At 37.2% G+C, this 60,948-nt stretch overlaps 2 protein-coding genes across 5 annotated transcripts; one reads left to right on the forward strand and one right to left on the reverse strand.

Annotated features, from left to right (window-relative positions):
- Positions 1–5,354: 5,354 nt before the first annotated feature.
- LOC109147434 (3-oxoacyl-[acyl-carrier-protein] reductase 4-like) lies at positions 5,355–10,436 on the forward strand. Its single transcript, XM_019295090.1, has 11 exons — positions 5,355–5,752; positions 5,859–6,001; positions 7,557–7,610; positions 8,374–8,454; positions 8,544–8,589; positions 8,714–8,808; positions 8,936–8,968; positions 9,178–9,312; positions 9,479–9,572; positions 9,943–10,025; positions 10,147–10,436. Exons 1-11 carry the CDS (start codon positions 5,575–5,577, stop codon positions 10,177–10,179), a joined length of 975 nt encoding a protein of 324 aa, XP_019150635.1. The 5' UTR covers positions 5,355–5,574; the 3' UTR covers positions 10,180–10,436.
- Positions 10,437–28,669: 18,233 nt separating this feature from the next.
- Positions 28,670–37,720, reverse strand: LOC109147427 (protein SUPPRESSOR OF FRI 4). Of its 4 annotated transcripts, none has more exons than XR_002048655.1 (8): positions 37,277–37,720; positions 36,593–36,693; positions 34,815–34,941; positions 32,702–33,114; positions 32,034–32,188; positions 31,899–31,952; positions 29,200–29,600; positions 28,670–29,081 (listed from the first exon to the last, which is right to left on the reverse strand). XR_002048655.1 is itself a non-coding variant. In XM_019295078.1 (8 exons), exons 1-7 carry the CDS (start codon positions 37,468–37,470, stop codon positions 29,478–29,480), a joined length of 1,167 nt encoding a protein of 388 aa, XP_019150623.1. In that variant the 5' UTR covers positions 37,471–37,720; the 3' UTR covers positions 28,670–29,081; positions 29,444–29,477. The 4 variants fall into 4 exon arrangements, 3 of the variants coding, with proteins under 3 accessions (XP_019150623.1, XP_019150622.1, XP_019150624.1); XM_019295078.1 differs by having other exon boundaries at positions 29,444–29,600; XM_019295077.1 differs by having other exon boundaries at positions 28,686–29,600.
- Between the last annotated feature and the right edge of the window lie 23,228 nt (positions 37,721–60,948).

A 60,948-nucleotide genomic window follows, 5' to 3' on the forward strand; every position in this document is an offset into this window, starting at 1 on the left:
GATATGTTTGGTTTCCTTATGAACTTCCAATTCAGTTAATTGGTACGTGCATTTAATTATTGAAGATCATTTCATTCTATGAAATTTCTCGAGATTTCCATGAAATTTGATCATATCTCCCCCTAATGCCGTGAACTGATCTTTATGCAGTCAGCGTATGCATTGAGTCCCTTTCCGGGGCTCTAAAAATTGAGATAATAGATGGATGTTTAGAGATACACTATGGTGGTGATACAGTAGAATGAACTGCATACGTAAGAATAGAAACGCAGATTAGGAAATGTTTAATTTGAAAACCACGTATTTAGTGTATGGGGGAATAATATATGCAGTGGGTCGGAGTCAAAGTATATCAGGAGCATGCAATATTGCATTTCCCTATTAAGGGACCGACAAACTAGGGGATAATCGAGAAATTGGGCATTATCCAGTATTATTCATCCATTCGCACATTAAACATACGACTCATATTCGACTCTGTAATTCGTGAAAGACGAATAACACATGTATACATATTAGGTGAAAAACATGTGATCGAAGTAGGTTATAACTAGTTGAGCTCCTTGTTTTCTACCACTTAACAATTTGAGTTATGATAAGGTATTTCAAGTTATGAATATTTCTGGTTTTGTCATTAAAACCAATTCACTTAATGTTTTTAAATTGATGGAGTAAAAGTGAAGCTCTACTGGAGCCCACAAAGGAAACCTTATCAATAAAGGCAGGAAGAAGTTAGAGGTTTGTATGTATATAACATTCATCCAAAAAGGAACATAAGAAAAAGGAGGTCATCAATATGGCCAACAAGAGCGGTTGCTTCAAGCAAGGCAACTTGGTCGGATTCAACATTGTGATGTTTATTCAAGTTTCAACAAAATGCTTCGAGGTGTGGCACACACGTGATCAGTGCCTATTACACTCACACTTGAAGCATACTTGTTGTTGGGCCAGAGTTATGATTTTATGAATGTGGTTGATGAGATAGATCATTTTGTTGTTTATTCTAGTTTCGAGAGTTATTGTTGCCACCTTGGCCTTGATCCCTATCGCGACATCTTCCTTAGCCCCTCTTGGTGTTGCACGATTGGGAAATATTGTGTGCTTCGGGCACTGGTGTAGATTCAACTGGGCATGCATTATTATTTTACATCAACAGTTGGTTGTGCTTTACAGCTAGCATGGGGGAGGGGGGCCTCAAGATGTACACAATGTAAAACCAAATTATAATCAGTCATGACTTTAAAATCTTGAAATCTCAAGTTAAGTCAGTAAAATTGTGTCTGAGGAAGGGTCAACGATACTTGCTAGTCAAAACTATCCTTCAGGAATTTTTATAATGCATATGGGTCCTTTTTAGGAAGGTATTCATTTTTCAGGTCATGATTCAGAAGTTGGCGAGAAAAAAGGGATAAAAAAAATAAGGCTTTTAGCTTTCCAGGTTGCACTGCTTGTAGATTTCTTAACGATCGTGTCTTCAAGTTGCGTAGATATGAGATAAATCTCAACATCAATAGCCCATGTTAAATAATTGCCATCGTCTACGATAAGTTTGGTAAATTCATATTTGGTGATAGTAGCCAAGATCTAAAATTTTCAAAAAAAATCTATATATAGTTATATACTAAGTTTGGCTAAAAATCGAGGGTCCACTTGTAAAGAATAATTTATAATTCACATAATCGAAACTATTTTGTTATGCTAATAAAATAGAATATGCATAGGAACTCATAAAATCATATGACCCAAATAAATTGCACAAAATAGCAAGTAATTTTTTTGAATGCTACTGACTTTATTACATTGTATTATCTGTTTAAACATACTTTCTCAACCTAATGAAGCATAAAAGATTTCTGACATCCCACATGGGAGAGGTCACTACATGTCATCTGAGCACAAGGTGACATATTCAATAATGGCCCGTTTGGTTCACGGAATAGGCCCGGAATGGCATAACATTCCCAGGCCTATTCTTTTGTTTGGTAACCATTTCTATTACCAGGAATAATATTCCTGGTAATAGCCTATTAACTCAAATAAGGTAATAGCTATTACTAGGGCCCCCCCTGGTATTAACCTATTACTGAACGCTCAGGAATAGATTTTAGAATCTATTTTCTTTTTTTACCCATTTATTTAACCTAATTTTTTTATCCTATATATAAATTTATCCTATTTCACCACCGTCGTCGCCGCCACCACCATCACCGCCGCCGCCGCCACCACCACCACCACCATCGCCGCCCCCACCACTGCCACCGCCACCACTACCACCGCCACCACTACCATCACCACCACTGCCACCACCATCGCCACCGCCACCACCACCACCAGAACCACCACCCAGCAGCACCACCGCCACCACCACCACCACCGCCACAACCGTCGCCGCCCCCACCACCACTGCCACAACCGTCACTGTCGCCCCCACCACTGCCACCGCCACCACCACCACTACCACTACCACCCCAGCACCACCACTGCCACCACCACCATCACCACCACCACCACCACCATCGCCGCCACCACCACCACCGCCACCACCACCATCACCATCGCCTTTTTATAAGGGTATTTATGTCTTTTAAAACATATTTCATTTCTATTCCTTAAGTCAACCAAACACTGTAATATAATTCCTAAAGTCTATTCCTTTCGCGAACCAAACAATAGAATACAATTCCTATTCTATTCCTTGCCTATTCCATTCCTTATGAAATAGCATTCCTATTACCTCAAAATTCATTCCGTGAACCAAACGTCCTGTAATAGAATTCAAATAATAATTGAATAAGAATATAATCTGAGTTAATACCCAAAATCGTCCTCGACTATAGTGGTTTTTCTCAATTTCGTCCTAAACGACTTTGGTGACCTAATATCGTCCCAGACTTTTGTGTTTCGCTCAATTTAGTCCCAGACTTTTGTGTTTTTGCTCAATTTAGTCCCTCATTTGTTATTCTGTCTATTTGGTGTTAAATAAATAGACAATTCCGTAATTTTAATATTGACATCTCTTTACTCATAGACATGTGAACTGTGAAATCTTTTTTTTTTTTTACGAATAACTCCCAGAATTACTCCTAAAACTGCGGATATAAAATTTGATTTGCAGGTCCGGGAGTAATTCTGGGTGTAATTCGTACCAGAAAGAAGAATTTCACACTTCACAAGTTGAAAGTAAAGAGAGATCAATATTGACATTATTGAATTGTCCCTTTATTTAACACCAATTTGACGGAATAACAAATGGAGGACTAAATTGAGCGAAACACAAAAGTCTGGGACGATATTAGGTCACCAAAGTCGTTTAGGACGAAATTGAGAAAAATCACTATAGTCGAGGACGATTTTAGGTATTAACTCAATATAATCTCAACATACCCAAAAGCAAATAAAAGGCCCAAAAACACACATTTTGATTTTTAAACCAGACTGGGCCAACAGGCCCAAAAACATTAAAAGCCCCCTTTTTTGTTTTTAATTTGATCAGGGCCAAATAGACCAAAACCCAGGCCCAAACAATGAAATAGAGTAAAACCCGAACATTGTCTCTTCAATCGTTATGCAATGGAACTGTCTTCACCATCCATGGTGAACACGATCCCAAACGGTAACGGTGTCTGTGGCACTGTTATCTTTCACCAATTTTTTATTTTTAAATTAACAGTGCGACTTTTCTTCTTCATTTTCACATTTCGTGGTTTCACTTCTTCTTCGCGCAAGCTTCTTCAACAATTATAAATTATGAATGTGCAGGCATGGATTTATGAATGTGCAGTTATGAAATTATAAATTTTTTTTATGAGATTATGAATTTTCTGTTATGAGATTATGAATTTACAGAAAATTCATAATTACATAACTGTAAATTCATAATCTCATAGCAGAAAATTCATAATTTAATAAATATTTTTTTTTATGAGATTATGAATTTTTTGTTATGAGATTTTGAATTTACAGAAAATTCATAATTACATAACTGTAAATTCATAATCTCATAACAGAAAATTCATAATTTAATAAATGTAAATTCATAATCTGAACATAGAATGCCAAACGCCGTTAACAACACATTAACTAATTTTTATTTTTATTTTTCCGTAAAAACAACGCCGTTTGGGACTGTGTTCACCATGGATGGTGAACACGTTTTCACGACATAATTTGCGTTGTCTCTTAAAGTATCCCAAAAAGGAAAATTTTAGACCAGATTTTAAGAAATTAGGATGAAATGGAGGATAGAGAGGGGAAAGAAAGAAATGGTGAGTTGGTCCTGCAAAAATGGAGATTTTGCAGAAGTAGTGGGTTCCACTATGCGAGAGAAAGATGCGCCTCACATGCGTGAGGCGTAATTCTCGCGTCCAAGCGTGCATGCGCCTCACGTGCGGGAGGCGTAATTCTCGCTTCCAAGAGTGCATGCGCCTCACGTGCGTGAGGCGTAATCTCGCTTCCAAGTGTGCAGTGTGTAATATAAATAAAATGGTGCTTCTTGCAAAAATGAGATTTTTCTTTTTTTCAAATTCTAATCTTTTTTTTTTTTCTCTTCTCATTTTCTCTTTCTTAATCACACTTATAAAATTTACTCAAAATTTTCACACTGTTGAGGATGCCCTTACGTATTTCTGCAAAAAAAGAAGACCAGAAGCGCTAGGCAAAGAAGATTGAGATCAAAACGCAGCGTCAATCGACGACTACTGCCGCCGCCACGCCTGCCTTCTTCCGCCGCCGACAATCAGCGCGACTACTGCCGCCGCCGTGCCTGCCGTCCTCCGCCGACGACAACTAGCGCGACTACTGCCACTGCCTCCAACAGCCCAAGCGCAGGCGACTACCACCTCCGCCAGAGATACGACTAACCCGGGGCGTAGATCGAAGGCGGATATCGGCCAAAAACAGGTTTCCTTTCTTTTTTCGAAAAAATATTTGTGTTTGCCAAAAAATATATATATGTTTCTTTTAAATTTCGAAAAATATGAATTTATTCATATTACAGAATGTGTGTTATGTGTAAACAAATTTTTTTTTTTTTCCAGAAATCATGTATATACATTGGAAAAAAAAAATTCCGAATACGAGTGTATGTATACATCCGAAATTAGAAAACAATTGTGTTTGTGTATGGCGATTCTTTCATCCTTTTGAGAAATATATCTATGTATGCATACTGAACAGGAAGAAAGAACATAGTTACGAGAGAAAATGAACATGATCAGAACTAAAAGTACAGAATACATGTTACAATATATATAATTACAATTACAAATCGTGACAGAAAACATAAATGGATACATAAATATTGCCATACATAATAATGTCTACATAATTCAAATATTTATAACAAAAAGTAATATATTATCATTGGCATTATTTTGGTAAAGTCTTCCACTAAAATTCAACCCGGGCTGCTAGGTGTTCTTCTCCATTTCTTCTCTCTCCGCTTCTCCCCAACCGGCGAGCTTTGGCCGGAAACTACAACCATCCATCGGAGAACAATTGACACTGAGTTGCGCTCCTTACGCTTATCCCTCAATTGCTTCTTCAGTTATATAGCTGGCGACTCTACCCCGATTTATGGCTTCAATCGCCGTCAACTCCGTCACTGCCCGCGGCATCACCAAAATCTCCGCCTCTGCCCGCCATCAACTTTCCCTTCTACGCCTCTCTTACGCCCCCTTCCAATCACCTCCTCTTTCGTTGCAATGCCGCTGGTCCTCTTCCTCTTCCTCTTCCTCTTCTCCTCCCATCTCAGGTATTATTACAACGATTATTAGTCATATATCTCATTGCTCGACGTATGTGCTCAACATTCATATGCACATGTATACTTATGTGTGCAACAATGCATATTGAATTAGGTGTGAGAGCTCAGGTGGCGGCTACAGAGCAAGCAGGGACCAATGCTACCGCGAAAGTTGAAACTCCAGTCGTCATTGTGACCGGTGCTTCTCGTGGAATTGGGAAGGCAATTGCTTTGGCTTTGGGAAAGGCTGGTTGCAAGGTCAGATTCTATAGTTGTACTACTGTTTTATTTATTTATTTATTTGTTTGCTTGGATATACTCATATAGTTAGAATTTAATTCATAAAAAAAGGTAGAATTACTATTGGATATGGGAGCTTCTGTTTCCCCCCCAAATAATACATCAATAATTTAGCTTGGAAGTACTTGGTAAAGTGTATGAACCAATTGCACACTGTTGCTGTTTATTTTCTTCAGTTCTTGGAGTGTTGTTATGGTGTAATTTGTTGTTTAAATGATTAAATATGCCCTGAACAATGAGATGTTAAATTATGCTATTATATTAGAATAGGAGATACAATTTTTATGTTTTCAGTTTCAAAGCTTCAATCCACAAAAGTTTTATTTCCAAGGCCTTTTAGTAGGTAGTTGTTTTGTCCGTTTGGTGATGAATAGTAATATATATGGAAGCCGTGAAAGAATAAAGAGGTTTATTATATTCATATGTAGAACTGTACAGACATCCTATATTTATACAGGTATTGAGCTAATCCTATCCCTACTAAGAATAGGTCTAGGGTTTCGACACTCCCCCATGTTGGAGAGTATAGATCATATGCTCCAAACTTGGTACAAATATACCCAACTCTAGGAGCACTAAGAGACTCAATCAAGATATTGCTGCTTGATCTGCAGAATTAACAAAATGGGTTGTAATACACCCTGACACAATCTTCTCAATGATGAAGTAGCAATTAACCTCTATGTGTTTGGTCCTCACATGATAAATTGGATTTGAGGCGATGTGTCGTGCTGCCTGTTTGTCTCATATTAATGTCATTTGATCACCACTGTAACTCTTGGAGTAGGTGCTTCATCCACATAAGTTAACATGTAGCAAGGGCCATAGCACAATACTCGGCTTCATCACTAGACCTGGCAACATCATCTTGCTTCTTACTCTTCCAAGATACAAGGTTATCACCAATAAGCACACAATAACCTGAAGGTATAGCATCTGTCAAATGGACAGCCTATCCAATCTGCATCAAAATACCCAACAATCTGAGTGTGTCCTCTTATCTTTGTATAGTAACCTTGCCTTGGTGCCTTTTTGATATACCTTAGAACTCGAACAGCAGCATCCCAATCAGTATCACATGGGTTCTCAAGAAACTGACTTAATACACTGACTGCAAAGGAGATATTTGGTCATGTGATTGTGAGGTAGTTCATCTTCCCAATTAGTCTCTTGTATCGCTCACAGTCAAACAAGGCCTTTTAGTAGTTGCTTTGTCCATTTAGTGATCCATAATAATATATATGGAAGTTGTGAAGGAATATAGAGGTGTATTGTATTCATATGAAAAACTGTACAGATGCTTATATTTATACAAGTATTGAGCCATTCCTACTAAGAATAGGTCTAGGGTTTCCAACAGAAGCCATGAACTTTTCAATAACATCCTGAAAGTTGTTAATGCCCTCTTATATCTTTGCTTTCAAACTGATCAGTTTTTAACTAATGATTATGCTGTTTGACATTCTTTCCTATTTGAAATGTGTTGTAATATGTAACCTTGCCTTTCTTTCAGGTCTTGGTGAACTATGCTAGATCTTCCAAGGAGGCAGAAGATGTTTCCAAAGAGGTGAGGATTAAATTTTCATGATATAATGTAATGGTATTCTATTAGATTACCTTGTTGAGAATTGAGAGAAAGAAACCCTATCAACGCTTCCCTGAATAATATTATTACCTGATCTAAAATACAACTTAATGTTTTTGAATACTTGGGTACTTCAGCTTTCAATCCTTGAATTATTTAGTGAAGTTTAAGATATGGCAACCTGTTTTTATTTTTACTTAATTGATTATTTGTTTTTGATAATCATGCTTCTAAAACACCCAAAACTTAAAAGCTATCTAATTGGGTCTTGAGGTCAAATATTTGCTATAATCATATTAACTATACTGTTTCTTGTCATGCTTCTGTAAATACTGAAGAATTGCATATTTGTGACCTCCTAACTTTATAGTTTTCCTTCAGTTGAAAGTTAGGATGATCTCAAGTCTTGAGGTTGAGCTGTGTATGAATACTATTGCTCTTGTATATGAATTATTATTCAATTGCCATGCTGTTGATTTACTTATCAGTTAGCACACATTTTATTTTATTTTTTCTATACATGAAGCTTCATGTAGCGAAAGGAAGAAAATAGACTGCTTTCGATGATGCTATCTTAATTAATGAAAGAACTACAAAGTATCTTATAGAAAAGTTTCTATCCAATTCCTGTTTGGTTCTAGACTGTGTGACACTTTAATCCTCATGGATTAAGGTTGTTTATTATCTTTACCCAAAGCACAAACTTATACTCTTCAGTTTGACTTTACAAAATTTCATTTTGTAGATTGAAGCAAGTGGCGGCCAAGCTTTTGCTTTTGGGTGTGATGTTTCAAAAGAAGATGATGTAGAGTCAATGATTAAGAGTGTAAGACACTAATGTCTTTGTGACATTAATTTGGATCTTATTATAGTTATGGCCTGACCTGTTGCATTTTCTGTCTGTTATATTTGCAGGTAATTGATCGATGGGGAACAGTTGATATATTGATAAATAATGCTGGTTAGAATAGTTGCTCTATATTTCTCTTTCCTTGATACACGAGTGGGGATTCGAGCATTTGAGTTCCATGACCTTTAAGTCTACTCGGGCACACCTTATTATGAGTTGTCTTTTGGAATTGCAGGAATCACCCGTGATGGTTTGTTGATGAGAATGAAGAAGTCCCAATGGCAGGAGGTTATTGATTTGAACCTGACTGGGGTTTTTCTCTGTACACAGGTCTCAGTAGTTAGCCTAGGAAATTCTTTTCTACAATTCCTTGTTTTTCCGTTGTCGTACTCTGAACCTGCTTTTTTTGGGATTAAATTCTTGACTTACCATGTTAAATTTCTTATTCTTGACACAGGCGGCAGCTAAAATTATGATTAAGAAGAAAAAGGTAACCTTTTTGGACATTTTTAAAGAAGTGATGATTGATGTAAAGGTGTTATTTGTGTGATCTACTGCACACTTGTTAACCAGATTTACTGGTAACAGTATGGGTTAATGAGATTAGTTAATGGCGGAGAATTTTATATGTAAAGCATTATTTTACTAAAATCCGGCAAATTTGATGTGTCTACTTAGAATGCTACTTGGATGTTGTAGGGAAGAATCATTAACATAGCTTCTGTTGTTGGCTTGGTTGGGAATTCTGGCCAAGCCAATTACAGTGCTGCAAAAGCAGGAGTCATTGGCTTAACCAAGAGTGTAGCAAAAGAATATGCCAGCAGGAATATAACTGTAAGAATCATTTATTTGCTCTGTTCTGTTCCATGACTTATCTTTGGACCTTTTATTAACAAATAGGCACAAAGATGGTGCAAGCACTCAGCAACATCTTATGATTGACTGTAACTTATTCCCTGGTTAGTGTTAAACTTAATCTGAAAGATTTTGGTTTTAACAGGTTAATGCTGTGGCTCCTGGATTTATTGCATCTGATATGACAGCCATGCTTGGTGAAGACATTGAAAAGAAAATTCTTGGCACTATTCCCTTAGGTCAGAATGGATACTCTAGACTTTTCATACTTATCAAAAGAAGAGAGAGAGAGAGAGAGAAGATACCATAGATTATTATTGGACTTGACATGGCAGCATGTTCCTGAGTTCTTGCTTCCTAAAATAAAAGTTTGCTTTCTTTGACAGTGAGGTGCAGACATGAGAATAAGTTATGTAAACAGAGTTTTTATGAATCAATATGTCCAAAAAAAAAAAAATGTTTGAGGAAGGTTACTAGTAGATAAAGCTACTTTTTATAGTCAGACTTCTTTATATAAGAAGTTTAAAGGAATTTAAAAGATACTGGTCCTCAAAGAATTGAATATTGAGTTAATCTTGCCAGACTCACTTATTTTGGCTGTAATTGTAGGACGATATGGTCAACCGGAAGAAGTGGCTGGGCTAGTGGAATTTCTGGCAGTCAATCCAGCTGCCAGTTATATTACTGGTCAGGTACTGAGTTTTATTTACTTTTTACTCTTTAGTCTGTTTACTCTAAATTTCCCTTTTTACTTATTATCTGTTTACTCTTTCTGGTTAAAATCATTTATTGATGACTACCCTCCCATTACAGGTGTTCACTATTGATGGTGGGATGGTAATGTGAATGTATGCAGCAAGCATTTTTCTGCATTGAGCTTTAAAGTAGGAGAGAGTTTGGTACTTGTAATATAGATAGAGATAACCTCGGAAGAAAGGGAAATCGGTTTAATGAGTCAAGTTGATGTCGAAATCTTCCCTTAGTTTTCTACCTTAATATTATAGTATCCTTATGCTGGATTCCTTGTGTTCCTTTTTAGTTTAGTTCCCAGGCAAGCACAGCAATAAACTTCTCTTTAAAGGAAATGGAATTTGTTCAAGTCACTGTGGCATTGTACTGAAATTTCTATATATATAGATTTATTTTCAGGTGAGAACATGCAGACTTCCAGGACTATGTGGTCTAATGGTATCCGGGTTGGACTTCCATTTGGAAGGTTGTGAGTTCAAGCCTCAGTGGAGGCGTTATTGGCTCTTTGTGTTTCAGTAGGTTGAGAAAGTATATGAACGGATACTACAATGTAATAGGGCCAGTAGCATTCAAAAAAAAAAAAAGATTTATTTTCAGGTGAGAACACCTCTTAACGTGAGAACATGCAGACTTTTTTGGTAAAGCACAGTAAGTTATATATCAATACACAATATGGCTCCTAGACATGTCTGGAGGGGGTGGGTTTATACCGTGCATTTATGTAGTAATTGACATGCCTGGAGGGTGCGCATGGGGGTTTATACTGTGCATTTGTGTAGTAATTTTTATGTATTATTGAAAAATTATGCATATTCTCACCTGAACGAGACTCTAGGGTGATGTTTCAATGAGAACCCCTCCTCCCATGAGAACCTGCGAACTTGTACATAAATACACACAAGTATCTACATAAATGAACACAATCTCATATTTCAGTGCACAATACACACAATCTACCTCTGCAATAGTTTGTGTGCATTTATGTAGACGCTTGTGAGCATTTATATTGGTTCGCAAGTTCTCAGAGAAGGAGAGATTCTCGTTTGATCATGAATACACACACACCCACACACACACACTAGTATGATACATGTGCAGTGCACGGACTAAAGATTATATGTATTGAAATTAAACAATGTTATCAAAAAGTATTAATCTTATTAAGTTTCACATATAAAAATGAGATATGAGCATTGAAAAAAATTATATGGAGACATAGTATTTATCATTTACTAATTATGTTGATTTTGTTGGAAAAAATAGCTTAAAAATGGCATAAAATAGCTTAAAAACGAGAGCGAAAAGGCTTGATTCAAGTCCGAGCTCGTGTGCGCCGGCACCTGCGGGCGGGCTATGTTATGCCAAGCTTCGGTATCATTTTCCAACATGCCTCGTCAGGTAGTGGCCTGCTGTTATAGTTGTTGGTGTGCCAGCTTTAAAGTGCCCTATTAAAAGCTATTTAATCCTTCAACCCTATATAAGAGAGGGTAGAGACAGCAGATTTTTTAACAACAACAAGAGAACAAACACACTACAAGAAGAAAGTATATTTTCTAGCCTCAAAACTCTCTGCTTCTACTCTTTCTTTGCCTACTGTGTTCATAATCTTGCCTTGTTCGCTGGATTCCTTGTTTGGGTGCTCAAACATTGAATCACAAGCAAGTTTTATCTTGGGAAGCCTAGGCCACGAAGCTCCTAACACTTTTTGGGAGGTGGCAAATAAGGTTTTAAGGAAAGAGTGATCGCTTGACGCTTGCAAAACCCAACACCAAACACTAGTCAAATTCTCCATCTTTCCTTCCATTGTTTTTCCAGAAAATAATAATCTTATTTTAATTTGATTATTATTTGTTTTTCTACCAACGGATCCAACAGTCTTAAAACCTTATTCCTTGTTTTTCCGTTGGTGGTCTTCTCCGAATTTCCTTGAAGAAAATGGAGCATCCCGTACTGCCAATCGATGGGGAGGATAATGTTGTTGCGGACAATAATGGAGGAAACGACAACAATGTTGCTAATTCCCAAGCTACAGCAGTGAACGTTGGTTCACAAGATGGTGGGAGCACTGAGGGAGATATTCCCATGTCTCGGGTACCTTCGGTACCGAGTGGATCGACTGAAAAGCCGGAGAAGTTCACCGGTGTTGGGTCGAACTTCAAGAGGTGGCAACCAAAGATGTTGTTCTACCTAGCAACTCTCGGCTTGGCAAGGTTCTTGTCCGAGAGTGTTCCCGAGTTGAAAGAACAAGATGCACAATCCGTGATGGCGGTTGGCTATTGGAAGGATTCGGACTTCTTTTGCCGAAACTACATCCTGAACGGATTGTGTGACACGCTATATGATGTATATCGAAAGATTAGCACATCAAAAGCGTTGTGGGAAGCTTTGGATCATAAATACCGAAGTGAGGATGCCGCCTCAAAGAAATTTGTGGTTGGCCGATTCCTCGACTTCAAAATGGTTGATTCAAAGACCGTGCTAAGTCAGGTAGAAGATTTGCAATTAATCTTCGACGAGGTCCGTGACGAGGGAATGGTGCTAAGTGAAGCCTTCCAAGTGGGATCTGTGATCCACTTGTTGCCTCCAGGTTGGAAGGACTTCAAGAACTACCTTAAGCATAAGCGAAAGGAAATGAATCTGGAGGACCTGATCCAGCGACTCAGGATTGAGGAAGGGAACAGGACGAATGATAGGAAAGTTCCTATCGTTGTTGGCGCTAAGGCAATGTTGTGGAGCACGGTAAGAGCTCTAAGAGGAACAAGAAGGACAAGCGAAAGCTAGGTCCGAAAGGTGGCATTACCAAGAACAAGTTTTCTGGTGAATGCTACAATTGTGGCAAGCCTGACCACAGAGCGTCTGAATGCAAGGATCCAAGGAAGAAGAACAAGAGTTCTGAAGCCAATGTTGTTGAAGATAGCAGTCAGAAGGAGGTTGAGATTAGCCTTTCGGCTATGGTGACCGAAGTGAACCTCGTGGGCTCAAACCCTCGTGAGTGGTTCATCAATACCGGTGCAACCAGGCACTTGTGTTGCAACCGAGAGATGTTCAACACCTTTGAGACCATTGGGGGTGAAAAGGTGTGGATGGGAAACTCTGCTCAGTCTACTGTGGAAGGCATGGGCAAGGTGGTTCTGAAGATGACTTTCGAGAAGGAACTGACGTTGAACAACGTGCTGTATGTTCCTTAGCTGAGGAAGAATCTTGTGTCTGGCTCTCTGTTGAACAAGCATGGCTTTCGCATGGTGTTCGAGTCAGACAAAGTAGTTTTGTCCAAGTTAGGAATGTTTGTTGGTAAAGGATATGTAACTGATGGGCTCTTTAAGCTCAGTGTAATTCTTGTTATCAATAAAAGCAAAGTTAATTCTGTTTACTTGCTTGAGTCTTCCAATTTGTGGCATGGTAGACTAGGTCATGTTAATTTTAATTCTATGCGTAGATTAATTAGCATGGACCATATTCCTAACTTTCAAATTGACACAAATAACAAGTGTGAAATTTGTGTTGAGCCAAAACTAACGAAAGTACCTTTCAAATCGGTTGAAAGGGAAACTGAACCACTTGAATTAATCCATAGTGATTTTTGCGATTTTAGATCGATACAAACGAGAGGTGGTAATAAGTATTTTATCACATTTATCGACGATAACATACGATACTGCTATGTGTATTTGCTTAAAAAGCAAAGATGAAGCTGTTGATAAATTCATTCTTTATAAGAATGAAGTGGAAAACCAACTTAATCGGAGAATTAAGAAGGTTAGAAGCGATAGAGGTGGTGAGTACGAAGCACCTATTGGTGACTTCTGTGCAAGTGTATGTATAATACACGAGCGTAAGACACCTTACTCACCTCAATCGGACGGTGTTGCCGAACGAAAGAATCGTACATTGAAAGACATGATGAATGCGATGCTTATAAGTTCGGGCCTACCTCAAGATGTGTGGGGTGAGGAGATTTTGACAAGTAATTACCTTTTGAATAAGGTACCCCGCAAGAAGCTCGATAAGACTCCTTATAAGCTGTGGAACGGTAGGAAACCGTCCTACCAGTACCTGAAAGTGTGGGGGTGTCTTGCCAAAGCTTTGGTGCCAACACCTAAGAAAATAAAGATAGGTCCTAAGACGGTGGACTGTATCTTTATTGGCTATGCACATAATAGTAGTGCTTATTGGTTCTTAGTACACGAGTCCCATAATCCGGACGTACACGAGAACACGATAATAGAATCAAGGAATGCATATTTCTTAGAAAATATATTTCCTTGTAGGTCCAACGAGGGACCAAGTACGTCAAAACGAACGTTTGACGAAACTATGGATAATGATAGTGGGGAATCTGAGAAAGAACCCGAGCTCGAGCCGAGACGCAGTAAGCGGGCAAGAGTTGGAAAAACATTCGGTCCTGATTTTCTAACTTACTTGTTAGAGTACGATTCGGGTACTCTAACTTGTTTATTATAAAATGAACCCGGTTTTCTATCTTGTTTGATAGAGAACGAGCCTCAGACGTATATAGAAGCCGTGACTTCTACGGAAGGACCAATGTGGAAAGAGGCTATAAAAAGTGAAGTGGATTCTATCCTACAGAATCACACTTAGGAACTTGTTAATCTTCCTCCGGGTAGTAAACCCTTAGGATCCAAGTGGGTCTTTAAAAGGAAGATGAAACCTGATGGTTCCACCGAGAAGTATAAGGCTAGGCTTGTAATCAAGGATTACAGGCAACGCGAGGGCCTTGATTACTTCGACACGTATTCTCCCGTGACGAGAATAAACTCCATAAGGATGATTCTTGCCATAGCCGCGCTGCGGAACTTGGAAGTTCATCAAATGGACGTTAAAACCGCTTTCCTAAATGATGAATTAGATGAGGAAATCTATATGGAACAACCCGAAGGGTTCGTGGTTCCAGGCCAAGAAAGGAAAGTGTGTAAGTTGGTTAAATCGCTCTATGGTTTGAAACAAGCGCCTAAGCAGTGGCACGAGAAGTTTGACCATGCGATGTTAACTAACGGGTTTAAAATAAACGAAAGTGACAAGTTTGTCTACGTTAAGGAAACGATAGACAGCTACGTCATTCTTTGTTTATATGTCGATGATATTCTCATCGTTGGTAGTAATGATCGGATGATCAAGTCTACCAAAAACATGTTAAATGCGAGATTTGACATGAAAGATATGGGTTTGGCTGATTTAATCCTTGGGATTAGAATCATTAGAAGACCTGATGGTCTCGTGTTGAGTCAATCACATTATATTGACAAAATCCTTGAGAAATTTAACAAGGATGATGGTCAAATGGCTAGAACACTGTTTGATACAAACATTCATCTAACCAAGAACCACGGAGAAGGTATTTCACAAGTGGAATATGCTTGGATTATTGGTAGTTTGATGTATCTTATGAGCTGTACTAGGCTGGATATTGTCTTTGCGGTTAGTAAACTCAGTAGATATACGAGTAACCCCGGTGCTATGCACTGGAAGGCAATAGTAAAGGTTATGAGATACTTGAGGTATACTCGTGATCTTGGACTGCACTACAGGAGATATCCCGCTGTACTTGAAGGGTATAGCGACGCGAACGGGATATCTGATATTAAGGACTCTAAATCCACGAGTGGCTACATGTTTACACTAGCCGGTGCAGCCGTTGCATGGAAATCCTCTAAGCAAACTGTGATAGCTAGATCCACGGTGGAATCTGAGCTGATAGCCTTGGACAAAGGTTGTGAAGAGGCTGAATGGATACGCCATTTTATAGAGGATATTCCTAATTGGGAAAGACCGGTACCTCCAATATGTGTGCATTGCGATAGTCAAGCCACAATTGGGAGAATACAGAGTCATATGTATAATGGTAAGTCTAGACATGTGCGTCGGAGACATAATACCATTAGACAACTGCTCACAACTGGTGTTGTCTTGATTGACTACGTAAAGTCAAAAGACAATATAGCGGATCCGCTGACCAAAGGGTTAGGCAAAGAAGTTGTGGAGAAGTTGACACGAGGAATGGGTCTAATGCCCTTGGACTAAAAAGTACTATAGTGGATACCCAACCTAGTTGGCACCTAGGTTCAATGGGACAACTAAATTATGGAACGGAGCGTGTCATTTTGGGGGTCTCGGACTCCCTACCACTCCTCATTAAAATAGTGACTCCCGCACGAGGCTAGCATGTTGATGCTTTAATGATTCTTTAGTATGTGTGATACTCGAGAAAGAATCACCTATGTTAGAGAGAAGTGAGGGTCGCTTCAAAGGAGAATTGTTGGGCACAATTCTTTAGAAACTCTCGCAGAACCAGGAACGGTGACCCACAACCAAAACGGGCACACTCGTGAGAACAAGAGCATGGTTGGAAGGTTCCTGTGTGAGATATGTCATCGTCTACACAAACGGCAGTCGGTTCAAAGACATCGCATTCTACCGTACAGCAGTAGAGTAAACATGTCTTCACAAAGGAAGGTTCAAAGGGTATAGTGACTCCCTACCTATCCTATGCAGGGATCGACCGTTTGAACACAGTTGTTTCCGATTTTAAAATACCCCGAAAATCAATTTTTCATTCATGCGGGGGATTGTTGGAAAAAATAGCTTAAAATGGCATGTTAAGTGGCTATTTTTGTGGTACAATTATCAGTGGGGTACACTTCCGATTTGGGTCGGGTCAAAGTGGATTCGGATTCTTCATAGTGAGATGAAAAGATTGATATATAGTACGCTCAAAACGGATAATGGGTGAATGAGATTAGGGCTGTTAACAAACCGAACATAAACGAACGGGGGTTGTTCGTGTTCGTTTGTTAAGGAATTTGGAGCGTTCGTGTTCGTTTGTTAAGGTTTTTGAAAATCCTGTTCGTGTTCGTTTGTTAAGCGTTTGTTAGTGTTGTTAACGTTCGCGAACATGTTCACGAACGTGTTTGTTAACGTTAACGAACATGTTCGCAAACGCGTTTGTTAACGTTCGTGAACACGTTCGCAAACGTGTTCGTTAACGTTAACAAACACGTTCACAAACATGTTCATTAACAAGCACGTTCACGAACATATTAATTTACATTCATGAATACTTAATAAACAAACACCTGCACATGTTCATGATCATAATTCGTTCATGAACAATAAATAATATACGTTCACGAACAATAATCAAACAAACAACACAACTACAAAACTAGTATAATATAATATATGCTTGTGAACATGTTCGCGAACATTATTAAACGAACACAAACGAGTTTGTTCACGAACATTATTAAACGAATATAAACGAGCTTGTTCACGAACATTAGTAAACGAACACAAACGAGCTTGTTCACGATCTCTTAGCAAACGAGCTTACAACTGTTCAAGCTCTGTTCGTTTATTAACCGAGCTCTAAATTTTGTTTGTTAATGTTTGTTTACCTTAACAAACGAACATAAACGAACGCTTATCGAACACGAATACGAGTAGTTTGCCGAAAGCTCTGTTAGCTAACACCCCTAAATGAGATATTGATTCTCAAAGTAGACCCATTTGAGTTGGAAAATGAAGGGAAAAAGTGAGCTTTTGTCCCACATTGGTTTGGAAAGAGGATTTGACCCCCATTTTATACAAGAGCTATTTTGGAGCTTGTAGAATTGTATAGCATAGAGGCTCTTTCGCGCGGGGAGGGGGGGGGGGGGTACAAATCAAATTCCAACTAGAAACGAGAGCGAAGCTCGTGTGCGCCTGCACCTGCGGGCACGAATGTCGTTCGGAAATTGGCTGGCCTTGCGGGCTAAGTTATGCCAAACTTCGGTATCATTTTCCAACATGCCACTTGATTCTACTCTTTCTTTGCCTACTGTGTTCATAATCTTGCCTTGTTCGCCGGATTCCTTGTTTGGGTGCCCAAACATTGAATCACAAGCAAGTTTTATCCTGTGAAGCCTTGGCCATGAAGCTCCTAGCACTTTTTGGGAGGTGGCAAATAAGGTTTTAAAGAAAGAGTGATCGCTTGACTCTTGCAAAAACCCAACACCAAACGCTAGTCAAATTCTCCATCTTTCCTTCCCTTGTTTTTTCAGAAAATAATAATCTTATTTTAATTTGATTATTATTTATTTTTCTACCAACGGATCCAACATATTTGATATGAAAAAAATTATATGGAGACATTTGCAATTAAAATAAGAATTGGTAATAATTAGTTAAAATAACAAAATTTTTAAAAAGTTTAATTCAAAATATTTAAAATTACAAATTATTAAAGCATCTTATTAAGCACAAAAAAAAAAAAAAAAATTGCACTTCACTAATGATAGGTGTTATGCATACTAAATAACATATATAATTAGAAAGGTTTTAGTATGTAAAAATAAAAATGTTGCACACACTATTATACCAAAATGCATGATAGTATGCACATAGTGTTGATAGGATCGTATGGCTTCACAGCCTTTGGTCGCATTATTACACACTATTATGGTTTCTATTGCACACACTTATAGATGGATATGCACAATGCTCAATATTATTCTACAACATTAGGGACACTCAGTAAAATGCACACACTAGTTTACGTGTTTGCACACATTTAGGGTAATATGGTTTCTATTGCACACACTCATGGACGGATATGCACAGTGCTCAATATTATTCCACAACATTGGTGACGCTTAGTAAAATGCACAAACCAGATTGCGTGTTTGCACACATTTAGGGTAGATCGTATGCATACTAAAAAAACGTACAACATAATTCCTACGTTTAATTTTTTTAATTTTTTTTAAAATTTTGATTCCTACTATTGATAGATTCCCTCTAAATAAGGATAATATTGTATTTCAATTATATTCCAATTCAAACAACTAAAATCACTATGCCACCCTTATGTATTAAATATATCCTAATATAAATAGATTTTTAAATTCAATATTTCAATCCTTACCATTAATTAAATTTAATTAGATGATTGAGATGGGATCTCATGATCTCATATAAATAGGGTGATCTCATTGGATCCAACCTCTTTATATATAGAGGGGTTCAGGTGGTATGACTGCCTTAGGTGAAAAATGAGGTGAAATCCTAGCTATAGATTAACTCTTCCTTAAAAAAAAAAAAAAATTGCCACATACGCGATCTATAACAATGTGCACTAGAAGGTACAACAATGTGCTCTGGAAGAATGGACAATATACACTGGAAGGCAAAATTATGCACTGTAAGCCACATAAATATGCAACAACTATTGAAAAGATTAAATTTAATACATGATCTTCAATATTGATAGTACTAATTCCCGCGTATGTAGAATGTGTGTATCGTATGTATGAACAATGATGTAAAGTAGACAAGAGATCCCCTTATTCATGTTGTTCTTGTTCTATTTTGTATAGAGAGAAGGGAGAGCATTGTGTATTCTAGAGAGTGTGGAAAGAGGGAAAAATGACCCTTAACTTGAAGGGCTAAAATTCCTTTTATAGGCATAAGGGATGTTGGGTTTGACCCGTCACCTTTGACCTCGACCCGCAGACTAGGACGCGAACTGCTTGACCCCGACTTGACTATAAAACGGGAACATGGACGTATAGGGACTCAGATCCGGGGTATATAACCTATCAAATACAATTTATAAAAGATCACAATATTCAACTAAAAATAGTAATTAGTGATTCATTGAAGATCAAATTCTCTTTATATATTCTCTTTATATATATATATATATATATATATATATATATATATATATATATATATATATATATATATATATATATATATATATATATATATATATATATATATATATATATATATATATATAACACCTACGATCTTAAAGCTTAAAGACAAAACAATGTGGGGTGCACTATACAACACAACAATGTGCTCTGGAAGAAGAGATAATGTGCACTGAAACTCTGGAAAGGCAAAAATATGCATGGTAAGGTAGGAAATATGAAATAATTATTGAAAAGATTAAATTTAATGTATGATCTTCAACACAAATCATAAACGATCACAATATTCAATTACAATTAGTAATTAGTGATTAATTCAAGAACAAATGCTCTTTAAAATTTTATATATATATATATATATATATATATATATATATATATATATATATATATATATATATATATATATATATATATATATATATATATATATATATATATATATATATATATATATAACACTTGCGAACTTAAAGGTTGAAGGCACAACAATGTGCACTGTAAAGCACAATAACATGCTCTGGATGAATGGACAATGTGCACTGGAACTCTGGAGATCTTAAAGGTTGAAGGCACAACAATGTGCACTGTAAGGCACAATAATGTGCTCTGTATGAATGGACAATGTTCACTAGAACTCTGAAAAAAATTAACTAACTTACACAAAATTATTAAAATGCCACTACATTTTTTTTTAAGTTGCTTCATTCTGGACGTTGATATGATATGAATCAATAGCTAAGATTACATCCTATTTCTCACCTAAGGCTTTTATTTCACTTGATCCTTCACACACACACACACACACACACTATAAAACTACTTGTTTTACTCTTCTATGTTCCTATGTACGCTGGAGATCTTAAAGGTTGAAGGCACAACAATATGCACTGTAAGGCACAATAATGTTCTCTGTATGAATGGACAATGTGCACTGGAACTCTGAAAAAAATTAACTAACTTACACAAAATTATTAAAATGCCACTGCGTTTTTTTTTTTTTTTTTTTTTGTTTTAAATTGCTTCATTCTGGACGTTGATCTCATATGAATCAATGACTAAGATTACATCCTATTTCTCACCTAAGGCTTTTGTTTCACTTGATCCTTTATATATATATATATATATATATATATATATATATATATATATATATATATATATATATATATATACACACACACACACACACACACTCACTCTCTCTCTTTCTCTCTCTAGATCTATTTTCTAAATCTATATATACGTACTTGTTTTATGGGGTTGAATGATTTATACTTAGCATTTTTATGCTACGGATTATTTTCTTTGTATTTTAAAAACCATTTTCAGGTTTGAAATGATGTGTACTAAGAGCGCTCATAGAGATGGATTGGTAGTTGTAGTACCTTTTTGTCTTAGTTTGCTAGCTAGATATGATTAGTCCCTTCCCCGTTGCCCTATTTAGTGTTACATGAGATATTGAGACTTATGATATATTGTAGATTTGAATAGATGTGGTTGATGTTAACTTTTAGATTGCTTAGTATTGTAGAATGGTTATGGACTTATTGTAGTAGTTCTTTGTTATATATACTGTGAGTTATTTGATGAGTAGATGTTTAGGCCTATTGAACCCGTATTACTTATTTTGGTGATGTGCTTTTAGTAGTTTAGCCTGACAGTTATTCAAGTGTGGATGGCTGCGACGGTAGCATTTCCCGTGTTATATTTAAGGATTAGTTTTATCTCATTTTAATAGGATCCTTCTTGTTTATTCTGTTGCATAAGCTTGTAACAGGACCACTGCACAAGGTCGCCAATTTTTTGGGGCCTCATAATATATAATTTGTAATCATATCATATTCACATGTGTTTCAGTTTTCAATTTTGTTAGTGGTATTAACTAACATAGTTTCCGATAATTATTCATGTTCGTATTTGATGAACGTTCGTTTATTAAGGTAAACGAACATAAATGAACAAATTTTAGAGTCTGAACATTTGTAGGCTCGTTTGCTAAGAGCTTGTGAACAATCCTGTTAGTATTCGTTTAATAATGTTCATAAGCAAGTTCGTTTAGTGTTCGTTTAATAACGTTTATGAACATGTTTCCTTGGTGTTCGTTTTAAATAGTTCACGAACAAACTCATTTAAATATATTTTATTTTATTTAATTTTAATATACTACTATACTACTTGGTACTTTTGTTTATGAGTTAAACCTATATATTTTAAAATTTTACTTTTATTTTGCCTACCGTCCACTAGAGTAAACGCATTGAGCATATACATTTGATAATTCTACTAAGTACTCCTTTCGGGAGGAGCTACTTGCTCCAGAAGGAGCTTCTTCCGGGAGAAGCTTTGCTAATTAGGACGAAAGGAAAAAAAAATATAAAAAAAAAAATGAACAAATTATGACAATGAACATGTACTTGTGTTCAAACGTTAAAGAACATGTGCGTGAACATGTTCGTTAATCGTAAACGTTAACGAATACTAATGAATGCTTAACAAACGAACATGAACATGATTATCAAAAACCTTAAACACAAACATTCCAAAAATCTTATATTAAATCTAAATATGCTTTACAAATAATGAATCTCATGTAGAAGAAAAATAAACCTTATCACTAGGGCTGTGCAAAACCCGTCCAACCCGAACAACCCGTCCGACCCGCCCCACTGCTTGACTATCAGAGTGGATACCCGTACCCGACTCTCCTTACCCGATCCGCCATTCAATACGGCGTCGGTTTAGAAGGTTCGGATGGGGTGTACAATTTTGCCAACCGACCCGTCCGACCACCCGAACTATACTAGGGTTCCCTAAGGCGTTGTATAATACGGCGTCGTTCCATCAATGTATATATACATGTCTTCCACCACTTGGTCTTCATTTTCTCATCCGCGCAGCTGACCTAGGGTTTGAGATCTGAGATCGCATCTCTCATTCTCTCGACTCTTAACTCTCTGTCTCTCTCACTCTCTCAGTCTCTCACTCTCTCAGAGTCTCAGACTCTCACTCAGTCACTCTCTTAGACTCTCACTCTCTCAGACTCTCAGTCTCTCAGAGTCTCAGTTCTCTCAAGAGTCAAGAACTCAAGACTCATCACGCATCAGTCATCTCTGATTCTGTAAATCTGTAAGGTGAATCTCTAATCTCTTAATCTCTATTTCTCTAAGCTCTAATCTCTTACAGTCTTACTCTGTAATCTGTAATCTCTAAATCTCTAATCTCTATTGTCTAATCTCAGGGTTCTCAGAATCGAAGCGTTGCAATCTCTAATCTCTAATCTCTTACTCTCTGTCTCTGAGAGTCTAAGTGGTGGAAGCCGTGGTGATTACTGGTGAACTGGTGATTAGAAGCCCTTGTTCTCCCGGGATTATTTGGGAGAAATCAAGTAAATCGTAAACCCTAGTTTTATAATTTATATATCTTCATTTACAATGAGTCTGTGATGAATATTTGGTGATATATTCATATATTATGCTATTTGTTGGTGGAAGCCTTTTATTGTTTTACAAACTGATTTCTAAGTGTTGATTTTGTGAAATCTGGATTTTATGCCATGCAAATTTGTAATCTAACAATCCGAGTTAAAGGCTAAAATGTGAAATCTCCAGTGTGGGAATTTCCATTTATTGGTGGAAGCCCTTAACTCAAATCCAGATAATGATGATCTGGACTGAGTTCCTGAATCTGGATTTGTTTGTATAATTGTATATGTTATTATGTCTATCAGTTTATGGATGTATGACCCTTAATTGGTAATTGTTAAATCTGGAAAAATGATGACACAAACTACTATGTCCATGTGTCTGATTCTGGATATCTTTGTATGTTTAATTGTTTATTATGTAATTTATGTGGTCTCAGTTCTCTCAGTTCTCTATGACTATCTGAATATCTGATTTTGTTCAATATGTGGAAGTGTAATATGTAATACTTCTATGTATGATTGTATGGTGGAAGCTTTAATATGATTGTATGATTTGTAATCTCCCTAAAATGTGGATACTGATGCCCATCTTTATAGATGGAAAGCATCAGTGCAACTGGACACCCTCCAACCTCAACTGATGAGGAGCATGGAGTAGAAGCTCAAGGTACTGAGAGAAATCCTCAGACAAATCCTATGCCTTCTCCTCCTGTTGTTCCTACAAAGAAGAGGAAAGAGGTGGAGTCTAGATCTATAGTATGGGATCATTTTGAAAAGATACGTGCTCCACCTACTGAAGGTGAAACTGAGGGACCAGTAGTTGAGGGCAAATGCCTTTATTGTGCCAAAATTTATAAATGTGAAAGTAAAAAAGCATGGCACTTCTTCTTTGAAAAACCATATGAAGGCCTGCCTAAAAAATCCTCATTGTAAGGACACAAGGCAGTCTCTTCTCACCTTTAATGCCTCTGGAACAGAAGCTTCTGAGGGGGTTTTGGGGACTTGGGTTTTCAACCAAGAGGCTATTAGGAGGGCATTGTGTGAGATGATCATTGTTGATGAACTTCCCTTTAGGATTGTTGAGGGAAATGGCTTTAGGAAATTCATTTTAGTTGCTTGTCCTAGGTTTCAAATCCCTTCTAGGTGGACCATTTCTAGAGACATTTATCAAATTTACCTAGATGAGAGAATAACCCTAAAAAAGTTGTTTAAGGTGAGCACCCAAAGGGTCAGCTTGACCACTGATACATGGACCTCTGTCCAAAGGATCAATTACATGTGCATTACTGCACATTTCATTGATGATCATGTGGAAGCTAAACAAAAAGATCATTTCCTTTGTCCCAATTTCTTCTCATAAGGGAGAGTACATAGCCAAAGCCCTTGAGAGTTGTCTTCTTGATTGGGGGATTAAAAATGTCTTCACTGTTACTGTTGATAATGCCTCTTCAAATGACACAGCTTTGGGGTTTTTCAAGAACAAACTTCTGTCTTGGGGTGGGTCTTCTGTTAGGGTTCAATATATGCACATGAGGTGCATAACCCATGTGTTGAACTTAGTGGTCCAGGATGGGTTGAGATATGCAGGTCCTTCTGTTAAGAAAGTTAGAGATGTTGTGAGATGGGTGAGGAGTTCTCCTGCCAGACTTAAGAAGTTTAGAGAGATTACTGTGCTTAATGGGGTGGAAGCCAAATGTGCATTACAACTTGATGTTTCAACAAGATGGAACAGCACATACATGATGCTTAACAGTGCCCTTCAATACCAGAGGGCCTTTGAAGCTTATGAGAATGATGCCTCATTGAATGCTGACTTATCTGATTCTATTCCAAATTTTATGGATTGGCTTTCTGTGCAAAGCTTAGTCCATTTCCTGAAAGGCTTCTATGAGATGACTGTGAGAATATCTGGTTCTCTCTATGTCACTTCAAATACTTTCTTTTCTGAGATTTCTGACTTAGGTTGCATGCTGGATGACATGGTTAACTCTGTTTCAACCTCTGAAAAGGTAAACACTAAACTGTTAACATTTTTCTGAATGTGTTTGTATGCATATGTTAATTTTTTCTGTGTTATGTCTGTTTTATAGGAAATGGGGTCCCATATGAAACAAAAATTTGAAAAATATTGGGGAGATCTTGAAAAAATGAACTTCTTGATATTCTATGCCAATATTTTGGATCCTAGGGATAAGATTGAGTATATGCCTGCCCAATTTGCCCAGTTGTATGGTGATGAAAAAGGAAAATCATGCTTTGAAAAGGTTCAATCTTCTATGGTTCTGCTGTTTAATGATTATACAGCCACCTACCATGTGCAGTCTGCATCCCCTACTGTGCAACCTACCCAATCTGAACCTGTCCATTCTCAAACTTCAGTTGGAAAACCTCAGGCTAGAATGAAAAGCCAGCTTAAAAAACAGAGAATGGAGACTGGTGGAAGCAGTAAAGAAACTGAACTCCAGATTTATCTAAGTGAAAAATTAGTGGAAGATGAAGAAAATGTGGACTTTGATGTCCTAAGATGGTGAAAGGTTAACAGTGATAGATTTCCTATACTCTCTAGAATGGCAAGGGATGTGCTGGCTGTTCCCATTTCAACTGTTGCCTCTGAGAGTGCATTCAGTACTAGTGGTAGGGTATTAGATCCCTTTAGGAGTTCCTTAACTCCTAAAATTGTTGAAGCCCTAGTATGTGCACAAGATTGGTTGAGGGCACCCAATCATCCAATCTCTGTTGAGGAAAACTTGGATGATGTTGAAAGATTAGAGAAGGGTACCTTTTCTAACTTTTTAGGTTTCAACTTTAGAAATTGTTAATTGTTACCTTTATTCTAAACTATTTTTTGTTTATCCTTTTTGTGCAGAATTGTCCACTGGAGCTGTTGGTTCTTTACCAAGTGCTGTTGGAACACTCCCAACAATTGCTGTAATACTTTTATATAACATTGCTTTCTGACTTTCTGTTTAGTTTGATTGATAAATGTGTGGACTCTTTGAGGCAACTCAGGTAAGATTCCAGAACTGCTAATTGCTAAGTGGCTTGGTAACTTTTTTATAAATGTTTCTGCCCTTAGGCCTTAGCCCCTTACTCAATTATATCTCTGGAATTCTGGTATTTCACTTCCCTTCCTCTCATATTCTCCTTTCTGTTTAGTTATTATGGCTATGATGATGCTTCCACCATTTGTCTGAATTAAAAGGACTTTGGGTGTTTGGTATGTTGCTCTGAGACAAAACTCATGAAGCAATTTCCCCCAAACTCTAAAATGATATGAAAAAAAAGCAATCTGAGCCTATCTTATTAATTATTATTAGTTCTCTACTTCTCTTTGTCTTTACTCTTTATTGACTTTAAAGTTTAAATCGTTTAATGGTTTTATAATTGAACAGGAAGATGAGGAATGGATGAATGCTGATTGGTAAAGGCTGATTGGTGAATGCTGAGTACTTTAGTAATTAGTATTTAGTACTTAGTAGTTTAGTGTTGTTGATTTTCTCATTTTGTGAACTTCATTTTTGCTTTTTGAACTGCAATACATAATTATGTAATTATGTATGTAAATGTCTACATAACTTTGGTAATTTAATTTAGGGTTATTACAATATTACTTATTAAGTTTCAACATTTTTAAAGTTTTTTTTTTTTCTATGTTTTATAATCCGACTACAAACCGAAATCCGAACCCCAACCCGACCGTATCCGAACAGGTGAAATCTGAGAGGATTTCCCTCTTAATTCGAACGAATTGGGGTAGTTTTCCCCAATTCAAAATCTGATCGGATGGACGGATTGGCCATCCGATCCGTCCGAATCCGACCGATGCTCAGGCCTACTTATCGCTATGTGAACCAAACAATCCACCTAATAAAGTTTAGGCACAAATACAATAGGATTGCTGATTATTCAACCTCAATCGGTGGGCAAAAATTTTATATGAGATTGCGTAGGGATCGCGTGAACGCAGGTCTCCTCTACCACAAATTATGACGTAGACTCCACCATTACAGTAGACCTTAAATTGATACCCTTCCTAAGTGCAATAGAAGTCATCAATTTAGGCCATAGGCCTTGTTGATCGCCCATTGACCCTGTCCAGGTAAGTATGAAACCAATTATTACTCGGCCCATTTTTATAACCCATTGCTGTGCTCCACCTTTTGTCTTCTGTCGATGTGGGAATCCCTTAAGTATGCAAGTGAACTGTTTCTTCTGCTACTCTTTTCTTATTGATTTGGGTCTAAGTGATGTACCGCATGGCCGGATTTTAGGGCGTGCAAGATGCACAGCACATGACATTAATTTTGAGAGGGCCGAATATTTATTTTTGACCTAGCTACTTAAGAAATTAAAAAAAAAAAATCTACATCTACAATTAATCTTAAAACTCATTAATTTTTTTTCTAAAGCACTTCTCTCTCCTAATAATTAGGACCTAATTAATTGAGCATGGCAAACCATTCTAACTGAAAAGAAGAGTCATATATTTTGCAGTATTGATTTTAAAGATTCTCACTTATACTTTTGGCAAGGCTCTCATTTATTTATAAGAACGGGACCACAAAATACCAAAAATCGGCTCTGACTTGTAACCCATCTAGACTCTAGTGTTAAAAAATAAAGGTGTTACAAATTGGTATCAGAACCCTAGTTATTAGTCTTAAACTCTACGAGCCTGGAAGATTTACCTATAAGATAAGTACTTAAAACTGAGACATTAAGGGGCCATTTACTAACTGAAAATTTCTGAAAATTAAAAAATATAAAATAGAAAACATGTTTACTAGCACAGTTTTCCATTTTGAAAATCAAAAATAATTTTCAATTTTCTAAAAAAACTGGGTTTTCTAATTTCATATATTAAAAAAAAAAAAAAAAAAAAAAAAAATTGGTTAACACACATATACATACATGCTATTATCAAATGTGCTTATAATAGTTTACATATTCATAAACAAACGACCAATGACATTTGATAAGAAGATGCAGTGTTGTAATATATCTTAAATAGGTACAATTACAGTTTTGTCTAAATAATTGAAAACGAAACAAAATTTACCGACTGACATGAGTTATATTGTCATTCATAAGTTGTACATGTTTTATTCCTGTTTTTTAATTCTGCTACATAAACTCCCAAATCATATTACTCCTTAATGTGACAGGCACTGATAGGCTATTTTTTTCATGTGAGCCCCAAATAGACTACTTTTTTCATGTGAATCCCAATAAAGTGTTTACATTACATGTATGGTAGTAAAAATTGATAATAGAAAATAAGAGTACATATAATATTTTCCTTTATTTTATTTTATTTTATTTGTTGACTTCTTCTCGTACTTGAAATTCTTTTACTGCACACAAAAATACACTGAATTTGCTCTATTGAGGGAAGGCGCCTTCCCCTTTTATACATGCATCAGCTCACTCTCTATACACTAAATTCAAAGCAAGAGGCACATCTCATCACAATAATACTTTCTCCAACCAACCAATTATTAGAATTTTGCAGAATTGCAGTAACACAATAATATAATACCCGAATTTTAGTTTCAAAGGAAATAAATAATTGTTAATGCACAGCCTACGCCAATCAAATGTGTAATTTAGTCCCGCAAACGGTCCATCCATGTTTTACCCCCCAAAAAAAATACAACCAGAGTGAGTACATTGCAAGAGGAGACCAAGCAAGCAAGCAAGCAATCTAAGTGAGAGGGCAGTGGATATAGAAAACTAGAACTTGGCATAAGCACCTGGCTCCTCCGAGATATTGAAACTGGCTCCTAAAAAGCCATACGCCCGGCCAACCTGCTTTCTGATATTCTCCGGTCAATTGCTGCATCTATTGAGCTCATCTGACACATGTAAAATCAGAATAGGAAATTAGAGCTTGAATGTAACCAGCAATCAGCATGATGAACCAGTCTGATAATATCAGACTGCCTCAGTAACAAATCTGCAAAAGAATCTGACCTGGGCCAAGTTTGAGCCACTGTTCGACCACTAATAGCTTTATTTTAACAAAAAAATAGTCATGCACAAACCTTTTGGGTATGTATGTTCTTCCACCCAGAATATATAAAATAGATAAACATAGAAAGAGCATACTTGTCAGAAACATGAGAGCTTTGTTCGAATGTTGAAGATTCCTCTAATTGAGGTGCACTTGCCAGATCGTTATATAATTATCAGCAAAGATGATAATGAAAATACGTACTTGAATCACTGATGGCCACAAAATGTGGGGATTGCTAGCCAAGTGGAAAATGGCAAACAATTAAAAGAGAAACGGTAAAGCAGCCCATCACAATCAAGAGGGTTGAATTGTAGACACAGTAGATTGGATTGCTTTGATATGATGTGATACAGCATAACTAAATTTTTTAAGGGGAGGAAAGAGATTACTTGAACTGATAAATTAGCTTCACGAAAATGAATTCAAAAAAAAAAAAAAAAAAACCTTCTAGTTCATGGCTAAATTTAGCTATGTGTAAAGTGTTATCAATAATTACTATCATTTTCCCAAGGGGAATTCAATTTGTTTAAACAGGAAATATCAGTAAATGATTGAAGCTTGTTGCATATGTAAATCCAATCCATCTAAATTCACTAACAGAATGTTTGATTCATGGAATAGGCCAGGAATAGAATAGCACTCCCAGAAATAGGTCTATTGCATTGTTTGGTTAGTCTTTTTATTCCTATGAATACTCTTGGAATGAGCTATTATTCCCTTTACAAGTTACAAGGGGAATATAGCTATTCCGAGGGGAGGCCTAGTACATTAAGCTATTCTTGAATTCTCGGAAATAGCCTATTTTTGTGATGCCTACTTTTTTGTTATATATTAAAAATTTATCCTATAGTAATATAATGTTAGCTTTGTATTTGCTAAACGGTCAACGAATATAATGCATATTAAGCACACAAACACATTCATAGCTAATCGTAAGGAATGGAGGTCCACCCCTCCGGCCTTTATTGATGTACTTTGTTCTGATTTGAATTAATGCATTTTCCTTGCAAAAAAAAAAAGTAATAATAATAATATATTATTATATGTATATACAGACACCCGTGTTGCAAAAATCGGGCCTAGGCGCCGATTACCGATTAATCGGCGCCTAGGCGCTAGGCGGTCGGCCAACTAGGCGCCCTAGGCGGTCCCCAGGCGCCTAAAGATTTTTTCAACCTTGATAGACACACATAATTTATATATATAAATATAACACAATTTATTTTGTTAATACCTTTCTTTGCCCTTAATCAATTTTATGCATTGTACAATGGGAATATAGCTATTCCGAGGGGAGGCCTATTATATTAAGCTATTCAGAATTCTCAGGAATAGACTAGGGACAAATTTGCAACTCCAGTTATAACTTTGTGTATATACAAACACATACACACAAAATTTATATATATATATATATATATATATATATATATATATATATATATATATATAGGGGGAAGGGATCAAGTGCGGGAGGGGCTTCTCGTGCGGTTGGACGTACATTAAGCATTAACTAACGCACTTTAAGTACACAACACATGCATATTAAGCACACAAACAAAACACCTTCAGAACACAAACCCACGCACGTTAAGCACAAAGCTCACGCATGTTAATCACAAGCCTCACGCATGTTAAGCACAAGTCTCACGCACCTTAAGCACAGAACTCAGGCACCTTTTAAGTTTCAACAATTACTAACATTAAGCACAAACCCACGCACGTTAAGCACAAAACTCACGCATGTTAAGCACAAAACTCACGCATGTTAAGCACAAAACTCACGCACTTAAGCACAAAACTCACTCACTAAAGTTTCAAACAACAACTCACATTAAGCACAAACCCACGCACGTTAAGTACAAAACTCACTCACTAAAGTTTCAAACAACTCACGTTAAGCACAAGACTCACGCACTTCAAGTACAAAACTAACGCACGTTAAAACCGCACAACCGCACAAGAAACACTTAAATGCACTGGAACTTAATTATATATATATATATATATATATATATATATATATATATATATGTGTGTGTGTGTGTGTGTGTGTGTGTGTGTGTGTGTACACACACATATAGACACATACAATTTATTTTTTTAATACCTCTCTTTGCCCTTAATCAATTTTATACATTGTAAATGCTTGCTATAATAATAATAATAATAATAATAATAATAATAATAATAATAATAATAATAATATTATTATTATTATTATTATTATTATTATTATTATTTTACACGCAAATATCATTCATAATAGAGGATATTTACATCTGTTGGGGGCTTATTGCACTTCTATTCCTTAAAACCAACCAAACAATGGAATACAATCCTTGAAGTTTATTCCTTTCACAAACCAAACAAAGGAATAGAATTTATATTCTAGTCCCTGCTTATTCCATTTCCTATGGAATAGGATTCCTATTCCTCCAAAATTCATTCTATGAACCAAATGTACTGCAAGTGTAACTTACTGAAAGGAGAGGAAAGAGATTGGAAGCACTTACAAATTTGCTTTATGAACATGAAACAACAGAAAAGAATTGAATCTGGTTAAGTGGAATACAACTACTATCCATCTGACAGAAATGCAATTCATGACCATAACCATATGAAATAGTACCAGTACAGGGTAATTGTGACTTACCTGGCTAGTAACATCATGCACCTGATACTTTGGTAATGACATTCTTCTTTCTTCCTGCAAGAATTCCAAATCACAACCATGTAAGACATGTTTACAACATTAGTCAACTTTGTCACCAAAGGGGAGACTACTGACCATGGACATAGCTTCATCATCCCAAACCAGGTAGACTTCATTTGTTGTTGGCTGAGTAGCAGGAGCTTTATTAGCAATTACAGGTGGTGGTCCAATTGAAGGTCCACTAGTATTAGGCCCAGAGGCATAAGAATGTGAATTCACTGGTACTGCAGCTGCGATAAATGAATTTAAGGGGATGTTATCAAAGCAAAAATAGAAGTGCCATAAGTGCTGGACAAGCCATTAAAGAATGCATTGAATGTAAAGGAAAAAGATACAAAATAAGAATGAAAAATGACATTAAACCTCCCTAATATTGGAGGGATTATTTTCAATATCTCATTCAAAAATCATATGACAATGTTTGCCCCAACAGCAATCATTATGTAGAAACTGTAAAAGTTAAAACCAACTAAAGAATTACCCATTAACCATCTGATAAACCTCTTAGAACTCTATTTTTGAGAGGATGTTTATCAATATTTTGAAAGTACTTTAAACTAGGACTAGGTATCCAGAGAAGTATTGAAATCTTCTCATAAATTCACTTTTTTGGTTGGTGAAAGTAGCCAAAACACTTGAATTTAATAAATATCTGATATCAATGGCTCAATGCTAAACTATTTTATATTTTTCTCCATTAGAAACCACAATTTTGATACAGCAGATAATAAAATGAATCAAACCTTGTGAGCCTGCAGCCTGATAGCCATTTATTGCCGGAGTGCTGTTGGCTAGGTTTGGGTCAACTGAGCTCTGCACTTCAGCTGAAGAGCTTGTTGAAAGTTTAGGTGCCGAAAATGGTGAACTCTGAGCAGGAATACTGTTCGGATGAACAACCGGAAACAACGGTTGAGAAACCGGAATAGATGATGTAGCTGTTGGCAACCCTGGAGGAGTAACTGGAAATGATGTCAGGGTTGGAGGAGCAGTGGATGGAACAGGGAGTCTCATATTCTGGACAGGGAATAAGGGCTGTTGTGGCAAGCTGATAGGTGGAGGTGGTGGCACTGAGACAGCAGGATACTGTGAATACCACGTCTGAGGTCGGGGTGGAGTTGGCCAACCAGGACGGGGCATAGGTATAGCAGGATTATACCTGCATTAGTTCAGCCAAAAAAAAATGTTATAGAAATTCCTGCCTCCACATCAAAAGAATGATGCTTATAACATAAACAGGAGACTTTACAGATTCCATGGTTCAAGAAAGCAAAAGGGCCATAAAGGATTTTGCAAATAGAAGCAAACAAGAATATTTAGAAGACACAATTCCCAAAAAAAAATAAAAAAATACAGAAGCACAGAAGACACTCTGCACCTTTATGAACTTTAGTAGGGGAATGAATAGAAAATAAAATATTATTCAGGAACTACAACTCCAGCACACAAATTGAAACATAGTTGACAACACAGATCAGCTTTCAGTCTATACACTCCTTCCATTTTGGCCCATACATATATCTAGCTTTTGAAACACTCCTTTGAAACACTCCATTGGAGCAGATTAATACAATCCAATCTCTAAAGGATATATTAAATGGATTGAGACAAACAATCAAATTTAAAAGGCAGGCAGCTGCATGGAAGTCAACCAGGCCAGATCACACTTGCAACTTATAAACACAGAGGAGTAGACAGGAAAAAGAAGAGTCAGATGAAAACATTAGGGGCCGTTTACTAACTGGAAATTTCTGGAAACTGAAAATAGAAAACAGAAAACATGTTTACTAGCACAGTTTTCCATTTTAAAAACTGAAAACAATTTTCCAGTTTCCTAGAAAACTGAAACACTCTTAAAAACTGTTTTCTAAATGAAAAACAGAATCATTTATCATCTATTTAGTTATATGTCACTATAACCACATTACTATGATTACATTTATTATCATCTTATTTTACTTATCACTATCTTCTATCTTTTCTACTTACTTTACTTATTTAAACATAACTTATTTGCTTACACTTTAAAGTTAGACATTATTTACATTATCAAAATTAAGAATTAAACTCTATATATATAATGTTTTAGATTTTGATTGAACTCAATAGATTATTAGTTCGAATATTTTTAATTATGTTACATCCTAATACAAGTTCGGTCCAAATATCGGATATTGAAATCTCACATATATTAGAATTCAAAGTAAAAGTTATATATTCATATACATGTCATTCAAATGAATATATCCAAAAAATATTTTAAATATTAGCTCAAAAAATATTAATATTATCTAAACTAAATTTTAGGTGAACTTAGTAGGTTATTGGTTCGGATATATATTTTTAGTTATTTATGTTATATACAGATATAAATTTTGTTCAGTTATCAAAGGTAAAAATCTTACATATATTAGACTTAAAAGTTAAAAAAAAAAAAAAAAAAATTAATTTATTCCATTTAAACCAAACATATGTAAGAATATTTTAAATATAAGATCTAAAAATCACTCGAAATTAAACTTGTGTTAATTTTATGACGTTAATTTAAAAATAAATAAATTTGAAAAAATAAGTGTTAGTAAACAAGTTTTATAAACAAAAAACAGAAAATGGAAAACATAGAATGAAAACTGAAAAATTAGAAATTAGAAAACAGAGAACAATTTTCTGTTAGTAAATGGACCCTTACTTTTATGCTAGTAACTAACCATATTTACTTCTAGGACAAGCTAATCCAGTAGAGTAAGAAAAGAATCAGCATTTACACGAATATGAAGCAAAAGTAAAATAAAAAGGTTTTCATTTATAAGAACATCAAAAGATGCACATAAAGAAGGATTTTCATGGATGGTAACATACAATGGTGGAATTGCGCCCAAAGTTGCTTGAGAAGGATAAGCAGCAGGCAACGCCCCTGGAACAACACCTCCAACATACTGTGATGCTGAAACATCTACTTTGGCTGCTTTTGATGGACCCCCTTCCTCTGCAAGAAAAGGTTTTTACACAGATTAGATTATGCTACAATGAAACAAGAAATCTGCAAGAATATTATCCACTTCACATTCTGTCAAAGACCCATGCATAGCGTTTAAGCTATGTGATGCTAGTATACTACTATAAAAAATTAAAAAGTTGAATGTGCAATCCTCCCTCGTACTGCATGAGCTACTCTAAGATACTACTGAATAAAAGAATTCATGTTACAAAAATCATTAGAGCCACTGCTAACTTGAAATCAGGGGCATAACTAATTGGTAACTACACACACCAATAGTCACATATAAGAGTTACTTGAACCAACCAGACCAAAAGTAAAGCATTCTACTGGCTAAAGGGAGCCAGGAAAATATTTGCACAGAACACAATACAAGACTAACAGGGAAGGGAACCAAAAGTAAAGCATTCTACTGGCTAAACATGTACAGAAAACTCAAACCAGGGATATAAATAAATACCATGTGCTTATTAGCACAAAAAATTCATCACAGAGTATAAAATTAAGTTTGATAAATCTTAGAGATGAATAAATGGACTACAGACACCAAGGGCCCATTTACAACAGTTCTCCAATTTTCTAGAAACCTTGAAAACACTTGTTTTAGACTTTTAGTTCTCCAAATGGAAACCAGAACTACTACCACCTACTTACACACACACACACTCTCTCTCTCTCACTCTCTCACCACCACCTACCACCCACTAGATCAGTTATTATAGCAGATATTTTTAGTTATGTATGGATTAATTTTGGTTTGCATATCAAATGATAAAATTTTACATATATTAGACTCAAATGTAAAAATTGTATATTTCACTCTGCACATATCCAAAAATATTTTAAATATCAAGTGTAATAAAATTATTCATATTATCTGAACTAAAATACGAAATCTAAATTGTTTTACTAAATTTTGGGTAAATTCAATAAGTTATTTATTCAGATTTCAGATATTTTAATTATGTTAAGGTATAAATTTAGTCCAAATATCGGATGTTCAAATTTAACATGTACTAGACTTAAAAGTAAAAATTATATATATTTTGCTCAAACCGAACATATCAGGAAATATTTTATATATTGAGTTTTAAAAAATAACTCAAAATTTTGAAATTGCATTATTTTTTAACGTTATAGTCCAAAACATTGAATTTGGAAAATGAATATTGGTAAACATGTTTTCTAAAGTGAAAACAGAAAATAGAGAATGGAAAACAGTGAATGAAGACAGGAAAACATAAAACAGAAAATGGAATTCTGAAGTTAACGGCTCCAAAATCAACAAGTTGACATCCAAATTATCATACAATAATAAATATATTATAATGGGTAATTTAAACACTCTTAACACTCCCAAAGAATTATTTCTTTGAATTAGTAACAATTTTAAGAAAAGATATGGCCAATATTCTGACAATTCCAACTATTGCCGTTCAATGAAATCAAAGAACATTTGAGCAATTCAGAATCTTGAAAGAGAATCTGAAAACTTATGTTACTGTAAATATTAAGTACTTCAGATGTTTTTATTTTCAAAACAAAAGGATATCCAGCTTTGAAAATTCACTGTATGAAAAAGCAGAGGAGAGAGCATGTGCAATTTATTGGCAAATTGAAAATTTGTGTGAACCCATACCTTCTTCTCCATAGTGGGCAGCCAAGACATCAGGTGGGATACCTTGCATTCCATATATTTCAATATCTGTTGATTCCCTGCCAGGCTTCGCATTCGGCACTCTGAAATATATTATCTTTTATCAGCAGCAAGAAAACAAACTTGGCACAAGAATACATCCTGATGCACCCCAATTGGTTCAAGCTCAATTTATATTTAATCAAAGTCACAAAAAGGCCAATATATTTTCTGGTAGGGCTATGCCAATTGACATATGGAGGAGGGAGAGGTTATAGGAAAAGAAAAAAAAAAAAAAAAAAAAAAAAAAAAAAAAAGGTAAAGATGAATTCAGAATATTTATGTATCAATCCAAAATTAGTCCAACTGATTATGGTGTGTTCTCATCCCTCTTTTGGGGGGTTACAATTAGAGAAGATCTTACAGTAAATCCTGCTTACTAACATGTTGCTAATACCTTGTAATATTCCCATCAAAACTGTTAAAGTTGCCTATTTAACAATTATCAATTAAAAATGTTTGATTTTCTAATTTCTCATCCATTGTGTTACAAAAATAAATAAATAAATAATAATCATTATTTGAAGCTGTTAATTTACTGAAATCCATGAAAGCATAAAAATGGACAAATAGAGCAATGCAATAGCTAATGCAATGAAAGTAAATTCTGAAAAGTGAATTACGGACTTGGTGACGGTCTCTTTGTGGACCTGAAGAACGTGGATGGCCATGCCGCCGGCTGTAGAGAGCTTCTTTTGGCAGACATGGCACTTGAAGTGCTTCGCTTTCTGGTGTTGCACGAGAATCTTCTCGTCGTCAAACTCCCGATCGCAGTAGTAGCACCATACCTTATCGGACGCCCTCTTCTTCTTCTTCCCCATATTTTCAAACCCCTTTTGCTTTCCCTTTCAACTCTAGAATCCAATCTCAAATTTCGATTCAATGAAGGTAAAAGATCGACTGACTTGAACAACGATTTAGAAAACGAGGTGTTTCTTGGGTTTCTTCTGAATCAACAACGAGGTAGAAAGCGATTAGGGTTAGGGTTGCCGTCAAGGTTTCTGAAAAGAACACGATTCTATGGGTTGGTGGGTATAGACGGGGGGGCAAGTTGATCACGAATTTTTACTATACTTCCTACGTCGTATTTCGTACTCCGGATTTATGAATTATATATAATATATATATAGGGGCGTGTTATAAGTGCTGTCACGAAAAAACTAAGAACCAATAGCAGCTGTTCATGTGTCTCAACAAATATAATTAACGAATTAAATATAATTTTAAAAAACAATGTAGTGGTATTTTTGTAAATAATTTAAATTTTGTTGCAAATAACATGTGTTAAAAGTGCAAGTAACTAGTGTAAGTTTATAAGTAATTTACCTTGTTAATATTGGTGCACCTAATGATAACGTTTTTCATATTTGTGCACTTAATGATAATGTTTGGTGTAACTAATGATAACGTTATGTGCATTTAATATTGATGCTCAGTGTACATTATTTGTTATACTGTTAATATATTTTACTTGTACTTTTAACACATTTTACTTGTACTTAAGTGCACTATATGAAACTATTACTTGCATTTTAACACAATTTACTTGCACATAAATGTTCAATTATTTACGAAACGCCAGAGCGTTTTTTTTTAAATCAGTGTTTCTTATTCGTTTGATCTAGACACCTGGACAGTTGTGATCTGTTCTCAATCTCTCTTGGATACTTGGTTCTCACCTGATTTGTCTCTCTCTCTCTCTCTCTCTCTCTCACACACACACACACACACACACACACACACATATATATATATATATATATATATAGTTGGCGAAATGTACGCCATTGATCTCAAGTATTCAATGGTCCATATCTATCTACACGGACTCATGGGAATGGGTGGACTCACTTGAACAATGGCATATATATATAGGCCCTAGTTCACATGAGGACACTAATATATAGAGGACTATGAAGATAAATCATACACATTCAATCCTAGATATTTAGTGGTTGAGATCTTGTCCATATAATGGTGTGATTCGCACTTGAAATTAATTAGAGAGGACAAACAAGACACTTGAGATCAATTATAATTATGGAAGGATTCTAATTAATAAACATAGCATTGAAGAAGGAGTATAATTATGGTAGAGTATAATTAACAAATGATAACGTTTTTCATATTTGTGCACTTAATGATAATGTTTGGTGTAACTAATGATAACGTTATGTGCATTTAATATTGATGCTCAGTGTACATTATTTGTTATACTGTTAATATATTTTACTTGTACTTTTAACACATTTTACTTGTACTTAAGTGCACTATATGAAACTATTACTTGCATTTTAACACAATTTACTTGCACATAAATGTTCAATTATTTACGAAACGCCAGAGCGTTTTTTTTTAAATCAGTGTTTCTTATTCGTTTGATCTAGACACCTGGACAGTTGTGATCTGTTCTCAATCTCTCTTGGATACTTGGTTCTCACCTGATTTGTCTCTCTCTCTCTCTCTCTCTCTCACACACACACACACACACACACACACACACATATATATATATATATATATATATATATAGTTGGCGAAATGTACGCCATTGATCTCAAGTATTCAATGGTCCATATCTATCTACACGGACTCATGGGAATGGGTGGACTCACTTGAACAATGGCATATATATATAGGCCCTAGTTCACATGAGGACACTAATATATAGAGGACTATGAAGATAAATCATACACATTCAATCCTAGATATTTAGTGGTTGAGATCTTGTCCATATAATGGTGTGATTCGCACTTGAAATTAATTAGAGAGGACAAACAAGACACTTGAGATCAATTATAATTATGGAAGGATTCTAATTAATAAACATAGCATTGAAGAAGGAGTATAATTATGGTAGAGTATAATTAACAAACATAGCATTAACGCCATGGTCAACAGTAAGGACCTCAACTCCGTGAATGTAATATTTACTGGAAGAACAATACCCTCTCAGTGAGGGCGGGAATGTAGGGTAACGGGTTAAGAAACCGTGAGCCATACCTGATAAACATGTGCGCCATGATTTAGTATATCGTGTTCCTGATGATTTTAAGTTGTGTGCCACAATAAGACCACAATACAAACTGCATAACTTTACACACAGTGTTGCGCGTAATTGTTTAATGATATATATAAATGGTGTGTATTAGTACTAAAACCAAGCACATAAAGAATATAGGTTCGAGTGAACATGCGGTTTCAGTAATTAATATATGCTTCATTGATTATCTTTTATTGAGTCATATATCTGTACATCTCATGTGTTATATTTGAGGAAATCGTGTGCATCTGATATTAAGTCGTGTGCCACAATAAGACCACAATACAAACTGCATAACTTTGCACATAATGTTGCGTAATTGTTTAATGATATATATATATATAAATAGTGTGTATTAGTACTAAAACCAAGCACATAAAAAATATAGATTCAAGTGAACAGGTAGTTGCAGTACTTAATATATGATTTGCTGATTATCTTTTATTGAGTCATATATTTGTACATCTCGTGTGCCATATTTGAAGAAATCGTGTGCATCTGAATATTACGTCGTGTGCCATAGTAAGTAACCAGGAACCAGGCGATTTTCCAAGGCCTCTACCAAAAGCGTTGGAGGCACCCTAATTCTTGCACTTGAAAACCACACATGCTCCTCCGGAGTAAAATCAGTCTCTGGACCATCACACAAAGGTTCTTGCCGCATCCGATCTACGAAATCCGATGGAGGGTTAACAACATCCCATCATCATTATGCAATTCGGATGAACAACCCTCTGTAGGTGCATCCCTTGCCTTCTTAGTTGCCAACCAACAACATGAACAAACACAATCACTAAAACAAACTAAATGTAACTCAAGTCACATGATGATAACTAAATGAATTGTATTGATTGAACTTGATTACAAAGGTACAGATCATGGGTACATATACAAGGAGAATCATAGAGAGACTAGGATAGGGAATCATAAACTAAATCAAATACATAGAGTCTTAATACTCCCTTTGAAGCACAAGGTATAGACGTGACCTGTAGCTTGTCTCTAAGAAAAGAAAACCTATGACTAGGTAGAGCCTTTGTAAATATATCAGCAAGTTGATTTTTAGTTGAGATAAAGTGAACTTGAATGTCTATATTGGCAACTCTGTCTCTAAAAAAGTGATAATCAATCTCCACATGTTGGTACGCGCATGAAATATGGGATTTGAACACATGTATGTAGCACCAAGATTATCACACCACATCTTGGGAATATAAATGCTATTCACGCCAATCTCACGCAATAGAGATAGAATCCAAATTACTTCAGCACAAACTTCTGCTAGAGCTTTATATTTAGCCTCCATAGAAGATCTAGCAACAATTCTTTGTTTCTTACATACCCAAGACACAAGATTGGATCCAAGAAAACAGCATAGCCACTAATTGACTTACGGTTCTCGGGACAGCCATCCCAATTAGAATCAGAATAAGCATGCAACTCCCTAGATTCTGACTTTCGTACACGCAAACCGTAAGTGATAGTGCCTTTAACATACCTTAGCACACGCTTTAATTGTTCCCAATGCGAGGTTGTAAGAGCATGCATATGTTGACAGAGTTGGTTTGCAGCAAAGGACATATCTGGACGAGTAATCGTGAGATACTGCAGTGCTCCAGCTAGACTCCTATACTGTGTAGCATCGTCATATAAAATTGCACTGAAAGAAGTGGGTTTTGAAACAGATATAGGAGTGGCTAAAGGTTTATAATCTGTCATACCAGCACGATTCAAAATGTCTGTCAATCCCAAGAAAGAAACTAGGTTCACCAAGATCCCTAATCTTGAATTCAGTAGAGAGTTTAGTATCATTGACTAGATTCGTACTACTCCCCATCACAAGTATGTCATCAACATAGACCAAAATATACACAAAAACAGAATCTTGGGAATAACATAACAAAGACACATCTGTTTTCGAAGCATTGAAACCAACTGATAGCAGAAACATATGTAGACGATTAAACCAAGCTCTAGGGGCTTGTTTCAACCCATATAAAGAACGCTTCAAAAGACATACATGATTAGGAAACTTAATATCAATATAACTAGGCAGCTGCTTCATATAAACAATTTCAGATTAAATGTCCATTCAAAAAAGCATTGTGAACATCAAGCTGCCTAATAGTCCATCTAGATGATATAGCTAAAGAGAGAAGTAACCTGACAGTAATGGGTTTCACCACTGGGCTGAACGTGTTAAAGAAATCCTGTCCAGGTACTTGATTAAACCCATTAGCTACTAACCTTGCTTTGTGTCTTTCAATTGAACCATCTATCTTCCTTTTTGTGCGAAAGACCCACTTACACCCAATAATGTTCATGTCTAATTTTGGTGGAACAAGGCACCATGTCTCATTCTGAAGAAGAGCATTGAACTCTTGATCCATTGCCTTACGTCATTCTGGATATTTAACCGTTTGAGGGTGTAGCATGTAGGTTCAGTAAGACAAACCTGTGTAGTCAGAACCGTAGGGGGAGCCTGAGACCAGCTCCGTGTGACTATGGTATGAGAATGAACCGTGGGGCGAGTAGACCGCCCACACGGTCGGTCGCGAGGACGAGCCACTGGTGCAACTGTTGAGGCAGCAGGCGTAGCCGATGAAGCGGGTGGCTCGAGCTGGTTAGCCTGGTCTGGTTCGGGCAGAACTGGCTGAGCCGGCGCGGGCTGGTCAGGCCGAATAGAAGCAGGAGCCATGGGATGAGACTGAAGGATGGACTCAGCCCACGGCTGGTTTTGTTTAGCTGATGGTGCCTGCAAAATATTTTTAGTAGCGAAGGGGAAAATCCCTTTAGGATCTGACTGATTAGACAACCATCACAACATATTCAATTCAAAATTCAATAACAAATTCTTTATTCACCAAGAACTCAAAATAAGGTTCAATGTTAACATCATACTCACATTATTTGAAATTTCTAAGGAAAGATCTAATTTCAGGTATTAGTGTTGGTCTTCAACAACTGGAAAATAAAACTATAAAGAGTTGTTCTTTAGAAGAGTATTAACACAATGCATACCTGATAGTTTTCTACACATACACACATACAATGAAATAGGAAGAACCTGTCACGGATTTGGAATTGCTCAATCATGGTGGACATACGAATCTTATCTTCCTCGAGAAGATTGTCCATGTCGCCAATCATGCTCTTGTCTATCTTGCTTGATCGCTTCTCCATTCACTACTAGGGGTTTTTAGAACATAAGACTAGAACCACCAAAGTGTGTTTTGGTTTCTTGCACTGAGGATGAAGGCATCTAACGGAGAATTCTTGCGGAGCGGTCAAGTTAACAGAGGATTAACGGAGAATTATAAAAAGAGTTAACGGATAATATATTTTTTAACGAAAAAGTTAGTAGTGTGTGGTATTTAAGGAAAGATAATCAAATAATTAAGGATAAATTTGGAAATCTCAAAGAATAATTAAGAATAAATTTGAAAATCTCAAGTAAAAATTAAAATCTGAACCATTCATTTCATTTAATAATTTGACGGACATTTTTTACTAACCATTATAAGCCTCACTTTATTAGCTCTTATTACTATGATGGATAGATTATATATATATATATATATATATATATATATATATATATATATATATATATATATATATATATATATATATATATAGGGTTGCATTCACATGCAAACACCCTTAAAATACAAACATGTGGACATATACTGTGCACACACCTAAATGCGTGTGTGCACACATCTGTGGACGACAGTGCACACACCTAAATGTGGGTGCACACATCCATAGTATGTATGTGTGAATCCACAGTATTTGGGCCAGTGTGCACACGTCCATGAACGACAATGCACACAGACACAGCACACAAAAACATAAAAACTAATCACAACCTTAGATATCCAAAATCCAACGATCCAAAAGTGTCAACACGTTTGTATTTTAAGCACTGTTTTTATATGAATGTAATTATATATATATATATATATATATATATATATATATATATATATATATATATATATATATATATATATATATATATATATATATATATATATATATATATATATATATATATATGGTTGAGTTCAAATGAGGACAACAATATATAGAGGATTGTGTGGACAAATAATGGGCACACAACAAATTAATAGCAGACACACAATTTAATACATAATGGCACACAAGAATACATGTAAACATCAGGTTTCGAACCCAGGTTCTATTAATTAACAAATCTATGCACGCGACATACAAACTGTGGCACACGACTACATTCGGTCATGCACACGACATACAGGCTAATGGCACACACTACATCTATTCTCACAGTCCTCTATAATATACTTATCCTTATTTGAACTCAACTCCCCCCCCCCCCCCCCTCTCTCTCCCTCTCTCTCTCTCTCTCTCTCTCTCTCTCTCTCTCTCTCTCCCTATATATATATATATATATATATATATCTTAAAATACAAACTTGTGGACAATTGTGAGCCGTTGGATTTTCACTTTTGATGGTGCTGATTCCTTCGCCCTTTGTTTTTTGTTTTTTCGCTTAATCTGATTTGTTTTTATGTTAAGGGGGGCACAAGTGGTATTTTGCTTATTTTTATAACCTAGTCAAATTAGTCTTTATCCAGTTGCTTCTTTCACGCACACAATTCCTCGTTCTTCTCTGCTGCGTTCGTCGTCTCTCTCCTGTGCGCACAAGTCGAGTTCTATTTGCGTCATTTTCGCTTAGTCAACCTTCGATTTTCACTTCCACGTAGCAATGGTTGACGATAGGGTCCAGGGTGCTTCGAAGAGGCGGTGATCACCGGGTGGAGCGGTCGGCCGAGGTACTGTATTATTGTATTCTCGCCATTTTTTTTTGGAGGTTCTTGTGTTTTGGGCGTTTTTTTTTCTTTTTTTTTTGGGGTTTTGCTTGTCTGTAGGCATCTAAGTTATTTTGTGGGGTGGTGGACTGGGGCGTTGGCCGGAATTTGAAGCTAGGGTATTTTATTTTGGGGTTTTTTTTTGCATGGATTAGATGTATTAATCGCCAATAGTTTGTGATTTTGATGCCTAGATATTGTTATTTTGATTATTTTCTTGTTATTTATTATGCCTAGATAATGCCACATTGTTTCTTATTGTGAAACTCAATTTTTTGTTTCTTTGTAGTAATTTCTTCAATTTTTTCTCTCTCAAATCTGTTGGTGACTTCATGTTTTTTGCTCTTTCATTATTGTGTTTTTTTTTTTTTTACTATTAATGGTCAGGGCTTTAACATTATTTTAAATTACAGAAAAATAACTAGTAGAATGTGTAGTATTGCTTTTTGCAGCGTTCATTGCTGCTGTTTGCTTGTTTTTTTTTTTTTTGGTTAGTTAGGTTAAAGCTTGAAAAATGCATTGCCTTACACATGCACTTGGTCAATGTAGAGTACAAAGCTAAAAAAAATATCACTGTATTCTATTCGTTAAAAAAATATCACTGTATTCTATTCACTATACTGGAAAAAAATATGGATGGTAGATGTGTGCATTGTTTGTCGAAGTACTGTGCTCGGCGTTTATGTTTTTTTAGTTTCGGACATTTGTGTGTGTGCGTTGATTTTTTTGTTGGTTAGTCTCAATTCTATTAATTCCATTGGACTCCAATCCCCCCACCTTTTTTTTTTTTTGCATGTGCACGTGTGTTCAGTATGTGTGCATGGTCGTTTACATTTATGTGCGCATCAAAATCACCCCAAATGCTATTGTGTTGTTGTTCCCCAAATGCTATTGTGTTGTTGTGTGCAGATTTTTTCCCCATTCTTCATCGTGATCACTATTTCTTGTGCTTTGATTTCCTTCAGTTTCGTTATGAGATTATTGACAATGACTCTAATCCGAAAGCAAAGGCTGTGAAATATAGTGATTTTATTGAGGATATGGTTAGTGAATCTCACCCCCCCCCCCCCCCCCCCCCCGCATTTTTTTTTATGTTTTTTTTTTTGGTTTCCCTAACTGACATCCCCCTTGATCAATAGTTTGAATGTTGTGTTAATGTTCCATTTATGTTGGATTTCAGAAGTGCATGATGTCCAAGTTCTTCAAAGATATTTCTCTTGCGAGGTCTGCAGCTACTGCCTGTGTGGAATCTAAGCGATTGCAAATAGCCTGGTGGGATTCAAAAAATAAAATTGATTGTGGGGTTTTTCTGATGCGGCACATGGAATCCTATGTTGGCCAGCGTGTTCTTGATTGGGATTGTGGTCTGGTAAAGGGGGACACTACGACTTTGCACAAGCTCAGGTTACGTTACATGAAGGAGATAGTGATTTCGGAGCATAATGTGCACAGTCAATTCACTTGTGCACAAGATGACTTTTAATTGTGCGTGCATCATCTTGGGCACATATTAGTTTTTTATGACACTCGAACGGCACTCAAGCTGTCTTTAATTTATGCTAACACTATGTTTTTTGGCTTGGTTATGTTTCTTGTGGTTCTGTTGGCAGTTTATATTGGTGTGCACTCTTATTCTGACTTAATTTCTCTCATTCTGGTTACCTGTTTATGTGCTTAGTATTGGTTATATACTGCACCTAGTATGCACATTCGTATGGTACTGTGTGCACTCGCCATATACTCGGTTTTAGCTAATACATAATGCTAATCAATTTAGTTTATTGAATGCTGCCACCTAGTATGCTCATTCGTATGGTACTATGTGCACTTGCCAGTTAATCGATTTGTTGCTAATACCTAAATTGTTCACGTTCACATGCGTTGTTATAGTTCGTTAGTGTGTGCACGACCATAAACGGCTGTGTGCGACCATGATCTCCATGTTGCTCAGCATGTGTGCGCATCTAACTCACCAGTTAATCGATTTTTTTGCTAATACTTAATGATAATCAATTTCGCTAAATGAATGCTACGTTATTTTCATCCCTCTCACATTTGTGCGCGTATATATCTTACTCTATGCATTGACCTTTGCTGTTATTTATTTTGACGGTTTTATAATAGTATAATAGACGTTCACGGTCATTCTCGTTGGTATATAATTGTTGACGTTCACGGTCATTCTCGTTGGTATATAATTGTTGACGTTCACATGCGCTGTTATAGTTTGTAGGTGTGTGCACGGCCATATACGACTGTGTGCGTCCATGAACTCCATGCTGTTCAGCATGCGTGCGCATATACATTTAACTGTGTGCGTAGGGTAATTCAAGATGTTATTTTGTTACCAGCAAGTGCTAGTAATAATAAATCTGATAAATATAAATATTAAAATACGGGTCATAAATCCAAAGAAATGGCATATTTAGCATCCATGCACATATAGTGAACTAGTGTTGTGCACACACTCCATAATACACCTGATCACTAATAACGCTGAACCCGCCTTAAGGACAATGCTGTTTGAAGGAAGAGAAGGATTTTATCAGCCATGCACACAGTGAAATAGTGTTGTGGACACATTCCAGAATACACCCCATCAGAAATAACGTCCAAAACACCTTAAGGGCAACCAATGATCAAAGAAATTGAGTGTTGCACACACCATAGAAATACCATTAAACATGATTCATGTATAGTGCATGTCCTTTGTTTTTTATTATGTTTCTTTGTTTGCAGGTCTCTAGTATTTCGCACCATCATCACCTATTTCCATTACACACTCTTGTTTGTCGTGGTCACATTGGTTTTCGCCTGTTCATCTTAAAAAATAAAGATTAAAATGTGATTTCATTCTTAATGATGTGCATGGACATTCAAAAACTTTTAACATGAATAATGTTTAATGGTATTTCTATGATGCGTGCAGCACTCAGAATAGATTAAGGTTTTTTCGAAAACATTAAAATATGCCATTTCTTTGGATTTATGACCCGTATTTTAATATTTATATTTATCATATTTATTATTACTAGCATTTGTTGGTAACAAAATAACATCTTAGATTACCCTACGCACACAGTTAAATGTATATGCGCACACATGCTGAACAGCATGGAGTTCATGGACGCACACAGTCGTATATGGCCGTGCACGCACCTACAAACTATACTCAATCTTTGCGTCGATGGCATCTCTGCCAAATTTTTTTAAAATTTTATTTTCTGTATTCTGATTACGTAGGAATGGAGTGCTGTTGAATGGGTGTTGCGTGATCATTGATGTTATTCAATCCTACCGATAAATTGCCTGAATTTCCCTTTTGCTCTCTAATTATTGGCGTGTCTTCATTTTTTTCCCCCTAAAATCTAATCCATTAATCTAATCTAATCTAATGGCCCATATCTGTCCACATGTTTGTATTTTAAGGGGGTTTGCATGTGAATGCAACCCTCTATATATATATTGTTGGTCCCGATAGGGTTGTAAAAAGTCTAGAGGGGGCGGAGGGGGCGGGGGGGTGAATAGACTTTTTAAACTTTTTCACAATAAATAACACTTTGGTAATTTCAACTCCAAGTAATAAATAAATAACAAGATATTCAACTTGGGTGCACAGCGGAATGATTCAACAGTAAAGTGTTACTTAAAAACAGAGAGATATATATCACATGCAATACGATGAATATGCTTGAAATAGTTCAAGTGATATATATGCACAATTTAGCTTCGCATGTGAACGTGGAAAGTACTAAACCCAGATGATTGATTTAGCATAAAGTGGGGTTTTAAACAATCATGCAAGAATAATGGATATTATAGAAATAGACTTGCATGGATACATACAAAAATGATTAGTACAATAAATTATGCGAAATTAAATACAATGTTATGCATGCATGTTTTACGTATGGAAATGCTAACTAGATGATATATATTTTAATAGTTAACTTTAGCATGAACTTGTAGGAAATAATAAATGCAAATAGAAGAGATTATATTAGATATGAAGTATATTGCATGAATACGTAGAAGTACTAAACCCAGATAGTGAATAGAAAATATAAGAATGGGTTAGTTCACAATAATATATGAGCGGTAAATAAATGAGAGCAGTAAGTAAAATGCACGAGGAAATTTATAGTGGTTCGGAGGTGGCGTAATCCTTCTAGTCCACTCTTCTCCTTTCACTCCAAGGATGAAATTCACTATCTCGTTCACCCAGATACAAATAGTGAATCAAGTGCTACACAAGCACTTCCCCGAGTGTTTTGTACACAGCTACACTCAACCCCGAGTACTTTGCACACAGCTGTACTCCTACGCCAACTAAGTGTCTTGCACACAGCTACACTTAGCAACTCCGAGTGTTTCGCACACAGCTACACTTAGCAACTCCGAGTGTTTCGCACACAGCTACACTCAACAGGGTAGTGTTTTGCACACAGCTACACTCAACCCTCTTTCTACACACTATAGAAAATTGTTTTATAGAGAATTGTTTTATAGAGAAAACAAATTTCTCTTCTTGACTTGAAGATATCTACGTGAAAAGCTCAATGCACTGGATATTTCACAAATATTGCTCTCTGATCGTGTGTATTTTTCTCTGCTTCAAGTCTTCAATCCTTGCCCATATTTATAGTTGAGAATTTTTGAAGTTGCCCGTTGGAGATAGACAATTTCAAATTTTGAAATCTTGTACTAAAAGTTTGCCTTGTAGAGATGTTCAAAATAATTTCAACTTTTATCAAATGTTAGAATGATTTTTGACTTTGTGAGATTTTCCTGATCTTGCAAGTAATCTCCATACTTTGTGATTAAAGCTTTGTCAGAGATTTGTCTTGATCTTCCTTGACCCCTTCTTCTAAAAATCTGACCGTAGCTCATCCTTCTTCTAAAAATATGACCGTAGCTCATCTCCATGATTTAATTTAGGATCGTAGCTCATCCATTTAATAAATAGACCTTAGCTCATCCTTCTTCTAAAAATCTGATCGACCGTAGCTCATCTCCATGAATTAATTTAGGACCGTAGCTCATCTTCATGAATTAATTTAGGACCGTAGTTCATCTCCATGAAATAATTTAGGACCGAAGCTCGTAGCTCATCTCCATGAAATAATTTAAGACCGGAGCTCATCTCCATGAATTATTTAACCTTAATTAAACATAGAGCGTGCCCCTTTATTTTGTTGAGATAACCTTAATTAAACATAGAGCGTGACCCTTTAGTTTGTTAAGATTACTCCGTGACCTCCACTACATCAAAGCGTGACCTCCTCCTTCTCCGTGACCTCCACTACATCAAAGCGTGACCTCCTCCTCAGCTCACCTCTTCTTTCGAAATGGGCAAAAGATATCTGATGAAGTTGATGAGCCACGTGTGATGTAGACAACATGCTTTCTCCAGGTGTCATCTTCTCAAAAATGCTACTAGCAAGAATTAAAACCATGTCCAACTGTAACACCATCCAGTTCTCTAACCAATGCTCTACGTCAACCTATTGATCATGTTTGTGTTGATTTTATATATAAATTCAAATCTGATCGTAATAACGTGTACCCATAACTAATTTACGTCATCCTCTGCCTCTCATTCCTCTTCATGCTCATAATCGTCTTCCCTGTCCTAACATCAGCTATTCAGCTCTTCTCTTCTCCAAGCATAAAAGCGTCACTCAAATTCGAACACAAGTTCTCCACAAAGCACAACAACACCTTGTCCATTGACCTGCTAATACATCTTAGTACAAATACTGCAAATAAATCCTAAGTACCAATATTCTGAGAGGTCTTCTTAAGTCTATTTTGAAGTTGGTACACTAGACTCAAAATAAAATATGGGGAATTCTAAAAATACAATTTTGGCTCATCAAAACTATATTACAATTATTCCTAACAATTTCCCCCTTTTTGATGATGCCAAAACCTATACTTAGTCATTTTGGCTTAGTCTTTTGAAAAATGAACTTTTACGAATTATATTTTATTTTGACTAGCCAAGTGATGAGTTTAACATGATCTTGACCTAGAAAACAATTCTTGATACCAAAAATTGAAATAGCTTCTAACCAAAGAATGAACTAAATGACTACCAACTTCTTCCCCCTTTCTTATACGTCTAGTATAAAGAAATAGAACATAAATACCAAGAATTTACCTCTTCTTCTAAGTAGATTTACTGTCATCATCTTCCAAAATGACTATCATTTTCTTCAATTTTCTTCCCCCTTTTTGGCAGCATCAAAAAAGGGTGCGGATGTCCTTTGAATCCTCCTTCTGGGCATTGTGAATTGACTTGTCATTGTTTACAACCTCATTGCAATGTCAACTGGTTTAAGTTATCATTCATTTCTTTATGCTTTCGCCCATAGGATTGACAACATCTTCCCAGACATAGACTATATCATTATCAAGCTCCAACATTAGCTCCAATATAATCTCCAACATGAACTCAATCATGAGTTTCAACTTCTTTTCTAACATTTTTTTTTCAACTTCTTCTAATCATACCTTTAACTCCAACATCTACTCCAACTACTTCACCAACATCAATTTGAACCTCATCTACTTGAGTAGTAGATACAACATCATTTGCCAGGTTTTGAGATTCCCCCTGAATAGTTGCATAAATTCAAATAGTCGGAATTTGTACTTGCGGTTCCCCCTTTCTTGGTATCTCCTTCTCTTGCTTGATCTGATTTACCTTACTCAAGAAATGGCTTGTAATAAATCAATCATGTTTTTGCTTGTCTCAATTAAGCCACATCTTACTTCTTGCTTATTTGACTTGACTTGATCGTGCATTTCAGATGTTTCTCTTGTGCATTTTAGCTTCTTGCTTGAAGTAAATAAACCACATCTTGCTTGTTCCGCCTTCTTGCTTGTAACAACCAGATCACTTTTTCGCTTGTATCGAATAAAATACATCTTGCTTGGGCTAATTAACTGACTTCATGCTTATATGTGCCTAATGTGAATCAGCCACTTCTTGCTTGTTTGACCAGACACATCTTGCTTGTAGAAATAAGCCTAGATTAGCCTCTTAGAAATCAGATTACTTTTTGCTTGACGTGAATTAGCCTCATCTCGCTTGTTTGGTCTTCTTGCTTATTTGACCAAGACTCAAGCTAGATGTACTCCTTCAGCTTTGGCTTTTCATTACTGTTTGGCTCACTTCTTGAAAGATTCATATAGCTTCCAATCTAGTCATTGTAGAGATGTTTTCATCAAAACGAATATTATTCCTAACAATGACTCCTTGCATCTTCTGGATGACTTCAATGATACCACTTGTTGGTAACATTTGTTGATTCCAAGTAAGCTATATGTCATCGTAAGTATTGAGAATATTCCTACAAAACAACTTATGTTTTTCGGATATAGGTACCCATTTTATCTTGGGTCCGCATGGGTTAACTTTATAGGAAATGTGAATCAATTACCATTTAATAATGTACGAACTTCTCAAATTCAATCAATAAGAATAGATCAATTTTGCTCAAGTAGTGCACAATTTTTATAACCATAAGCTCAAATGCTCTTCGATGAAATATAAATCACATTTAAGCACATCTTGTTTGATAGATTTATATTCAACATAGTAAGAGGGCAAGATTAAGTGATTGCATAAAGTATCAATCTCAAACACCAAATTGATAGAATATGAAACAATTAAGCACATTTTTAGAAGATAAATCATATCTAGTCAATAAGGCATTAGAGATATAATTTTCCATAATAAGAACTCATACAACGATGGAGTAAATACAAACCACTTTGAATCATAGTAGATAGGATATGTTCATATTCAAACAATCAAGTATGTGAGTACATTTAAGCATCAAATCTAAAAGATAAGCTCTTGTTCTAATAGAAAGAATTCGAACAACCAATTAAGCACAATACAAGAGATTTGTTTAACTTTAATCAAAAGAACATGAGCACCAATAAGCACATTTACTCAAGATAATCTCATATAGCATTATCAAGATATAAACCACATTAAAACATTTTCCATAAGATATGTTTATTATCAAGGTAAGGCATGTGAAAACAATTTACAACATATTTTCTCAAAGAATAAGCTCAAGCATCATTTGATAAAGTTCAAACTCCAATTAAACACCATATTGATAAGATACGTTTAAACTAAATCAAATAGTATATGAGCACACATTCATAGCATATTCTCAAGAATTTTTTGTGCACTTAATAATAGTGTGTGGTTTAAGAGCATTTTCATACTCAAAGCATAACCACAACTCTTATACTCAAGAATTGAGAAGTAGAAGTTTGCATGTTTGGACAATTAAGAACATTATGAGTCTTAAGTCTAAAGCAATTTAGAAACAAGTTTTTTTTTTTTCATAACAAGTTAAAATAGATATACTGTGAAGCATAGAATAATCCAATGAAGAACAAGCATATCTAGATCATTCAAATTATGCTCAAGAAGAATAAGCAATAGAGCATATAGAACATAATACCATATAGAACAATAGTGAATGCAGCATTAAGAATAATCTCCAATAGATATACATGATGTGACACCCCAAAAATCCACATTCAATCCATGGATTAATTGAATAATTAATCCTATTTTTATTTGAGGAATTAATTCCTAAAATCCTGATTTTTAATACTCAAGGACTAGAATTTGACTAGCCAACCTTTAAGTTGTGTTGTACCTTGTGCTTTGAGGGGAGTTCCCTTGTTCCTTACATTTTCTAAGGGTTAGTAAGGGTATTCTTGTCTTTTCACCAAGAGTTAGTATTGTAACCTAACCTAGAAGACTTCTTCATTTCATTCCCTACAATTCTTAAAAAAATAGTTCTACCTTCTCTCTAGAAAAGAAGTGTAGCTTATTCTCCAAGCCAAGTTGAGACCCTTGTCAAGGTTCCAAGATTTGCTTCCAAGATTCAACCTTTCACCTATTTGGGCATCTAGGATGGCAAGATCTAAGTTCATCTTGTGTTTTTGGTTCCATCTTAGTTGTCTTTTTCTTAAAGGTAGGATCTTTATGATCTTTTGGTTTAATCTTGAAGTGGGTTTGGAAAGTAAGCCTTGTGGAGAGCTTGTTGTGGTGTAAAGTGAAGTCTTTTGGTCTTCAAGAGGTAGCACATGCTCTACAAAACCTATTTTGCTTACCTATATGTGATTTCTTGGATTCTACATGTGTTTTGCTATGAAATGTGAGGGTTTATGCAATTGTCTTGTGATATTGCATATCTAGAGCTTGTGTTTAGGGTTCCTTTGTGCCATTGCTTGGCATTTTCCATGGTTCAAGTCATTTTGTTGTGTTTGGTGAGATTTGGCATGTTTTGGACTTGAATTTGTGTTTGGAGAAGAAAATCCCCGAAGGGATTTGTTGTGGAACAGGGATGTTCCCGCGGGCGGGGCACCACCCGCCGGCCTACCCGCGGGTACATAGCCTGTGGGATAGTGTTCCCGCGGGCAGAACCACGGGTGGGGCACTACCCGTGGGTCCACCCTCGGGTACACGAGTGGAGTTGGATCGGGATTTGTTCCCCGTGATTTGTTTGACTCGGTATTTGGTCTTTTGGCTTCCCGATGTTCTTTTGTGGAACTATTTGAGTGTCTTCTTGATGTTTCGCATGTCTAGAACTATATGGTAGGTATCCATGTAGGACTTTGGTGTCTTGAATCGTGCTAAGTGTTCAACATTGTGTTTCGTTGGACCATGAGGTGTCTTGTGTGTTCCTCGGAACTATCTTGAGTTTCCCCGTTGATAAGCATGCTAGTTTGTTGTCTTAATGCTAGTGTGTGTGTTGTTTGTACCTTCCGTTTGGTTGATGATAACTTGTGTTATTCATCGTTGTTGTCGTTGGGCTGTGACCTGTTCCTTGATTGAGTATGTTTCATACCTTCGTTGTGATCCGTTGTTTGACTCTCGTGTGAGTGGTGGTGCTTGTGTGGCTCTACCTGGATTGCACGATTAGTGGTATGGGACACTAGTCACCAAGGTATTGCAGCGGTTCTCGTGGTGGCCGTGACGTGATTATGGAGTTATGGCCTGAGTGATGGGTCCACGTTTTTGGGGGATAACATGTGTTATCCGGGCATATGTTGCCGTGATTGGTGGTATTTGTTGGTGGGGGACGACGGTCCCGGGGGAATAAGGTTGGACTAAGAAGTACAGGGGTCCTGGAGGTAATGGTTGGAAAGAAGATACAAGGTTGGGGGTAGCCATAAGGTTGGAACAGGGCATAAGGAAAGCATACCAACTCGTGATGGGTGATGTTGCGAGGGCTTGTAAAGCCGGCGTTGTGTGATCTTCTCTCGTGACGTGTGTAGTCACGGAGGCTTGTGTTGTTTTGGCATGTGTTGCCGTTGGGTGAGTCTTTACCCTTTGCGTGTGGTTAACCTTTGTGGTTTGGGATGTGTTCCCGTGTTATCCTTGAGAGTGATGAGTCTTGTGTTGACAGTTGATCTTGGTTTTGACGTATATATATATGTATTCCGTTTCGAAAATGGTTTTTATGACTTATATCTATCTATTTATGATACTTAACGGTATTGGTGGGTTACCAGCATTATTCGCTGACCGGGCGTCGTCCCAATGTTTATCTTTGTATCTTTCAGGTGATGCTTAGACGGGCGCGATGTCTAGAGCCTGGTAGCTTAGCACCTTTACCTTTGCTTTTGTGGCCTATGCGCCAATGTAGTTAGACTGATGTTTTGGGATAGATGTATACATTTGCAGATTGTTGCCGTAGCGTTTACCGTGTTTGGTAGACGTGGCGTGACACCCCGTTGGATTTCTTTTATCCAGTTTCATTTTATCTTCCGCTGTGCTAGTTTTGTCGTTTAATCTGCATGTGTTAAGGCTTATATATAGGTCTTGTTTGGGGGGTGTTACAATTGGTATCAGAGCCTAGGTTTGAGCCTAGGAAGAGTTAAGTCTAGACTTTCTTAGTGGTTAAGTGTGTTTTGAGACCTCTAAGCGACTTTAAGAAGCTAAGTGTTAGGCTTAGGACTCTAGGCTGCGCGGTGAGATGTGTGTTGCTTTCTGTCTTGCTTGTTTGATCTTTTTGGTAATCTCGTTGTTGTTGTAGAAGTTTGCGATGCCTCCTCGTCCTCGCGCTCGCACCCTGGAGACCCTGACCAACGAGCAGCTCGCTCAGAATCTCCATCAGCTGACGCAGACGATGTAGACGCTCAGTGAAGCCTTGCTGAACAACAATCAAGTTGTGCCGCCTCCTCCCCCTGATGGACATCGCGATGTAGGTCGTTTGGTGTCAGGGCATCGGCCGCCAACCTTCGCTGGCGAGGAAGACCCTGTAGTCCTAGAAGAGTGGCTACGGGTGTTTGATAAGATCTTCATCGTAGTGGGTTGCCCTGAAGAAAGGAGAGTAGAACTGGCAACGTTCTACTTCTGCCAAGAAGCTGATCTGTGGTGGGTCCATGAAGGTCCGACCTTCCTTGAAGAGCCTGGGTTTATTGGACCGCGCTCAAGGACAGAATGCGCGAAAGTTTCTACCCAGCGCATGTGCGAGCCGCCATGTTTGATGAGTTCCTTCATCTGCTGCAAGGATCCTTATCTGTGGTCGAATACCACAAGAAGTTCTTAGAGCTGGCGCGCTTCGCGAGGGTGCTTGTGCCTACAGAGCTTGCCAAGGTTGAGCATTTCGTTGCCGGTCTGAATTTTGAGGCACGAAAAGCGTTGACGGTGAGTAGGCCCAGTTCCCTTAAGGATGCGTATCTGTGTGCCGCGGATTTGTATCGTGTTCAGCAGCTTCAGAGGGGTTCGTTTGAGTTAGCTAGGATGAGAGTTGAGAGCGGAGGTTCTTCCACCTTCAAGAAGCCCCGGCCGAGTTTTCAAGTTAAGGCCGTGTCATCTTCTTCTCAAGGACCTATCAGAGTGGAGCATCAGGATCAAGCTAAGTCGGTTGTTTGTCGAAGGTGTGGGAAGGTGCACGCGGGCCATGATTTTTATGGCCAGGCGTTTAGGTGCTTCCGATGCGGGGATCGTGGTCACAGAGTCGCGGAATGTCCCCAGCTTGCCGGTCAGAGAGCGTTGCCGCCACCCCCGAGAGCCGGAGGAGCACCAGGAGGGAGTTCGGGTCGCGGAGCTGTCGGAGCTAGGCCACCCGGAAGAGTTTCTGTGATGGCGAGTTCTCAGGCTGAGTCGGAGGGCTTGATAGAGGATGAAGTGGCAGGTAACCCCTTTCTTCTAGCCTACCCTTGTTTGTTTCTCCAGAATCATCGTGTTCGTTGTATCTTGAGTGTTACCTTGTGTTTCATAGTTGTCTCTTGCTTGGCAATCCTTGGTATGCTTTCTTTGATAGCAATTCTTTTGAGGCTAAGTATAGACTCTTCTTGCTAAGTAATTCTTTAGTTGATATATGAGCTTCGTTGTGAAGTTAGCAATCAACCCTTGTACTTGGTTGTTCTTATAAATTCCTTGTGCACTTCCTAAATTTTCCAAGTATTCTTTGAATTGGAAAATAGCCAAAAATTCTTACCAAGAACCTTTCCTTGTGTAGCTTAAAAGCCAAGCCTAATATTTAATTATAACTATTGAGTTTCGAAGCCTAATTTTTGTCAACCCAACCTCTAAACCCCTTGAGCCAATTGTCTTTCTTGAAACTTAACCAATTTTAATTCCATCTAAACCATAAATTCCCACTTTACCCAAAATCCCCAAATTAAATCATCTTTTCCCCAATTTCACCCAAATCCCTAAATTCCCAAATTCTCTTTTTCTTCCTTTCTTTCTACCCGTGAGACCACCCAGCACCCACCCCTCCCCGTAGCTTCACAGCCACCACCCCTCCTGCCCGTCGCCTCGTCGTCGCCGAGCCGCCGCCTCGTCGCCGTCGCAGCAGCCGGAGCTGTCGCGTCGCCGTGCCGCCGAGAGAGAGAGAGCAGCGAGAGTGAGAAGAGAAAGAGGAGAAGCCTTGGGTCCTTTTTGTTGAGCTTTGGATCATCTTCAATCATGCCTAGAAGGTCAAGTTTGGCAAGGAAAGCGGAATGGGTGGATACCCATTACCTCGTTCTTGAAGGTAAAGCTTTTGATCCGGAATCTTTTCCTAGTTCCTTGTTGGATATGCTTAGATATCAAGGTTTGTTGGATGGGTTTCTCGCCATAAGGGCTGAGACTTACCCGAGTTTGGTGAAAGAGTTTTATCGTCACATGGTTGTGACAAAGGAGGGCGATGAGTTGGAGATCACCTCTAAGGTGAGAGGTGTGAAGGTTGTGTTGTCTGAGAAGAGGTTGGCTCAGTTGTTCAGTTTGTCTTCTACCGGAGTGGCTCAGTACAGTGGTCATTCTTGGGTTAGTACGGATACCATGGGGTACCGTGACTATTTGAGCTATCTGTTGGGCCGTACGAGTGGTTTCACTCAAGCCTCTAGGCCGGAAAGGAAGTGGTTGTCTGCGGAGCAAAGGATCTTGGTGATGTTGGTGTCAGATTGTTTGTTGCCTAATAACAACAAGAGCAGTTTGTTGGGTAAGTTGGAGTGCACATTTGCTTTCTGTTTGAAGAATATGGTTAAGTTCAACCTGCCTGCTTTGATGATGCAACACATGGTGTTTTGCCGGGATCACAATCGGAAGAGCATGCCGTATGGGATGGTGTTGAGTTGGATCTTGGTCAAGAAAGGTGTTAGTGTGGACGGTTGCCTCCCGAAGGCCGTGGGAAAGATGGTGTTGGATACCACCAATCTCCGGAGTTGTAATCTGTTTCGGTTAGATGATGGTGAGTACATCACGCTAGAAGAGGTTGCAAGGAAAGCACCTGATGAGAGGGCGAAGTTAGCTGCTGAGCTTGGAATCCATGCCGGGAAGTTGAGCCTCGCAGTCCAGAGTTTGGGCGGTGATGAAGAAGCTGAGGAGGAAGCAGACCAAGAAGAAGATGTAGGAGCACCGGAGGCCGCCGAAGCTGAAGAAAGTGATTCGGACAGTGAGGAAAGCCGGAGAAGGAAGGAAGCTCGCACAAAGAGGGAGCATGACGTCGTCGCCTTGCTTCGTCAGCAGAACAGCATGATCGCCGAGGGCTTTGCGTTTGTGAAGGCGCAGTTCGTCGTAGTGCATCAGAGGTTGGACCAGATTGAAGCCAGTTCTAGCCACAGAGACGAAGACAAAGAGGAGCCCGAAGAGGCCGAGGAGTCGGAGAGCGAGGAGTTTTAACTTGTGTTGCGGTAACCCCGTTCGCTCTTTCCTTGTTGTTTCTTTCTTAGCCGTTGTTAGCTTGGTGATAGGTTGCGTGTGCTTTGTGTGCTTGCTTGTTTTGTTTGTTGCCTTGTTGTTTAGATAGTTGATAATGGTGTTTGGAGTTAGTTGTTTAGTTCTTGGTTGTTGTCTAGAAGTTGGTGGTTGTGTTGAGGTTAGAGTTCTTGATGCTCAATCTATCCGTTTGTTGACCTCTTGCCAATCCTTGAATTTGAAATGCCTTCTTTCTTGCTTTGTAATACCTCTTTGCTTTGGAATCCTTGTGAGTTCTTTTGGAGTCTTTGACCAAAAGAGTTGTTCTTGAACTTCTTGTCACAATTTCGTTTCCTTTTTACCGTTTGCTTTTAATTTGTCGTACCCAAGCTTCGGGGACGAAGCTTCTTTGAAGGGGGAGAGGATGTGACACCCCAAAAATCCACATTCAATCCATGGATTAATTGAATAATTAATCCTATTTTTATTTGAGGAATTAATTCCTAAAATCCTGATTTGTAATACTCAAGGACTAGAATTTGACTAGCCAACCTTTAAGTTGTGTTGTACCTTGTGCTTTGAGGGGAGTTCCCTTGTTCCTTACATTTTCTAAGGGTTAGTAAGGGTATTCTTGTCTTTTCACCAAGAGTTAGTATTGTAACCTAACCTAGAAGACTTCTTCATTTCATTCCCTACAATTCTTAAAAAAATAGTTCTACCTTCTCTCTAGAAAAGAAGTGTAGCTTATTCTCCAAGCCAAGTTGAGACCCTTGTCAAGATTCCAAGATTTGCTTCCAAGATTCAACCTTTCACCTATTTGGGCATCTAGGATGGTATGATCTAAGTTCATCTTGTGTTTTTGGTTCCATCTTAGTTGTCTTTTTCTTAAAGGTAGGATCTTTATGATCTTTTGGTTTAATCTTGAAGTGGGTTTGGAAAGTAAGCCTTGTGGAGAGCTTGTTGTGGTGTAAAGTGAAGTCTTTTGGTCTTCAAGAGGTAGCACATGCTCTACAAAACCTATTTTGCTTACCTATATGTGATTTCTTGGATTCTACATGTGTTTTGCTATGAAATGTGAGGGTTTATGCAATTGTCTTGTGATATTGCATATCTAGAGCTTGTGTTTAGGGTTCCTTTGTGCCATTGCTTGGCATTTTCCAGGGTTCAAGTCATTTTGTTGTGTTTGGTGAGATTTGGCATGTTTTGGACTTAAATTTGTGTTTGGAGAAGAAAATCCCCGAAGGGATTTGTTGTGGAACAGGGATGTTCCCGCGGGCGGGGCACCACCCGCCGGCCTACCCGCGGGTACATAGCCTGTGGGATAGTGTTCCCGCGGGCAGAACCACGGGTGGGGCACTACCCGTGGGTCCACCAGCGGGTACACGAGTGGAGTTGGATCGGGATTTGTTCCCCGTGATTTGTTTGACTCGGTATTTGGTCTTTTGGCTTCCCGATGTTCTTTTGTGGAACTATTTGAGTGTCTTCTTGATGTTTCGTATGTCTAGAACTATATGGTAGGTATCCATTTAGGACTTTGGTGTCTTGAATCGTGCTAAGTGTTCAACATTGTGTTTCGTTGGACCAAGAGGTGTCTTGTGTGTTCCTCGGAACTATCTTGAGTTTCCCCGTTGATAAGCATGCTAGTTTGTTGTCTTAATGCTAGCGTGTGTGTTGTTTGTACCTTCCGTTTGGTTGATGATAACTTGTGTTATTCATCGTTGTTGTCGTTGGGCTGTGACCTGTTCCTTGATTGAGTATGTTTCATTCCTTCGTTGTGATCCGTTATTTGACTCTCGTGTGAGTGGTGGTGCGTGTGTGGCTCTACCTGGATTGCACGATTAGTTTTATGGGACACTAGTCACCAAGGTATTGCAGCGGTCCTCGTGGTGGCCGTGACGTGATTATGGAGTTGTGGCCTGAGTGATGGGTCCACGTTTTTGGGGGATAACATGTGTTATCCGGGCATATGTTACCGTGATTGGTGGTATTTGTTGGTGGGGGACGACGATCCCGGGGGAATAAGGTTGGACTAAGAAGTACAGGGGTCCTGGAGGTAATGGTTGGAAAGAAGGTACAAGGTTGGGGGTAGCCATAAGGTTGGAACAGGGCATAAGGAAGGCATACTAACTCGTGATGGGTGATGTTGCGAGGGCTTGTAAAGCCGGCGTTGTGTGATATTCTCTCGTGACGTGTGTAGTCACGGAGGCTTGTGTTGTTTTGGCATGT

This window comes from Ipomoea nil, unplaced genomic scaffold (genome assembly GCF_001879475.1).
Source record: "Ipomoea nil cultivar Tokyo-kokei standard unplaced genomic scaffold, Asagao_1.1 scaffold1993, whole genome shotgun sequence".
Taxonomy (NCBI): Eukaryota; Viridiplantae; Streptophyta; class Magnoliopsida; order Solanales; family Convolvulaceae; genus Ipomoea; species Ipomoea nil.

What these genes read in the sequence shown, in the direction of transcription:
- LOC109147434 (XM_019295090.1), top strand. Translation starts at nt 5,575, where the DNA reads ATGGCTTCAATCGCCGTCAACTCCGTCACTGCCCGCGGCATCACCAAA. An exon ending in GGGTTTTTCTCTGTACACAG is followed by an intron (nt 8,809 to 8,935) that starts GTCTCAGTAGTT and finishes TTCTTGACACAG; the next exon opens with GCGGCAGCTAAAATTATGAT. An exon ending in ATGCCAGCAGGAATATAACT is followed by an intron (nt 9,313 to 9,478) that starts GTAAGAATCATT and finishes TGGTTTTAACAG; the next exon opens with GTTAATGCTGTGGCTCCTGG.
- LOC109147427 (XM_019295078.1), bottom strand. Translation starts at nt 37,470, where the DNA reads ATGGGGAAGAAGAAGAAGAGGGCGTCCGATAAGGTATGGTGCTACTAC. An exon ending in CACAAAGAGACCGTCACCAA is followed by an intron (nt 36,694 to 37,276) that starts GTCCGTAATTCA and finishes AATATATTTCAG; the next exon opens with AGTGCCGAATGCGAAGCCTG. An exon ending in TCAGGCTGCAGGCTCACAAG is followed by an intron (nt 32,189 to 32,701) that starts GTTTGATTCATT and finishes CATTTATCGCAG; the next exon opens with CTGCAGTACCAGTGAATTCA.